The sequence below is a fragment of the Aquarana catesbeiana genome, linkage group LG06, assembly GCF_042186555.1.
Source record: "Aquarana catesbeiana isolate 2022-GZ linkage group LG06, ASM4218655v1, whole genome shotgun sequence".
NCBI lineage: Eukaryota > Metazoa > Chordata > Amphibia > Anura > Ranidae > Aquarana > Aquarana catesbeiana.
The window spans coordinates 14166090-14238178 of NC_133329.1; the positions used below are offsets into that span (position 1 = coordinate 14166090).

The 72089-nt window shown below is 42.2% G+C and overlaps 1 protein-coding gene across 2 annotated transcripts; it reads left to right on the plus strand.

Annotated features, from left to right (window-relative positions):
- Positions 1-4805: 4805 nt before the first annotated feature.
- Positions 4806-38202, plus strand: LOC141148164 (interferon-induced very large GTPase 1-like). Of its 2 annotated transcripts, none has more exons than XM_073635349.1 (4): positions 4806-5038; positions 15756-16147; positions 19732-19790; positions 31934-38202. In XM_073635349.1, exons 2-4 carry the CDS (start codon positions 15786-15788, stop codon positions 36592-36594), a joined length of 5082 nt encoding a protein of 1693 aa, XP_073491450.1. In that variant the 5' UTR covers positions 4806-5038; positions 15756-15785; the 3' UTR covers positions 36595-38202. The 2 variants fall into 2 exon arrangements, with proteins under 2 accessions (XP_073491450.1, XP_073491451.1); XM_073635350.1 differs by having other exon boundaries at positions 4806-5033.
- The last annotated feature ends 33887 nt before the right edge of the window (positions 38203-72089 follow it).

The following is a 72089-nucleotide window of genomic DNA, read 5'->3' on the forward strand; positions in this document are numbered from 1 at the left end:
ATACTTCTGGGTTTTTTTCTTTCCTTTTCATTTATGTTTGTTTCTAGTATGTGTGATAGTTTTTATTGGCAATGTCAGGTGCACACTTCTATTGAGTGTTTTAGGGTTAATGTTGTTCAAGGGGGCAGTCCGTGTGGATCACATGATAGCCAATTAGATATAATGCTTCACTATTTAGCTTCATGTCCTTCATTATGTCTCTAGCTCTGAAGAAAATCGGTCAGCCGATTGAAATGCGTCAGCTAGACGCCCCCATTCTTTGACAGCCACCACCTGGATTGTACTAACCACCCCCTACTTTATTCATGGTGCATTTTTTTTCTCCCCTCAGCACATGCTGTTTGAAGAACTTTTTTCAGGATGTATGCTTACACTGAGTAACACAAGACTTCCTGTTTCTCCACGCCCTTCCCAGCTGTGATCCTGTCTGAGATTTTACAACCTCACTACCTACACATCTAGCCGAGCCGGCTTGCGGGGTGTCTTGGTTTAGCTGCATGCAGCTAGTGTTGTCTACTGTGTAACGCCGTACGGCTGTGGTGACTGGCGATATTGACACAACACTAGGAGATCAGCTACCAGGACCCCACAACTTCAGTCCTCTCCAAGTGCAGCTCACCACGGATCTTGGGATCAGACTGGAACGGCCCCCAAACTGAAGGAAACTATGTGCACGCTATAGCCGGCTATTGCTACCTCTCAGATCAGCTGTTCTTCCTCCCCCCTCCTCCACACTGCTCTTGCAGAGAAGGCAGAAGACGGAAGGTACATGACAGTCTATACTGCATCTGCTCTATACAAGCTGCTCTCCCCACTTTGATTTTGACTTTTACATTACACGGATAGCACGGCAGCTGACAGTACTGCTATCATTGTATCCTTCACAGAAACTATCTTATGAACTTTATTGCCTTGGTTCCCAGGGAACTTTCATTCCAGTCTTTAGGAACAGCAGGCTTAACACAGGTTTACTGTATCAGTGGTTTCAATTCTGTCATCCAATATTGCATATATTTTTCGTTTTATTACTTCATTGTTGTCCTTCATTGGTTTCCATACTGTTCCCTGGAGCAGGTATAGCAGGAAACAGTGTATTCATTTATTATATGGGGATATATACATGTACGTAGGGGGTACCAGGTGGTGTATCTGTCCTTTTGCACTTTTTTCAGTGGTGGAGGTTGGTTCTACTTTTTACTATGTGGGTGGAAACATTTTTATGCTAATATGACAATAAATTGTTTCTATTTGAATGAATCTATGGCCAGTGTGTTCCTCATTGGTTGACCCTGTCCTCTGACCCCTTTGGTCTCTCCCCCTTTTTTTCAATAATAGGTGTGAACTTGCATCTAAGTAACCCAACGCATTTCATGACATGGCGTCACTTCCTCGGGGGGTTGATTCACACACATTTGTCTAAAAAGTAGAAATAGTTTAGGAATATATGACACACATTATTAAATATATTCTGTTGATGTAAACATTGAATATCAACCCATACTTACAAATCTGCAAGACATCACATGCTCATGACCTCATGGTGGTCTCCTGGAAATGTCTGACCTGGGAACTGTGGGTGTGGGCCCACCAGTGCAAACAGGCCAAGATTAGGGATGAGCTTCGAGTTCGAGTCGAACTCATGTTCGACTCGAACATCGGCTGTTTGCAAGTTTGCTGGACAGCGAACAATTTGGGGTGTTCGTGGCAAATTCGAATTCCGCGGAACACCCTTTAAAAGTCTATGGGAGAAAGTGTTTGGGGACCTGGGTCCTGTCCCAGGGGACATGGAGAAGATGAAGAAGAGAAGAAGATGAAGAAGAGAAGATGAAGACAAGAGTGGGAGCCTCCCTTCATGCCATAGATTCGGAGCGGCCCGAGGAGAAGAAGGTAAGAAGATGCCGCGGAGGAGATGCTGGACGAGAACACCGGAGGAAGAACCAGAAGAGCCAGAAGAACCAGAAGAAGAAGAAGAAGATGAAGGAAGATAGAAGAAAGAAGAAGCATTTAAATAAAGGAATTGTCAAAAACTGTCTCTTGTCATTTTTAACATTTTTGACACTTTTTTAGTGAAATGGTAGGGGTACTTTTGTACCACCTTACCATTTCACACAGGGGGGAGGGCCGGGATCTGGGGGTCCCCTTGTTAAAGGGAGCTTCCAGATTCCGATAAGCCCCCCGCCCGCAGACCCCCACAACCACCGGCCAGGGTTGTGGGAAAGAGGCCCTTGTCCTCATCAACATGGGGACAAGGTGTTTTGGGGGGCTACCCCAAAGCACCCTCCCAATGTTGAGGGCATGTGGCCTGGTACGGTTCAGGAGGGGGGGGCGCTCTCTCATCCCCCCTCTTTTCCTGCGGCCTGCCAGGTTGCGTGCTCGGATAAGGGTCTGGTATGGAATTAAGGGGGACCCCACGTCATTTTTAAAAAAAAAAATTTGCCCAGGGTTCCCCTTAATATCCATACCAGACCTGAAGGGCCTGGTATGGAATTTAGGGGGACCCCCATGTCATTTATTTTTAAAATTTTGGCCGGGGTTCCCCTTAATATCCATACCAGACCTGAAGGGTCTGGTATGGAATTTAGGGGGACCCCCATGTCATTTTTTTTTATTTTGGCCGGGGTTCCCCTTAATATCCATACCAGACCTGAAGGGCCTGGTATGGAATTTAGGGGGACCCCCACGTCTTTTTTTTTTTTTAATTTTGGTTCGGGGTTCCCCTATGGGGAATTCCCATGCCGTTTTTATCAATGAACTTTTATGTGTATTGTCGGACCGACAATTCATTAATAGCTGCGAGTAGTTTTAAATGACTTTTTTTCCTTTGAAATGTCATTTTGCTGTCAAACTGTTCTAAACACGGGAAACATGCGCCCCTTTACAGGCATACTATAGACACCCCCCAGGTACAAAATTTAAAGGGATATTACACTTTTATTATTTCACTTTAAGCATTATTAAAATCACTGCTCCCGAAAAAATGTCCGTTTTTAAAACTTTTTTTTGCATTGATCCATGTCCCCTGGGGCAGGACCCGGGTCCCCAAACACTTTTTATGAGAATAACTTGCATATAAGCCTTTAAAATTAGCACTTTTGATTATTCATGTTCGTGTCCCATAGACTTCAACGGTGTTCGCGTGTTCGAACAAACTTTTTTCCCGTTCGCATGTTCTGGTGCGAACCGAACAGGGGGGTGTTCGGCTCATCCCTAGCCAAGATAGAAAGGCGGGCATGGAGAGCAATCCAACCAGTCCTCCACCGTGATGACTGTGAAAGATGTTTTTATGTGTTAGTATGCATAACATCAAAACTAACACACTGAAGTGTTGGCAATAAAAAAAAAAAATGATATCTGTGGAGTATGTGAGATGTATGTATACATGCATAAAAATGTGTGCAAAAAATGATGAATACCAAAAAAGGGAAAACAATGAAGCTCCACGGGAAGTGGAGAGTGTGAATGACCTGCTGAATTGGATGCAAAACCGCGTGAAGTATGTTGGCAAGTAAATTCCAAGTAAAAAAATGTATATTTGTACACATCAGTTGGACTATGCCTAGATATACATGGTCTATCTCAGTGGTGCAGGATCGCTGCCAAAGGAAAATTGAATAGTGACATGTAAAATGGGTGAAAAGGAAAGATATTGAATGGAAGTAAGCTACCATAATTAGACATGCTGATAAGGAGTGAGGAGTAATTTAGCCAACCAAAGAGGAGAGCATGCAGGACTAATGCTTCCCCACCCATCCTATTTGTATCCCTGCAGAGCTCCAGATGAGTCCCTCCCAACGTCACCTCTCAGAAAAGGGGGGGGGAGGAAGACATCTCCGCCATTCCCGACCATCTTGCAGAAAAAGCACAAACACATACTGGAGCGTTTAAAGCGGAGTTCCACCCAAAAATGGAACTTCCGCTTTAAGGGAAGGTGACCCCCCGACATGCCACATTCGGCATGTCATTTTTTTTGGGGGGGACCCTCTTTTCAGAGGGTTCCAGCTCCCACTTCCTCCCGGGGCGCCGGTGTCTTGTCGAATACAGTCCCCTATCATATAGTGTCCGCCCTGTACTGCGCAGGCGCAGTACGGAGGACAAATGAGACGCCGAAAGTCTCCGAAGTTTAACAGCTGATCATCAGCTGTACACGGCGCCTACGCTTTTATTCTCACCCTATGTCCAGGTTCATTCTCCACTATCCAAGTGGACATAGAGTTAGAATAAATAATTGCCGAGCGCAGCGAGGCCGTGCCCGAAGCGTGGCGAGCGAAGCGTCGTGTACAGCTGCTGGTCAGCTGATCAACTTCGGACACTTTCGGCATCTCCTTCTGCTCCGTACTGCGCAAGTGCTGCGCCTGCGCAGTACGGGGCGGACACTATGCGATAGGAGGACAGTTCTAGTCAGAACACCGGAAGCCAGTTCACCTCCCCCCCTCCCTCTCAGCAATCATCTGGAGGAAATTAGAGAAAATTGTTTCTGTATTTGTCACAATTAGGGAAGTGGGCAGCAACTCCTACTCTACAGACCTTTGGCATAACTTTGAAGTCTATCCCAATAAAATAGATTTACGTTTTTTGGTTGTAACATGACAAAATGTGGAAAATTTCACAACCCCCCAAATTTTTTATTTTTATTTTTTTCAAATCTTTCTAACTTTTTTGGGGGGCCTTGATAGGTTATTTGATTTAAAAAATGGTGATCCGCACCCCCTGGTGATCTTTGATCTATTCTATCTATTCTATCCACATTAGGAGGTTAGGTTTACTGTGATGTATTGGGAAATTTTCATTTAGTTTCGTTTCTACAGAACAGAGAGTATCAGATTTCTCCTGCAATAGAGGAGCAGCTCCAGAGGACTGGCAGACAGGCGAGGTTTATGTTTGCAGAGGGAGCTGGAAGGAATATTCTCCATGAAGACAGATTTGGGGATTTGACTGTTGCACTAATCAAGAGATCTTTACCCTCCTCATCTAAACTCTTTGACCATTTAGAACGACATGACAGAGTCTCCTGAAAGCTGCTAAGGGCTGTAAAGGTGAGGTGAGTATAATTGGGTGACAGGCTGGAAAATAAATGTTTTAGAGACTTTATAAATTCTTTTTTAGATTTACTAAAGCTATTTATTAGGATGACATGCCTAAACCACAAACAAAATCAAGCAGGCTCTTGCATTATATATTGTAGTTAATGGTATATCTAAAGTCAATTGTACAACTCAGTTATATATATAGGGGTGATTTAAACTTAAAATTTAAATTTCGATTTAAAACAGTTATGGCCATATGTTAGGCTAATAAGCTAGGGATTATCAAACTAACGGCATGTGGGGCTGGGCACAGCTCTGGGGAACATGTAACTAATTGAATAACATTTTTAAAAAGAAAAATCCCTTTGGTGAGGAGCAGCTTTTTTAACCACCTCAATTCCGGACACTTTCATCCCCTTTCCTGCCCCGGCCAATTTTCAGCGCTCTCACACTTTAAATGACAATTACTCATACAACACTGTAATCATATGTAATTGTTTTCATTTTTTTTCATACAAATAGAGCTTTCTTTTGGTGGTATTTCATAACCACTGTATTTTTTTTTTTGCTCACTATAAACAAAAAATGACTGAAGATTTAAAAATAGTTTTTCTGAGTTTCTGTTTTAAAATTTTATTCAATCACCACTGAGTTTTTTTATTTCTTTTGCGGTACAAATGATAAAAAAAAGACCATTTTTCTTAGATTCTGTTCTAAAATTTAGCAAATAAGCAATTTGTCTTAATAAATTGCGACCAAAATTGATGCTGCTACATTTCTTTGGTAAAAATAAACCAAATCAGTGTATATTATAGATAGTACTGATCATTGAAAATTGAGAAATTCTGATGTACTGACGGCCTTCTCCATTCTTGAAAAAAAAAAATATAATCTAAATATATATCATAAAAAGGGAAAGAGAAGGGGGGGGAAAGATAGGGACCCCCCCTCCTCAAATAAATGGGACTTTGGAGGAAAATGTTGAGTCTAGTAGGTGAAAATCAAACACGTTTGATAAAAAGTTAACAATATTTATTGAAATATGATTAAAAATAGCATTGTCAAAAACATGTACAGACATATGACCATCCAGTAGTAAATTTCAAAATTCATACGTGACTAAAGCCAACATGTTTCGTAAAAGGATTTTCGCTTCATCAGGGCTAGACACAATGTCATTGATTCATTTAAACTGTGTAAACAATGAACAGTCTCGAATTACATAATGGTCATACATGAAATCGAATCATAACAATAGAAAAACAATAGAAAAACATCAGTTACATAGAATTATTGCTCACCTACTATTAAAATTTTTTCTTCAAAAGAATAAGGCTATTGCCACCATTCACCGGACATCAACCGCCGAAAGGGGGAGAGAGAGAAGGGGGGGGGAAGGGGGGAAAGAAAAGGGGGAAGGAGGAGAGGAGAGAAAGAAAGAGATTGCTTGGGGTACAGGACACAGTCTGCCAGTTAATTGCTTAGGATGCCTTCATCTTTATTGCAGGGAGGGAGAGAAAACAGTCTACCCCAGTTTATGGTGGATGGCCATTAAATATACCATGCCTGTGTCCATAGTATCCCAGTGTAGTAATTTAAATAGGACAATTAATCCTAATGAGGCAACAGGTTTAAGGTAATTCAAAAGAGGCACCAAACCTATAAATGATAGTGGTGCAAGGGCCCTGTTATTTATTTGTCCCTAAAGTTATAACAATAGTCCCCCATTAAAGGATACATCCATACAAATAAAGCAAAGCAAGTCCGTCCAAACGAATCTCAACTTACCCCTAAGTGTAGAGATAGAGGGAGAGGAGCTATGATGGCTCCTAGTCAAATGGTTGTGCGTCTGCCCATCGCAATGGATGGTCGCAGGATGCGTCTACCAGACAACACCGGAGCCTCCATCTTTAAAATGGTGTGGTCCCACCGGAAGCAATCAGGTCAAAACTGACCTCCGGCATTGCTTCCGGTCCGGACGTCCCTGCAAGGATGCGCGCGCATCGAGGGGGGCGGACGCATGCGCATTCCACCTCCCAGGACGCGCGCGCATTGCCCATACTTCGCCGTCGGCGTGAAGGGCACATAGGGGCGGAAGAGACAGCTCCGCCCCCTACGCAGGGACGTCCGAGTCCTCCCACCTAAGGCATCCGTTGCCAGCAGGCAGTGGGAGCGATCCAGGAACATGGGGGAAAGCATATATAGTGGTCCAACATGGACCAAATACCTTGAGTTTGATAAATGAAAATTTATAAACAGCAGCAAAAATACAAAACAGAAACAATTTATGCATGGTTCTTATGAATAATATTCCAATCTAGTCAATCATAATTTAGGTGAAGCAAAAGAAGACAAGGGGGGGTGTGGGGCTAGTCATCCTGTATTTCCATCATCACATATGGAAAGTAGCACCATCTAGTGGATATGGATATATCGTTTGTGGAGCTGTATAACTGAAGATGAGTGAGGGCCTGCCAACGGTATCCCATATGTATCCTGGGTGACACATATATGGATATAAAGACTCGTAGCAGATTGTATATGTGATTTCAGTTATTTGTTTGTGACTTGGTAATTTACTCCAGGAAAAATCATCATAGAAAGGGCTTGAAGGAGAGTGCAGTGTTGAGGCCAGCGGATAAGTCGCACGTTGGTTAAATATCCATCTGGCCTCACGCTGCAATATTATTATAATCTGAATATATAAACTCGCGCTGTTGGTGTAGAAAATAGGGTAATAAAAAATGATTGAAGCTGCTAGACACAAAGTGCTAAACACTGGATTATTGTGTATTCTCCATTCTTGAGGCTCTAACAAGCCAGGACAGTACAAATATCCCTTGTAATAGCAACAAAGTTAAATAAAAAAATAAAAAAATTAATAAAAATAATTTTAGTCCCAAAGGTTACATAAAACCCCCAAACGTTATATATATATATTTATATTTTTGATATTTTTTTTAAAAACAATCGCCTTAGAGAATAAAATATTTGTATTTTCAATTTTTTAAGTCACCCAGTATTAGCATAACATTTTAAGGAACACAAAAGTTCAGTTAAAAAATATACAATAAAGTTGATTTTAGGGCACGTAAATGCAATAACTTGCAAACCCAATTATTGGTCAAATATAAAAGATAAGGTCGTGCTTAGATAAACAACATCCCAAACATGCCAAAAAGGCGCCAAACTTCAGTACCCTAGATTTTTTTATAGGCAATGCCATCTTTTGGCTATAGCGTGGTTGGCAAGTTGTTAAGGTGGCCATACACCGTACAATCCAAGTCTACAATCTATTTTTAAAAAAAGGTGAAAAATAACTGGGCATCAAAAATAAATAATATTAACCATCTATGCTGCAGAGTCCTATATGTGACACAAACACACAGAAATCAAGTGAAAAAAATATTGACTCTCGCTTAAAACAAAAAACTAACATGTGTATGACTGAAAAAAGTTCCCAGCCTACTTGTGAACAAATATTGTATAAACATATGATAAGATGTGGCAAAACTAAATACCAGGTTGGGAGATTAGTCCCACTTCCCCTTAAAGGAAATATATCCAAAAGCAAATCAAATTAGTACATAAAACGTGAAGGATTGCAATATATAAGGAGAGCAAAATAACTTAATTTAGAAAAAGTGTAAAAAAAGGAAGTCCGTGTACAAAAACACCCCAAAAGTGCTGTAATTATGCCAAAAAGTGTCCAATTGTATGAAATCCCAGATGTGTGGGTCCACCACCATAAGTGAAGTGCCTGGCCGCTTACCGGAACCCCATGACCCCCCGTTACAAAGGGTCTAAATGGGCATTGTAGTCCTGTTGCTTCGGACAGCCCAGGAACCAGAATGGAGACCGGATTGGAACCTCTGAAGCTGTAGTGCTGTAAAAGCTGTATTGCGGATGGATCCACAGAGAAAGGCAAAGCTCAGCCCTCAATGGAGTATGGACATCATATGGGGGAAACAGAAGAAGGCTCCCATAGTGTAAAATCAATTGGTATTTATTAAAAAAATATAGTAAACACTCACATGTAAAAAAGCAATTGTCCTCTGATGAGAGGCAGTCTGTGACACCGGCCGGATGTTCACAGGCCACCCGTCCTGCTGGAGTAACAACGACAGAGGGAGGTGACGCGATGGCACCGCTGAGCGTCACCTCACTCTGTCGTTGTTACTCCAGTAGGACGGGCGGCCTGTGAACATCCGGCCGGTGTCACAGACTGCCTCTCATCAGAGGACAATTGCTTTTTTACATGTGAGTGTTTACTATATTTTTTTAATAAATACCAATTGATTTTACACTATGGGAGCCTTCTTCTGTTTCCCCCATATGATGTCCATACTCCATTGAGGGCTGAGCTTTGCCTTTCCCTGTGGATCCATCCGCAATACAGCTTTTACAGCACTACAGCTTCAGAGGTTCCAATCCGGTCTCCATTCTGGTTCCTGGGCTGTCCGAAGCAGCAGGACTACAATGCCCATTTAGACCCTCTGTAACGGGGGGGATCATGGGGTTCCGGTAAGCGGCCAGGCACTTCACTTATGGTGGTGGACCCACACATCTGGGATTTCATACAATTGGACACTTTTTGGCATAATTACAGCACTTTTGGGGTGTTTTTGTACACGGACTTCCTTTTTTTACACTTTTTCTAAATTAAGTTATTTTGCTCTCCCTATATATTGCAATCCCTCACGTTTTATGTACTAATTTGATTTGCTATTGGATATATTTCCTTTAAGGGGAAGTGGGACTAATCTCCCAACCTGGTATTTAGTTTTGCCACATCTTATCATATGTTTATACAATATTTGTTAACAAGTAGGCTGGGAACTTTTTTCAGTCATACACATGTTCGTTTTTTGTTTTAAGCGTGAGTCAATATTTTTCTCACAATCTCTTTTAGGTCTACCATCAGCCATGTAGTTCAAGGTCCTGTCTGACTTGATACTAGATGAATGGATTTTTCAGGTAGGTCCTCCTATTCCATAGTTTTGGCAAAAAAAATTGTACAGAGATTGCATTGTGTATGGCCAGGTTTCTACAAGTACATAGGAGGGAGTGGATGGACCCACTTGGCTGTCAGGCTCCATTTCCAATCCCTGCATTGAGGGAACTCATGTTCCCACACTTGTTTTTTGTGGGCGTTTTAGAGCGTTTTTGCTCGCCAAGCATAGAGCAGCCCATTCACTACACTATGCACGATAAACGCCCCAAAGGTGGTTTTTTAGGATGGAACGTGGTGTATTTTTTTACCGTGCTTTTTGGTGCATTTTCAGCACGTTTGTCACATGGCAGATCATGGCATATATTCATCAGCACGCCAATGGATTATCAAATGTCGTCCAAAGCTTTTATTACAGAAAGACCACATCACAAAGGACCAACTGCAACATTTCGGAGCCGTGCAGGACCCCTTCATCAGGAGTGTGATAAAGTACGCACAGTGGGATGACAATATTTAAAAGTTCTATCCACTATTCGAGCAAAAGGGTGGCAAAATTAGCACATTCCATAACATTTTATATTCAACACTTTAATATTGCGAGTTCTGCTTCCTCATATTGCGAGTTCTGCTTCCTCATCCTCATATTAGTGGAAGGGAGCATTGGGGGGGTGTCGTACCCTAAAGAGTGTATCCCTTTATTCATATTAAAGTGGAGGTAAACCCATCCATTTAACAGTTAAAAAAAAACAGTTACATTTCCGGCACGTGGCGGGAATGTAACTGTCCTATTGGTTGTGCTCTCAGCCAAACTGTCAAACCATCCAATGGCTGGTGTCATAACTGATCACATGTGCAGCACCATGGCAGTTGAAGATTAAAATGAGGCCAAGATGGCAGCTTCCTTGGCTAAAGATGATAGGAGGGTTCACTTCCACTTTAAAGTTGTCACAACTGGTGGAGCCTGGTGTTGCCATTCCCAGGGAAGCCCACTCCCATCCAATCAGAGTGAACCACATTGACCACTCTACTTAAAACCATTTTTCTTTACTTAAAGTGATTGTAAACAATCACCTTGTAAAACAAACCATTCTGCTTAAAATAGAAAATAAAGGCAAAACATTTTTTGTATAGATATAAAAAACATCATAAATACCGTATTTATCGGCGTATAACACACACTTTTCCCCCCTGAAAATAGGGGTCAAATTACGGGTAAGTGTTATATGCTGACAGCGTACCTCGGAGGGCAAGGAGGGGGACGAGCGCCGCCGGAATTCACCGAGCCGTCATCTCCTTCCCACTCGGCTCTCATTTCACACACACAGTCCTGCTTCCGCCACCTGAATTGGACCAGTGTTCTGTCTATCACAGGAGCTGGTCCAATGCCGATGGCCAAGGCAGGACTGTGTTTATGACTGCCGACTGAGAGCCGAGTAAACAGAAGATGGCGGCTCGTGATTTCCTGCACTATTCAGGCTGCATTGATGGGAGAGGGTGAGGCTGCAGATGGGCATTGATCAGGCTGCATTGGTGGGGGATGGGCTGTAGATGGGCATTGATCAGGCTGCATTGATGGGAGAGGGTGAGGCTGCAGATGGGCATTGATCAGGCTGCATTGATGGGAGATGATGAGGCTGCAGATGAGCATTGAGGCTAAAAATTTGCATTAATTAGGCTGCATTGATGGGAGATGGGCTGCAGATGGGCATTGATCAGGCTGCATTGATGGGAGATGTGCTGCCGATGGGCATTGATCAGGCTACATTGATGGGAGATGGGCTGCCGATGGGCATTGATCAGGCTACATTGATGGGAGATGGGCTGCAGATGGGCATTGATCAGGCTGCATTGATGGGAGATGGGCTGCAGATGGGCATTGATCAGGCTGCATTGATGGGAGATGGGCTGCAGATGGGCATTGAAGCTAAAAATGGGCATTAATCAGGCTGCATTGATGGGGGATGGGCTGTAGCTGGGCATTGATCAGGCTGCATTGATAAGAGATGGTGAGGCTGCAGATGAGCATTGAGGCTAAAAATGGGCATTAATCGGGCTGCATTGATGGGAGGGGGGCTGTAGATGGGCATTGATCAGGCTGCAATGATGGGCACTGATCCTTATTTTACTTCAAAGTTGTTAATTTAAAAAATATTTTTTTCCCTGACACTTTCCTCTTAAAATGAAGGTGCGTGTTATACACCGATAAATATGGTAAATTTTTTCCCTCTTTTATAAGTGATCGCATTCCCTCTGTTCTCAGCTGCATAAGAGCTGGGGGGAAGGGAAGCAGCAGCACACTGAGCTTCCCAATGAATGGTTGTGAGGGGGGGGGTGCCAGGACAAGTCTGATCATTGGAGGAGAGCAGGCTGAGTTCCCAGCACAGCTGAAGAACTGGCCATGGTGTGCTTTCCTGCTTACTGTGGTCCGTTTTGAATAGAAAAGCAGAGGGACTGGCAGGTAGACCAAGGATTTTGCATAAAAGAAGAAATACAAAGGGAACAGGAGACTTTCTCGTACATGGTACAGCAGCCACATATTAGGAATATGAAGTGTTGGAGTAACAAACGCTTTACCTTTTATTTCATCACATAGAGGACAAAAAGTGCCCTATGTGATGATTTTTTGATGACAGGTTCTCTTAAATGAGACATCACTTAAAGTGGGGTTCCACCCAGGGGGGCCGTCCAAAAAAAAAAAAATTAAAAGTCAGCAGCTACAAATACTGCAGCTACTGACTTTTAATTGGACACTCACCTGTCCCTGGGTCCAGCGATGCGGGGGATCGAGGCCCCGCTCGTCTCCCCCCTCCGCTCGTCGGCGCCGGCATTTCAACTGTGGGCGCCGGGCTGTGGCTTCACAGCCTGGCACCCACTGCGCATGCGCGAGCGGCGCCGTGCGCCGTGATTGGCCGCTCAATCACCTGGGACCTGAATTGGGTCCCAGATGATTGACAGGAGGGAGGGAGCAGAGCGGAGCCCTTCCTGTGCCGAGGAGGAAGTGATGTCACCAGCCCAGGCTAATGGACAGGCAGACTACGATGGACCACCTAGCAACAGGCATTTAGAGGTAAGTAAAAAAAAAAAAAATATCCAAATGTTTTTTTGTTTTTTTTTTTAGAATTTTTTAGATAGGTTTGTTTTTTTGGGTGGAACCCCACTTTAAGGAGCACATCACATTGCATTAAATTGTTTCCTGGCCGGGAAGACATTGAGTGGCCGGTAGGGATGGGCCATATACCACCCTGTTCAGTTTGCAGCAAAACTCCCAAACAGGGAAAATGTTCTAATCCAAACAGCGAACCCAATTGAAGTCTACTGGTGCCAAACAGGAAAAATAAAAAGGCTTATATACAAGCAATTGGCCATACAAAGGGTATGGGGGTCTGGGTACTGCCCTGGGAAACATGTATCAATAAAAAATAAATAAATAAAAACAAACGTTTTTTCCACAGCAGTGATTTTAATGATGCTTTAAGTGCAACACTATAAATGATAAATTCCTTTAAATATTTAAATATAGTCCCGGGGGGGTCCCCTTAATGTGCCTGTAAACTGGCGCATCTGTAGCATGCAGAAAACATGCTGCAGCAAAATTTTAAATTAAAATTTCTAAAAGATTAAAAAAAGCGAGTCAAATCACATTTAAAATGACTTGCGCTTACAATTGCCAGCACCTGGCTATAGAAAACATAAAGATCAAAATGACGTGGGGTCTCCCCCCAGTCTATACCAGGCCCTTTGGGTCTAGTATGGGTTTTAAAGGGGAACCCCACGCCAAAAAAAAAATGGTGTGGGGTCCCCCCCGCAAAATCCATACCAGACCCTTATCCAAGCATGCAGCCCAGCAGATCAGGAAAGAGGAGAGGATGAGCGAGCGACCCCCCCCCCGAATCATACCAGGCCACATGCCCTCAACATAGGAGGGTGGGTGCTTTGGGGCAGGGGTCTCTGCACCTTTTCCCCATGTTAATGGGAATAAGGGCCTCTTTCCGACAACCCTGGGCTTATCGGAATCTGGAAGCCCCCTCTAACAAGGAGGCCCCTAAATCCCGCCCCCCTTCTGACATCAGTGCATTGCAGGATGTTCGTTGGGGCAAACACCCGCCGAACACCCTGCAAATTCGGGTGTTTGGCGAATGTTCGGCCCAAACTCATGCTCTGGCCGAACTGTTCGACCATCCCCTTTAAAAAACGTTGCTTTCTGGGTCAGCAACAAGGAGGGATGGAGAGTACACATGTGCAATTAGTTTTGGTCTGAATATAAATTTGGATACATTTTTGGTTGTTTGGCGAATGAATGAATGAAATAGTAATGAATTTCATTGAAATTTGTTTTGTTTTGACCCTTATCCGCGTATGCAGCCTGGCATGCCAGGAAGGGGGGGGCGAGCAAGCATCCCCCTCCTGAACCATTTCAGGCCATATGCCCCCCTAAAGCACCTTGTCCCTGTGTTGATGGGGACAAGGGGCTGTTCCCCACAACCCTGGCCCTGTATTTGTGGGGGTGACTTATTGGAATCTGAAAGCCCCCTTTAACAAGAGGGCCCTCAGATCCCCCCTTTTCACAAGAATGAGTATAGCGTTCATAGTGCCCCTACTCATCCACCAAAAAAGTGTAGCGTGAAAAAAAGGCAGTTTTTGACAAGTCCTTTATTAAATTAAAAAAAACAAATAAAAATGTCTCCCAAAATAGATCCAACATCAATCAATGAACGCCAGTGGCCAACCCAAAAAAAGAAAAAAAAGCTCTGCACCCAATGAAGGCTCCCACCTTCTGACACCCCCACTGTCTGACAGTTCTTAAAAAACTAAGGGGCAGGGCAACCTGATGACCTCACCCTGTGACCCCCCCTTCATTGAGCCAGCATGTCCCCTTGTTGATTCATTAACCCCCCATATTGAGGGCATGTAGCCTGGTCCAGGAGAGGGGGGACGCTTGTTCGTCCTCCATCCCCTTTTCTGGCCTGCTGGGCTGCAGAAGGGTTTGGCATTGATTTTTTACCATTTTGGCTTGGGGTTTCCCTTAAAATCCATACCAGGCCGAAGGGCATGGTATGGATTGGAGGCGGAGCACGCTCTTTTTTCTGAATTTTTATTTGCCGGCAATTCTGTTTACATTAAGCTGTCATCGGGCAAGCACGTTGACAGCTGATGAGTCATCGGTTGTTAAGGACTGGACGGGCCAGCTGTTCTTCACACAGAATTCGAATTGGTTGAACATTTTTCACCCGATCCAAATTCAAATACTTCAGAAAATTTGGAATTCATTCAAAAATTATTAAACAAGACTAAACAAATTCCAAAATGAATCAACAAAATGTAATTAATAAGGAATCTATCCAAAACTAAACAAATTTTCCAATTCTGCACATGTGTAGTGGAGAGCGGACGTATGTCTGCTTGGCTCCCTCCCCCCTACCCAACGCCATTCGCTATGTCAATTGCGGGCCTTCAGATGGGCAAGTGGAGCCCAGGATACATGGCGGGAGTTTGCAGTGGGAGGGGGGGCACTTTTATGGGGGATTTGTGGAAGCAATCGAACAGCAGCGCTGCCACCCGAATGCTACCTTCTGACAGGCAGGAATCTTCTTGTAAGATTTACACACAATCCCGGTGGTGGTAGCCACTGGAAATGTGTGTAAACTCCCCCCCCCCACGTCAGGTTTATACGACGTACGGACCTGGCAGCAAAAGGGTTAATGTAGTCATTTTGTGTCAACGGTTTGTATATTTGGCTTTAAACGGTTTCTATCTTAACCAATATCTCAATGTTATAGGGCATATTCCATCAAACTCCATATGGTGAGATGGAAGAATTCAACATCCCACCATGTGACCCAATTCCTGATGAGTCCGGAGTCACATCACAGAATGACATTTATGAAGAAAACCAAAATGAGAAATCTGAAGATGTTCCACGTCAGCAAAGCAACACTGACACGTACAAAGCAAGTCCACAAGAAAGAGTTCTACACCCACAATGTGACTCCTCCTCCGAGGAACCCAAAGCTGAACCTGACCTTAACACATCACCACAGACAGAACCCCTGCAAAATGTCAAGGACCTCGTTGATAGTGACAGTGAAATGGATGTAGAAATGGCATCAGATGTACTCTTTGTAGAATTTTCTGATGAAGAGCATACATCTCCTGAAAACACCGCACACAGGTGAGTGAGTACAAGATTATAACATAGTTATAGTAATTTCCAGGCAAATGGCTAAGCATGAAGATAAATTAAACCTATGAGAGCGGATTTACCTGGTAAAGGTTTTATATCCCGGTCTATACAGGCTTGCTGCTGGCCAATTTTTAATCTTCTTTAAAATTTGTGTTCCATTAAAGTGGATGTAAACCCTCACATATACCCAGTGAAGTGAACAGCCTCAGATGACACACAGAGATGAAACAAATCCTCCTACATAAGTTTTACATGTATATCTGCAGTCTACTCTTGCCTATACCTCTTTAAAAAGGTAGATCGTCCATCAGCAGCACAGACGAGGGGTCGGAAAGAGTGCAGTTACAGAATGTGAGAGCTGAAAGGCACACACCCCCCTCCACACAGCAGAAGATTTGTGTTCCAGTGGCAGAACTATCAGGGTCACAACAGTCGTCCCCGCTGTTGGGCCCTGCTGTTCCGCCACTGTGGGGGGGCCCCAAGACGGCCAAATAGTGCTGGGGTTTGGACAGACTTGGGGGCGGGACGGCTGCGTGAGCGATGGAGGAGGTGAGGTCAGTTTGACAGCTCCAGTCACGTCACACAGAGTCTATGGGGGGTCACTGTGTCACCAGAGTCCCCCCTCCACATCATACTCTTTACATCAAAGTCTGAAGGATTCCTCCCAGTGCAAGGGAGAACTCTGCAGACCCTGATGTAAAGGGGAATGCTGCAGACCATGATGCAAAGGGGAACACTGTAGACTCTGATGTAAAGGGAGGGGCCACCTTACATCAGAGTTTCCCTTTACACTTGAGTTTGCAGCATTCCCCCTTACATCATGATCAGCAGCATTCCCCTTTACATCAGAGTTCCCCTTTACATCAGGGTCTGCAGAGTTCTACCTTACACTGTAAGGGGGAACCCTGCAGACTCTGGTGTAAAGGGGAACTCTGATGTAAAGGGGAATGCTGCGGACCATGATGTAAGGGAGACCATGGTCACCAGAGCCCTGCTTACATCAGAGTCTACAGCCTTCCCCTTTACATCATGGTCTGCCACCTTTCCCTTTACATTAGGGTTCCCCTTTACATCAGGATTCACAGAGCTCTCCACTTCATCAGGGTACACTGTAAGGGGGAACCCTGCGGACTCTCAAGGAAAGGAGAACTTTGTGGACTGTGATGTAAAGGGAAATTATGGAATCTGATGTAAAGGGGAACTCTGCAGACCCTGATCTAAAGGGGAATTCTGACGTAAAGGGGAACTCTGCAGATCCTGATGTAAAGGGGAACTTTGACGTAAAGAGGAATGCTACAGACCCTGATGTAAGGGAGAGCTCTGATGTAAAGGGGAACGCTGCAGACTGCAAAATAAAGGGTAACGCTACAGGCTGTGATGTAAGGGTGGGGGTGTCGGGGGCCCTTCATGGTTTCTTGCACCGGGGCCCTGAAAGTTCTAGTTATGCCTCTGCTGTGTTCTGAATAGGCAAGCTGTTTGCTGAGCTCTCCCTCCAGACATAAATGTATCTCTTCTCAGAAGTGACTCATGCTGATAACAGAGGAATGAAGCACCAGAGAGAAACAACACTTAGAGCTTTGGAGAGAGATAAGTAAACACTACAGATATACAGTATCTCACAAAAGTGAGTACACCCCTCACATTTTTGTAAATATTTTATTATATATTTTTTTGTGACAACACTGAAGAAATGACACTTTGCTACAGGGTAAAGTAGTAAGTGTACTGCTTGTATAACTGTAAATTTGCTATCCCCTCAAAATAACTCAACACACAGCCATTAATGTCTAAACTGCTACAAGGTGAGTACCTCCCTAAGTGAAAATGTCCAAATTGGGCCCAAAGTGTCAATATTTTTTGTCGCCACCATTATCTTCCAGCACTGCCTTAACCCTATTGGGCATGGAGTTCCCCAGAGCTTCACAGGTTGCCACTGGAGTCCTCTTCCACTCCTCCATGATGACATCACATAGCTGGTGGATGTTAGAGACCTTGCGCTCCTCCACCTTCCATTTGAGGATGCCCCACAGATGCTCAATAGGATTTAGGTCTGGAGACATGCTTGGCCAGTCCATCACCTTTACCCTCAGCTTCTTTAGCAAGGCAGTGGTCATCTTGGAGGTGTGTTTGGGGACATTATCATGTTGGAATATTGCCCTACGGCCCAGTCTTCGAAGGGAGGGGGTCATGCTCTGCTTCAGTATGTCACAGTACATGTTGGCATTCATGGTTTCCTCAATGAACTGTAGCTCCCCAGTGCTGGCAGCACTCATGCAGCCCCAGACCATGACACTCCCACCACCATGCTTGACTGTAGGCAAGACACACTTGTCTTTGTACTCCTCACCTGGTTGCCGCCACACATGCTTGACACCATCTGAACCAAGTTTATCTTGGTCTCATCAGACCACAGGACATGGTTCCAGTAATCCATGTCCTTAGTCTGCTTGTCTTCAGAGAACTGTTTGCGGGCTTTCTTGTGCATCATCTTTAGAAGAGGCGTCTTTCTTGGATGACAGCCATGCAGACCAATTTGATGCAGTGTGCAGCGTATGGTCTGAGCACTGACAGGCTGACCCCCCCACCCCTTCAACCTCTGCAGCAATGCTGGCAGCACTCATACGTCTATTTCCCAAAGATAAACTCTGGATATGACGTTGAGCATGTGCACTCAACTTCTTTGGTTGACCATGGCGAGGCCTGTTCTGAATGAAACCTGTCCTGTTAAACCGCTGTATGGTCTTGGCCACTGTGCTGCAGCTCAGTTTCAGGGTCTTGGCAATCTTCTTATAGACTAGAACATCTTTATGTAGAGCAACAGATGTGACACAGGAAGGTCACATCTGGTGTGCAGCAGGAAGGTGAGCAGGCTCCGGACCAGAGAGGAGCAACTAACAGAAGGCACACGTGGTGTGCAACGTTGGAACGATACAGCAGAAGAGAGATTCCAGGACTGCAAGAATGAAGGCCTGAATATTGTGAGGATGGTCTGCTGGAACTCCCAGGAGAACAAGATGAAGTTACTGTAATACAAGAACCCATCAAAGCAAACATTTCTCTTTCCTTTCTGAGCCTATCCCGAGTATATCTCTGTACTCCTACGGATCAAGGAGACGCTTAGGGGGTTGCGAGTACCAGGTCCATTTCCTGTGTGGGTCCAGCAGCCATCCTTGGAAGACAATGGCCGTGGCTGGGTTATAGCTAAATACATTCTTTATTGTTCTTTGTCACATTTTCATAAACAATGGAGAGTATTAATCATTACAACATACTGTATTGTTATTTTACACACTGGTTCATCAAACATTTAATCTTTCAATGCTCCTTATTTTGAATGTTGTACATATTGTTACACTCATCGCTGGGTGCTTGCTTTCAAATGATTGAGAAGATGTGCATGAATTGCAGAGGTATACTGAATGTGTTTTGTTAATGATTTTTTATTTCCCTGATATATATATATACTTTAATGTCATGATTTGCAGTAACTTTACATTTTTTACTTGTATAAATCACCGAATTAATAAATGAGTTTGGGTTCTCGCAGGTAAATATCTTGTCCTTTTTTTTAGTGTTTCTCCAGAAGAATCTCCAGAAGAATCCCAAAAGTCAAGAAAAGAAATCCAAGATGGTGAGTTTTTTTAAAAATAGTATAATTAATCAACACAGAAGTACAACATAAAGAATATATGATGAAAAGTAACATGATATTATTAATGAATCCAATTATTTTAAAAAGACACTTATTTAAGTCCAACAGAGACTATGTAAGAAACACTCCAGCATCACTGATCATAGCAGAATAAACAGTGCCCCTGCATTTATGTCATAGGGAGGAATAATGCCCCTTCATCATTGGGATGAAAAATGACCTGATGCTGGTGCCTGTGTGAGAAAGAATGCATGAATGTGTTGGTAGGAGGAAGAATGCCCTCGCATTGGTATACAGTATATGGTGGGAAGAATGTTCTGTCATCAGTGGTCAGTGTAGGAAGAATGACCCTATGATTACAGTGAATTATGCTAGAGACAAGAGCCAGAAATACTACACAGATACACTGCACGTAATGTAAGCTTTTTTAGTAGGCCACATTTGAATAGAGAGAGACAAGGCACTTATTATCCAGAAAGAAAATAGACAGTGGATTATGTCAGAAGCAAAAATATTACACAGGCATACCACACATCATTTAAGCCTTGTAAGTTGGCTGTATTTAAGGAAGGTAAGACAAGAAAGATTCTTATGTGAAATACAATTCACAGTGGATTATATCAGAGACAAGAGTCAGAATTATTGCACAGTCATTCCGCTCAACATTTAAGTTTTTTTCAGTAGCCCACATTTGATTATAGAGAGATGAGGGACTTTTTAACCTTATATAAAGATTACGGTGTTAGAGACAAATTCCACAAATCCACTGCATTAAAGCATATATATGACATAGAAAAAAGGAAGAAACCTTGTCCAATCTACATAGAAAGCATTTTGGCTTTTGGGGCAGCTACATTTTAAGCTTGCATTCAGCTGTCCAGGCTAAATATACGCAATAAGGAGTATTTTACCATTAAATAAAATAATACATTTTGTGCAAACTGCTAAGACATTACTTCTACCCCATTGGTTAAACCACATCCCTATTCATCTTTAGAGCAATTTGTATTTTCTTTAGATTCCACTAGAAAGAATATGCCGCATACAGCAAAAGGGATAATTCTACAATTTCTCTTAGATCTCTTTGGCCTAACCACATCCCCATTTAGCTTTAGAATTTATATTTTTACCATTAAAATGGAAGGAATATGGTACACACTGCATGAACATAATTTTATTACATTTCTGGAAAGCCTCAATTGATAAAACACTTATCTCATGCATCTTTTAAGTACAAAGAACATGATAAAGTGTTTATCTTTCACTGTTAAAAATAAGGAACATTTTTTATACTGAATAGACTTGCATAAATTTATTTTTGCAAATGTTTTTCAAAATTGTTTTATTTCTACTTTTATTCATTTTTTTTTATTTATTTAAATCAATATCATGATTTAAAAATATTCTTTGCGTTATGTATAAGAAAAGATTGCACTACGCTAGTGTATAAATATAAATCCCTCCACGTTGGTTAAAAATTGCTAGTTGTTGTTGTCCACAGTTTGAAGAGTAGGGAAACCAGACAGCTTGTAATCAAAACATTACCATTAGGGTGAATGATCTCACCAAAAGCAAACCATAAAATTATTTTACAGACTTACCTGGACAATGTGTAAGCCCACAGTTTATTGAGGAGAGACCAGGCAATTATTAATAAAAAAATTAGAAACATAGAAACAGTATCGACAGAAAAAAAGGCAGAGTAGTCCATCAAGTCTGCCGTTTTTTTTTTTTTAAACATGTTGTGTTCTTTTTTTGAACTTCGAACTTTTTGTCGGAGTAATCACTGTCAGATTACACTATTTCATAGAGACAATAGCCATATTCTTGATTGACAGGGCACTGGAACAGGCTGAAAAATAGAAGACAAAGAGCATTATTTAGCCTGCAGAAAACACTATAAACTTTGCAACTGAAGAACAGCCGCATAAAAATTAGGTGTGGCTAGAGATGCACACAACATACACATTTGTTTTGCTTCATTTCGGATTCATTCATTAAGTAAATATTTTCCTTTCTTCACATTCATTATATTAGAATGATTCATTTTTAGAAGTTTTGTATATTCAAATTTGTTTTCGTATTCGTATTTGTATTTGATTAGTATATTTCAGAAGATGGCTATATTCATTCATTCTACTCATCCATTCTATTCTTTTCTATTGTTTTCTGTTCTATTCTTTTATTTTATATATTCTATTTGTATTATTCCATTATAATCTTTTTTTTTTATACAGTATATTCTATTCATTTTTTTCTATTGTATCCTATTATATTCTTTTCTGTTCTATTTATTTTTTCTTTTTTTTCTTTTCTTTTCTATAAAAGCAGCAGGGTTTATTATCTTATTTCACTTTTATACCTTTACTGTATTTTTTGCAACATGCTTCCATTTCTAATTCAAATTAATTTTCAAATTCAAATTCAAAATCATTTTTGTTTATTTTGTTTCATTATAATTTATTTCGGACTGAGGATGAGGTGACACTCATGGCTTTGCAGCAAACCAGCAGCAAGAAATACTATACAAGGAGGTAACAGTACACAGTATTACCACTGTGGAATGACCCTGCAGAAAATATTTTGCAAACCTTGGTAGCCGGGGAGCAATTTCAAAATGTATTTTTGTTAAATGTGGCACCCTAATAGTGCCAAACAACTGGAGCTATAGAAGGAGAATGAAATGTAGTACTGAAAGGTTTGTAACAATTTCTGGAGATGGACAGCAAGCCAGCAGTGGTAGTATCAGATGGCAATGGTGATAAAGCTGCAGCAGGAGATGGTAACGGAGGCAGAAGAGGGTAATGGTGGCAGGCCAACAGCAGTGGTATTAGATTTTTTAGTGGTATTAGGGTTTTGGTATGCATTGTTGATAATTTTTATATAGGTGAATCTGTCAACTGTGTCTCAGAATACAGGTGGATTCTGTTTTCAGTCACAAACCACCTGTGACAGACCTAGCCGGGAGAGAGACTTTTGGAGGGGACTGAATGCTAGCCTCTTGCCGATCGATCATGGGCCCTGGCATTTGGGGGAATGGTGCTCTTTGTGAGCTGTATGCCTGGGGACCCTTGAGGTGGTATTACTGTGGATTTGGGTCCTGGTCCCCCAGGACACACAGACTCTGGGGACTAGGGATGAGCCGAACACCCCCCTGTTCGGTTCGCACCAGAACATGCGAACAGGAAAAAAGTTTGTTCGAACACGTGAACACCGTTAAAGTCTAAGGGACACGAACATGAATAATCAAAAGTGCTTATTTTAAAGGCTTATATGCAAGGTATTGTCATAAAAAATGTTTTTGGGGACCTGGGTCCTGCTCCAGGGGACATGGATCAATGCAAAAAAAAGTTTTAAAAACGGCCGTTTTTTCAGGAGCAGTGATTTTAATAATGCTTAAAGTCAAACAATAAAAGTGTAATATCCCTTTAAATTTCGTAGCTGGGGGGTGTCTATAGTATGCCTGTAAAGGGGCGCATGTTTCCTGTGTTTAGAACAGTCTGACAGCAAAATGACATTTCGAGGCAAAAAACCCATTTAAAACTACTCGCGGCTATTGCATTGCCGACAATACACATAGAAGTTCATTGATAAAAACGGCATGGGAATTCCCCAAAGGGGAACCCCGAACCAAAATTAAAAAAAAAAAAAATGACGTGGGAGTCCCCCTAAATTCCATACCAGGCCCTTCAGGTCTGGTATGGATATTAAGGGGAACCCCGGCCAAAATTTTTTAAAAAATGACGTGGGGTTCCCCCTAAATTCCATACCAGACCTGAAGGGTCTGGTATAGAATTTAGGGGGAACCCCACGTCATTTTTTAAAAAATTTTGGCCGATTTTAAGGGGAACCCCGCGCCAAAAAAAAAAAAAACGGCGTGGGGTCCCCCCAAAAATCCATACCAGACCCTTATCCGAGCATGCAACCTGGCAGGCCACAGGAAAAGAGGGGGGGACGAGAGTGCGCCCCCCTCCTGAACCATACCAGGCCACATGCCCTCAACATTGGGAGGGTGCTTTGGGGTAGCCCCCCAAAACACCTTGTCCCCATGGTTGTGGGGGTCTGCGGGTGGGGGGCTTATCGGAATCTGGAAGCCCCCTTTAACAAGGTGACCCCCAGATCCCGGCCCCCCCCTGTGTGAAATGGTAAGGGGGTACTTACCCCTACCATTTCACTAAAAAACTGTCAAAAATGTAAAAATGACAAGAGACAGTTTTTGACAATTCCTTTATTTAAATGCTTCTTCTTTCTTTTATCTTCCTTCATCTTCTTCTTCTGGTTCTTCTGGCTCTTCTGGTTCTTCCTCCGGCATTCTCTTCCAGCATCTCCTCCGCGGCGTCTCTGGTCATTTTTAACATTGTTGACAGTTTTTTACTGAAATGGTAGGGGTAATTACCCCCTTACCATTTCACACAGGGGGGGGCCGGGATCTGGGGGCCCCCTTGTTAAAGGGGGCTTCCAGATTCCGATAAGCCCCCCACCCGCAGACCCCCACAACCACCGGCCAGGGTTGTGGGGATGAGGCCCTTGTCCTCATCAACATGGGGACAAGGTGTTTTGGGGGGCTACCCCAAAGCACCCTCCCAATGTTGAGGGCATGTGGCCTGGTATGGTTCAGGAGGGGGGGGGCGCACTCTCATCCCCCCCTCTTTTCTTGCGGCCTGCCAGGTTGCGTGCTCGGATAAGGGTCTGGTATGGATTTTTTGGGGGGCCCCACGCCGTTTTTTTTTTTTTGCGCGGGGTTCCCCTTAAAATTCATACCAGACCTGTAGGGTCTGGTATGGAATTTAGGGGGAACCCCACGTCATTTTTTTTTTTAATTTTGGCCGGGGTTCCCCTTAATATCCATACCAGATATGAAGGGCCTGGTATGGAATTTAGGGGGACTCCCACGTCATTTTTTTTTTTTAAATTTTGGTTCGGGGTTTCCCTGTGGGGAATTCCCATGCCGTTTTTATCAATGAACTTCTATGTGTATTGTCGGCAATGCAATAGCCGCGGGTAGTTTTAAATGGGTTTTTTCCTTCAAAATGTCATTTTGCTGTCAGACTGTTCTAAACACGGGAAACATGCGCCCCTTTACAGGCATACTATAGACACCCCCCAGGTACGAAATTTAAAGGGATATTACACTTTTATTGTTTGACTTTAAGCATTATTAAAATCACTGCTCCTGAAAAAACGGCCGTTTTTAAAACTTTTTTTTGCATTGATCCATGTCCCCTTGGGCAGGACCCAGGTCCCCAAACACTTTTTATGACAATAACTTGCATATAAGCCTTTAAAATTAGCACTTTTGATTTCTCTCATAGACTTTTAAAGGGTGTTCCGCGGCATTCGAATTTGCCGCGAACACCCCAAATTGTTCGCTGTTCGGCGAACTTGCGAACAGCCAATGTTCGAGTCGAACATGAGTTTGACTCGAACTCGAAGCTCATCCCTACTGGGGACCCTGGATTTGCCATATTAGAAATAGTGGCTGATTCATAATGCAGGGACAAATACTGTTAGGAGATGCTGATGTCAATTCCAGCCACCTGTCTGTCTGTTGCCTGCTAGAATGTGTATTGTAAGTCTAGTATGGGATCTAAGAGTCATTAGATCCCCATTGTTGTTTGTGTTAATTACCTCCGCTATTGTGATAATGTTGATTGGGTTTTCTGAGCTACAAGACGGCCAGTCTGGCCTAAAGGTCATGTCTGAGTCATCTAGGCTGTCTAAAGGGATTAGTTAATTAGCCCATGTTAATTAGGTCTCTTGTCTCAGGTGTACGTTCAGAGTAATATGAGCAGGAGGTATACACCTCCTCTTTTACTGTATAAAAGAGCCTGTATTTTTCAATAAAAGAGATTCCTGGTTGAACTTACATACAGCCTGCCTGGTGTTTGTTCTGAGCTACACAACTGGATTAGAACGGCACAAAGCTGTAGTTCTAGTCCCAGGGCATCGGATGACCGAACCATCAGTAGTTGCGATCTGCAGTCTGATTCTATAGCAGTAGAGGAGTGTCGGGAGAGTGGAACCGAGCGAACAGGGGCTCGTTACACCAGCCATTGCACTAAAAGCACAAACTAAAAGAACACTGGTGGCAGGACAACCCAGCAGCTCAATTGCATACTGGGCAAGCTTGGGACACTGGCCCATCCTCAATACCCAGTATTGAAGAAGGGTGGCCATTTTAAGGGTGTCCAGATCCACCCTTAACCCTGGATAAACATTGATCATATGAGTTAGGTGCTGCCCCTGACTACTGCCAGTAACCAGCCCTAAAATGCATTGTGAAGGATTTAAACACCTTGCATAGGCAGCACCCAACACAGCTGCTCCTCATTTCACCAACCCAAGTATCCAAGGCAGGTTCAGCCACTCTCTAAGAAAGCTGTTAAAGCAGAGTTCCACCCAAAAATGGAACTTCTGCTTTAAGTACTCCTCATCCTGATATGCCACAATTGGCATGTAATTTTTTTGGGGGCAGGGCTGCGTACCTGGTTTGGAGTGAGACTTCCTGTCCCACTTCTGACTTCTGGCCACCTAGGCGACTCCTAGGTGGCCCCTCCCTCTCGGCAATGTTCTGGGACACATCACAGGTTCCAGAACATTGCCTGGCCATTGGCGGAGTGCACCGCGGCTCGCGGATGCTCAGTGCGCGCCCGGCTGTGAAGCCGCAAATTGTCACAGCCGGGTGCCCACACTCACAATATCGGCACCGCGAAGAGGAGGGGGAGAGAACGGAGACTTCAGGTGGCCACATCGCTGGATCGTGGGACAGGTGAGTGTCTGTTTATTAAAAGTCAGCAGCTATACTTTTTGTAGCTGCTGACTTTTAATAAACTCAAAAACCAGTGGAACTCCGCTTTAAGAAGTTACTCTTGCAGATGGTGAAATTTTGCTCTGTGATGGCAGGATGACTGCAGGAATTTTCCCCCTTTAACATTGATTCAAAAGGGTGTCAAACTAGCGATGGTCCCTGTTCTTGATGGCCTGAATCCCAGGGTAAAAGCACTACAATATGAATGAGCCCAACTGAAGGCAATGGAATTCTCAACCGCCTCACCCCAACCAAGTACAGCTCCCAATGTTTTGGAGGGGTGAAACATACCCCTGGGGGCCTGCCTAATATCTTCCTCCTCCTCACCACTGGATCCCAAACCTTCCTCCCCCTAATGCTTCTCTGGTGACTGGCGGTGCCTTACAGGCAGAGAGCCAGGATAAAGCAGGCCCGAAGAGAGCAGGAAGCCCTTCTCTTCCCCCTGCTGCCAGTTTAGTACACCATGTAGTGTATAATCCAGTGGAAACATGAAAAGAATCATGTCACTAATCCTGCCTTGTCACAGTTCACCATTCTGGTCATCTCTTTGAACAGTGGCAACACCATACATGTAACCTGAATGAGGAGTAATGATGAGCTGGATGTCCCTGGGTTTGGCTTGTTCTTTAAACTTGACTTAAGTTTGGATGCCAAATACAAAGTCAAATCAATGGTAGACTAATCTAAGAAATCATCAATGGACATTTTCTAGGCTGATGGGAAATAAAATCTCCACTAAAGGGCATGGGGAGCTGGGCAGTGTCCTGAAAGACATCAAATCAAAAAAGAAGTTTAAAAAAATTCCTTGTCAGAGAGCAGCAATTTTAAACACTTGTCATCCATAAAATGTATAGAAATGTAATTGGACTGCAAGTGACTGGCTGCAGTTGTGCTGTGGTTCTCGGCCAACTCTTTTCAGTAAAAATGATCTGGGTGGATTTAGAGCAAACCAATCATGTTTACTGCAGTGTAAACGTGCCATCCCCTCTCTTCATCTTGCTGCCACCCACCCACCATGGTTCTCATTCCTCCAGGGAGCCTGGGACAGCAGTAAACTGCTTCAGGATAGAGAACAGGAGTAACTCTGGGAACATCCAGAAGGTACAAGCATTTATTTACCTCTTTGGTTCAAAGTTGTCATCATCTTGCTACTGTGGCAGGAGAAGCAACAGATCATAAACAATCTGTACGTGATCAGCTGCAGTGGAGGACAGAGGTGAAACTAGGGGTCTGATAAACCACCAATTTATCCTCAAAGAGAACCTGTTCAATGTACATTCTATCATACAGCAGTTTGTTTCCGACCTTGTGATAGCAATGAAGTAAAAAAAATATGGTTCAAAAATAAATTACAAGAAAATAAAAAAATGTAAACGCAACCCCATCACCTTGTTCACACACATAAATGCAAATGTGATCATAGACCGTGCATGTGCATGTAAACAGTGATTATGTGAGGCATCATTGTGAACATTGTAGGGAGAGCAATATTTCTAGGGCCATAATTCACAATTAACTCTAAACTGATGACCTAAATGATTTCACAGGCATGCAGATTTAAGGCTTGACTCATTTGGTACCTATTTACTGAGCCCAACCTCATCTTCTATATATATATAAAAAAGTGGGAATTTTATTGTGTTTGTGTGCGCTAAACTATATTTTAAAGTATTGTTTACTGAAAATAGGCATTTGCACTGATATCATGCAACATAAAAAAATTGAAACTACCACCATTTATTCTCCACTTTAAAAAAATACATAATTATTTAGGGGGTTTAAGTAATTTTCTAACAAACAATGCCAGTTTTAACATGGAGTGTGTGTGTGTGTGTGTGTGTGTGTGTGTGTGTAAAGCTAACAAATTGCCCCAAATGCGTAGTAATTAATAATGCTCAGAGCAGTCTTCTGATCTTGACAAAGTATATCCCGATCTTCCCGATCTTTGGTATGCAGAGAATTTTCTCTCTGCTCTCAGCCATCAAAAGTCAAAGTCTGAGCAGTTTGCCAAGATTTAAAACGTTCTATCAGTGGAATGTTAAGTCTAAACATTGTATCAATTTGTCTTTTACATCAAAGGAATAGACTTCTGTATGTAAATTAGGAACGTTTAACCACTTAAACACTAAACCTTTTTCTGACAGTTGTTGTTTTCAAGTTAAAATCATTTTTTTTTCCTAGAAATTTCTAGACATTACTTAGAACCCCCAAACATTATATATACATACATATATATATATATATATATACATATATATATATATATATATATATATATATATATATATATATATATACTTTATTTAGTAGACCTTAGAGAATAAAATTGTGGTTGTTGCAATATTTTATGTCACACTGTATTTGTGCAGCGGTCTTTCAAATGCAATTTTTTTGAAAAAAAAAAAATACTTTAATGAATTAAAAAAAAAACAAAAAAAAAAAAACAGTAAAGTTAGCCCAAATTTTTTTGTATAATGTGAAAGATTTGAAAGATTTTACGCCGCAAGAATCGTGATCTTTATTCTAAGCAAAAAAATTGTGATTCTCATTTTGGCCAGAATCGTGCAGCAGATAATCACATGATCCAGTAATGTAGAATCAATTATAATGAATGGTGTCCACTGACATGATTCACATTTGATGACTACTTGCCATGAATGGCAGCTCCCTAGCTGACGGCTGAATGTAAACAAAGGGTCAGGTAGGTATACCCAGTGACGCCATTGACTAAATGTAGACATGACTGTATTTGGTTGATGAGAGCACCTGGGGTCCTCAGTGTCATCACTGACCAGGTAAAGCCAGTGGCGTCTCCAGCTTTCAAATTTAGGGGGGGCACATGGGGGGCAGGGACAAAAGTAGGGGTGCAACTATAGAATACATATATATATATATATATATATATATATATATATATATATATATATATATATATATATATCCTGGAGCCCTTTACTACGACCCCACAACGGGCCCTTTTACATGTTCTGCAGTGAGCTCCCTTCCTACTGTATTGGGCCCCCCCCCAGGGTGGCAGAAAACAAGAGATATATGTCAGCAGCATACCAAGAAAATATAAGGGTCCAAAGCAGTGGGAGAACTATCAGGGTTGCAAAGGTTGTCTTGCCACCGGGGCCCTGGTGTTCTGCCACTGTGGGGTTCCCCAGCCTCCTCTTGCTGTCCTGCCCCTGCTATTGACAGCGCTGGTCTGGCATCTCTTGGAATTTACAGGCTGGTTCTCCTGTCCTAAGGATGGGAGAAATTCAGTCTGTTTTTTCAGTAACTGAGAGTCCTGCCAATGAGGATGCAGGTGAAGGAGCAGATCGGGCGGCCGTGGTTGTGTGAGCGTTCGCATTATGCAGTGTCAGCGAGCAGAGGAGGGGGGAGGAATCACCCGCAGGAGCTGACTGGGGACTCTCTCCCTCTTAGACATTGATTATTTGTAAAAAAAATAATAATTTTTTTTTGGGGGGGCACATGGTGGGGCACAGCATAATGTTGGGGGGTCAGGGCCCCCTCTGCCCCCCCCCAGGGACGCCATTGGGTAAAGCGTAAATCTAACCTATGGCTTGTCCCAAAAATGGCACTTGGTTCACAGCACTACACTCCCCCTAGGATGAGCCATAGTGCCCATGAAACACTATTTAAATCATGTAAATAGGTAAAATGTATAAAACAAGACACGGTATAAATCAATATAAAATGGAATAAAACAGCATGAGTGGGTAGCCTAATACAATAGACAAAGAGCAACTAGACACTAAGAGGAATGCCGCTGACCTCAGGAACAGGGAAATCCACCTGTAAAACACAAACCAGGGAAGACAGTGCAGGCCTCTAGTGTAGTATTTATTGAAACAATGAAATAGTATATATTTACAAAGGTGATATAAAAAGCATATATAGTCCAAAGCAAGCAAGCCCACTTCATCACACAACAATCCCAGGAAGGGAGAGTGGATGAGCAGCCACAGAGATCCAGACCGCTGTGGAGCCAACTAACAGGTGAACAGCTACACAGGATGACTGTTCATTGTGATTGATGGGGGTCTGCATTTCTGGATGACATAATTGACTATGGACTTTTTTGTATAAAGGACTTGTCAAAGTGTGCCTGTGTGTCCATTTACTTTTCTTTTCTTTTTTTTTCCGAATATGTGGAGGTACCCTTTACCTTTTCCTGTGGAGGGGGGGAGTGGTATCTGGGAGCTCCCCTGTTTTTTTAGGGAGGCTTCCAAATTTCGATAAACCCCCTACAAGCAGACTTTCACAACAGCTGGGCAAGGGTTGCAGGGCAAGAGGCTCTTTTCCTCATCAACATCGGGGGGTCCCCCCCAGGCAGACCATCCCCATGTCGAGTGCATGTGGCCTTATATATTTGCCTGAGTGTTGTTGGTTGGTGTGATGAAGAATGGCCTAGCAATTATTGTGTCTGATGAAGAAAAAAATCCCTGTTGTGGTGGGGGAAGGAATCTGTGGAGGGAAGAATGCCCATGGGAGAAATAATGCTCTGAGGTCTGAGTCTGTGGAAGTAGGTATTCTCTTTTGTCAGTGGTCAGTGTATCAAGAAGGCCCTACCATCAGTATTAGTGTGAGGAAAATTGTCCCATTATTGCTGCTTTTGGGAGATGGTCAGTGGGATGATAAATGCCGCTGAATTTATGTTCGAGAATGGAAGAAAGTCCTATCATTTGTGATCAGTAGGCTGCAGAATGCCCTGGCATAGGTGTGTGGGGAAGTAAAAATGCAATGGTGATTGTGTTCAAGTGAAAAAGACCTCTCCCGTGTCCATGGAAGGAGTCTTCATCGGATGAAAAAAGCCCAGAGTCAGTGTCTGTGGGAGAAAGAATGCTCTGGTGTTGGTATCCATGAGAGAAAGATTGCCATGACATTGGTGTCACTATGAGGAAGAATGGCCCATCATCTTCAGTCTGCTCCAATGTTAGTTTAAATAAAAGTAAATATGACCATGCATTGGCATTTTTATGGGAGGGGGTAAAATGATCCATGGTTGATGGTCAATGAGTTGAAGAATAGCCCTGCATTTGTATCTGAGGAACGGTAATGCCCCATCATTTGTAATCAGTGGGATGAAGAATTCCTTGCTGTTTCTTTCCATGGTAGGAAGACCTCGCTAGTGACCTCACTAGGAAATGGGGTTTTGGGGATCTCTATAATACTATATGGAACACACAGTTTAAGATTTAGTGTTTCTATTAGCAAATGGTTCAATCTGCAACTCATAATATCGTGTGTAAATGTTCTTGTAATTTTATTATTGAGGATAATCACATCTGTTTATAATTATTTCTAGAGAAAGAAATTATCTTCAAGGAGCTGCTGGAAATGATGAAGATTGACACTAAGCAAACCTTAAAACTGACCCTACAGAAAGTTCTTGAAATTAGTCCAGAAAGTTTGATGACAGATGAGCCTTGTGATGAAAACGCATTATGGTATTTTGTAAGAAGGTTGATGTCACTTAATGGGGAAGCCAGAAACATAAACAGTCTTTTTATGAAACCAGCGGAGAGTGAGAATAATCGGGATGGCAGTTTAATGTGTCTTATTCAAAGTGACTTATTCAGTTACATCCACCCTCTTGATGTGGTTTCTGCTGCCTTTCATTGCTCAGACCATTTCCTGCAACAAGAAATGATGTCTAAAATGTCAATGTGTCAGTTTGCTGTCCCTCTGCTGCTGCCTGATGTTGATGGCCCAGAATGCACTTTCATGCTGTGGGCGATGAGGGGCATAGTAAAGAAATGGAGACCTCAGTCATTAAAAGATAACAAGGGAGTTATAGAGAACAGCTTGGTTAATGTTCCAACGCCAACTATCTCACTTGTAAGACTGGGGAATTGTAGGCTATCCAAGTCAAAAGTTTTAAATCAGCTTCTGGGCACATCACAACACCAACATGAACATTTTATCCACAGGGATATGGAAGGTGGAAATGCTGCAAGGAAAATATCAGATGGGTTGGTGGAAATTTCCTGGTATTTTCCTGGTGGTAAAGGTAAATTTCCAGAGCCTGTGGCTTTTACAAATCTTCGAGGAAATCTTGAGTCTAATGTGAAGCAGTTCAACTTTCTGACAGAAATCTCATCAGTCGTTGTGATTCTTACAGAAGGTATCAGTAAGGACCAGTGTGAGCTGTTAACGAAGTATAACAGCCATGATACAAAATATCTCTTGATTATTATCCCAGAGGACAACAGAATGATGGAGGACACAGAAGAAAGACTAAAGCTCTTGGCACCTGTGCTAAGTTTAACCCAAGACAATATTTTATTGATTCCAAGAAGTACAAATGAGACAACAGCTGGTTTGAAGCTTTATTCATCACTTCTGTCAATAGTTCAAAATAACATCAAAACTCTCAGTCTAGAAAATATGGCCAATCAAGCCTCCAGACATGGGATCCGGATAGATGAGGACTTTGAAGAATGTCAGAAAGCAAAACTGAAAGCAACAGAGATAACAGATGAGATAAAAGATGTTGTGCAATATAAAAAATATACAATGAAACTACAAGCAAAGCCACTGAAAGAAATGGCCAAATTAGAAAAGGAGATGTGCCAAATGAAGGGACAAGGGAATTGTAATGGGGAGAAATACAAATCTAATCTCAGAAAACAGTGTAACTTAATAAGACAAGAACAATGGAATTGTGACATTCCAAGTGGAATATCCAAATTTGTAAATGCAATTACATCAACAAATAGATCGGAAAAGTTCTATTTTTTACAGTGGTTAAAATTTCATCTTGATGTTGAGGCACGAGAATGCCTTTACCCTTTACAAGCTCGGTATAAAGAAATATGTAATTTAGCTGGCAAGCAGAAAGAGCTGACCGAGTTAGATCAGAGGATATCTGACAGTTCTCTGGGTATTGAGCACTTTCTGAGAGAAGTGGGTCAGTTCTATGAAGCCTGGCATTCCATGGGAAAAAAGGGCAAATCAACAGACATAAACTTTGAATATCTTCCTGAAATAGCTGCAGATCTTCTGTTGGATGGATTTCCTCTGGAGCTTATAGATGGAGAAGCCTCTAGAATTCCCTTACAATGGATAAAAGATGTACTGAGAGAATTAGACAGGAAAGTCAAAGGAAAAAGCAGACTGAGAGTAATAACAGTTCTTGGGGTGCAGAGTACAGGGAAATCCACCCTTCTGAACACCATGTTTGGATTGCAGTTCCCGGTGGCCAGCGGACGATGTACACGAGGAGCCTTCATGACTCTTCTGAGAGTGAAGGAAAATTTCCAGGACTATTTAAGCTGTGAGTTCATTTTGGTGATTGACACTGAAGGACTGAAAGCTCCAGAGTTGGATTCCCTTGATGGCAGCTATGAACATGATAATGAATTGGCGACACTAGTGATTGGATTGAGTGACATCACCTTAATTAACATGTCCATGGAAAATACAACAGAAATGAAAGATATTTTACAAATTGTCATCCATGCTTTTCTTAGGATGAAAGAAATTGGCAAAAAACCCAACTGCCAATTTGTACATCAGAATGTGAGTGACGTATCAGCTCCACTAATGAACATGAGGGGTAGGAAGAAGCTGATGGACCAGTTAGATGAAATGACCAGAACTGTGGCAGCTATGGAGAACAAGACTCAGTTTAACTATTTTTCTGATATCATGCAGTATGACCTAGATCATGACAACTGTTACATTGCTGGTCTGTGGCATGGAGTCCCACCAATGGCTTCAGTCAACAGTGCATACAGTGAAAATGTCAATGAACTCAAACAAAAACTACTAAAGTTCATGAAAGACAGACATAATAAAACACAACACATTAATGAATTCATTTCATGGGTATCTGACTTGTGGAGTGCAGTAAAACATGAAAACTTCATATTTAGTTTCAGAAACAGCGTGATAGCAAAAGCCTACAACCAGTTATCTAAAAGATATTCTGAACGTGAGTGGAAATTCAATAAAGTGATGCATGAATGGTTCACTAAATCTGAGACACTGCTCAAGAATCAGTCTGATGAAACACTGGAAGCTAAAGCCAATGAATGTAATAAAGAAGCAGAAATTCTTCTCACAAGAGAGGAGAAAAAGATTTTAGCTTGGTTGGAAGAGTATTTTAGTAAAGAAACAGATGGTGCCCAATTAATAAAATACAAAACAGACTTCGAGATCAGTGCTCAGAACCTGAGAAAAAGTCTTGAAAACTCTTCAATCAACAAACTTAACAAAACTATTCAGATCCAAAAAGAACAAATCAGGATAGACCTTCTATATAGTCAGCACATCGAAAGAATTGAACAGAAGGTCTACAACCTTATAGAAGATTGTAGAAAGAAAAAACATGAGCCAAACGATGCTGAATTGGAAGAGGAACTTGAAACAATCTGGAAAAATGCAGCCAAAGATCTAGAGGTAAATCATCGACCAGAGCGTGACATTGAGGGAGAGATGTTACTAGTGCTCACCAAGGACATGAAAGAAAGAGGTTCTGGTGCTAATGAAAAATTACAGAACATAAAACATTTTCCCAAACCCAAGGAGCGGCAGAATCCATCATTATATCATCATGCATACTCAATTTTTAATCAATTTAACCAAGCATATAGGAGATGGAAAGGGAAATTTCGATATGAAGATTTTTTCCAGAGTGTGTTGCGTAAATGTATTAAGTATTCAAAAAAACAAACACAAAAAGATGCAGACTATGATGACACATACTGTAGAGAAATATTGAAGATCATTGATGAAAATTGTAAAAATGATGATGCAAAGAATTATTTTTCAGCTGTTGATGAATTAGACTTGAAGTTGAACGTTTTGGGACACGTTCTTGCTGATTTTCAGACGATGCATTTGAATTTTTTACAAAAGAATGACCCCCATGCTAGGCTCAATTCACTGAAGCCACTATACTTTGATACATTCAAAAATGTTTTTCAGAAGAAAAATGAAAGCAAGAGCCTCGCTGATCGGATCTGCAAGAATTGTTTTAAACCATCGCTAACTGATCATATTTACAGAAAACTGGGAATAGAAGTGGTAGATGACATCACAAATAGCAAAGGTTCTGAAAAATATACCTCTAGAATGTTTTTCCAGTTCACAGTTCTAGAGAGTCTCCTGGAGGAAAACAATTTCAAAAATTATGTGGAATACTCAAGTGACTATAAAAACTTTGTAAAATCCTGGATAACTAACTATATTGTACAGGAATATAAAAATATCAGTACTTTACAAGACAGAATTCTGTCTGATATCATGGAACGAGTCAGATCCAGTCTCAAAAATCCCCCAACTTTAAACCTTCGAGATGTTTCAGATTTTTTGTCCCATCTGTGTGAGAAATTGAACAGTGATCTGGTATTGTCACACCAGACAATGAAGGCAATCATTTTTGAAAATTCAGCAACTATTGAAGACTTTATTGAATACATGAGGATCAGTCTAAATGATACAGAAGACGAGATCCGAGCAGAACTGAAATCTCTGAGTACAGAAAATGTTCTTTCCAAACTTAAAGTGAAGCCTCAGGATGAACTGTTCAAGAAGGTGTTTGGGTGCGGGAAGCAATGTCCTTTCTGCAAAGTCCCCTGTGAGGCTGGAGGGACGGACCATAAGGAGCACGTTGCATCCGTACATCGCCCACAAGGACTAGGACGTTACAGATGGAGCGCAACAGAAGTTCTCTGTCATGATATTTGTTCTACCCTAGTGGTTGGCAATGCAGCATTTAAGAATGAGCTTACAGGTGAGAAATATCATCCCTACAAGGATTATAGAGATTTCTACCCAGACTGGAAAATTCAACCTGATGAGAGTATAGAAGCTTCTGACTACTGGAAGTTCATTCTCAAAGAGTACAATAGGCAGTTTGCAGCAGAGTATAATGCTAAACCAGCTGACTATCCTGAAGAATGGAACAGTCTGACCAGGGAGATTGCAAAGAAAAGTCTCCAGAAAACCTTCAATATGTGACAAGACACAATTAAAATGTATATCAATCATCTAATGGTTATACCAGTGTTTCTCAACTCCAGTCCTCAAGGCGCCCCTACAAAAATAAAAACTGCAGAGGTGATCGAATAATACCAAAAGTAAGCTCTATTTGTGGGAAAAAAAAGGACGTCAATTTTGTTTTGGTGCAACGTCACACGACCGCTCAATTGTCAGTTAAAGCGACGCAATGCCATATCGTAAAAAATTCTCTGGCCATTAAGGGGGTAAATTCTTCCAGGGCTGAAGTGGTTGAGAATGTGAAATTCATTATACATTATATGGACAAAAAGTTTGTGGAATACTGATAACAACACCTATATCAGTTTGTTGGATATTCTAGTACAACACCATGAGAAGAAGTTTTCCCCTTTCCCCTCTTCTGGGAAAACTTTCCACAAGATTTTAGAGGGTATCGGTGGGAATTTGTGCCCTTTTGTAAGGTCCTGATGTTGGATGAGAAGACTTGGCTCACCATCGTTGTTCCAATTCATCCCAAAGGTGTTCAGTAGGGTTGAGGTCAGGGCTCTCTGCAGGACATTCATGTTTCTTCACACCAAACTGGTCAAAATATGTCTTTTTGTTGCTGGAATTGTGCAGTCATTCTGGAACTTAAAAGGACATTTACAAGGCTGTTGCCACAAGTTTGGAAGTACGGGGGAAGGCTAGAACCCCCGTCATCAAAAAGAACATCTGTGAGGTCAGGTACTGATGTTGTATGAAAAGACCTGTCTCACCACCAGCGTTCCAATTTATCCCAAAAGTGTTCAGTAGGGTTGAGGTCAGGGCTCTGTGAAGGACACTCGAGTTCCTCCACACCAAACTGGTCACACCATGTCTTTATGGATCTGGCTTTGTACACAGGGGCACAGTCATGCTGGAATAGAAAAAAGTCTTCTCCAAACTGTTACCACAAGGGTTGGAAGAGCACGATTGTCTACAATGTCTTTGTATGATTTATTATTAATAACAGATACCTTCATTGGAAAAACCTGAACCATTTTGTTATTTTTTTGGGGAGGAGGCACATACCTTTGGCTGTATAATGTGGCTTCTAACAGAAGACTTCCTTTCATGATTTTGCAATAGTTCAATTGAAAAATCGAATGAAAAGTTGAATTTCCTAGAATATATTTTATGATTTGTATGATATTCTTTAAAGTACTGTACTATGTTGCTCAGCTTATGTGGCACTACCAAAAAACCTAAAGCAGCTTTTACATGACTACTATATATGAAGACTTTGATCCTGATTTTAACATGAAATGTCTATGTATTTGCTAATATTACAAATCAAATGATCACACCTATGCAAATGCTGACAATTATTTTTGTGCATGTCTTAATAATTAAATCAACACATAATATGAGATTACAATTGGATATGTGTGTATTAGCAGATCATTAACGCACATGGCTGTTCTTGTTTATATGCTTAGAGTTTATATAGTATGTTTTATATAAGCATTTTCCTATTACAATACATTTTAACTGAATAATTACAGTGCGTTAGAATAAACTGATCTAATCATACCAATGTATCTATCCACTGTGAAATATGAGATATGAAAAATAAAACGCTTGCCAATACATGTGTGTATGCCTTTTTTTTTTCTCAACACCTTCATAACCTGGTAAAGTGAACCTTCACTCACCTTTTAGTGGTTGTATAATCTTGGCCCTCCTTTTTACACATTTGAAAACTTTTTTTTGGGGGGTAGCATGTACTTATTTTTCCAGCAGGTACTTGTTCCCACTTCCTCACCTAGGCTAGGATGGTAATCTGTAGGGTACACCCCCCCTTCCCACCAGCAGCCTCTGGAATCACATCACACTTCCAAGGAGGCTTCGGGAGAGTCTTATCCAGTTGGTGCATCCCATGCATAACCAGTTGGAGGTTGGCAGAGATTGATCATGGCACTACAGCCAGCTCCTGAACCCAGAATGGTGGCTTTAAAAATAATGACAACGGGGAAGACTTTGAAGGGACACTAAAGGTTCATGTTTTTTTCACCTTAATGTATCCTATGCATTAAGGTGAAAAAACACTTGTCCATTTCCCCTGTCTTACTTACCTGAACACTCTAACTTGTCCCACAGGGACGCACTCTCTCTCTGCAGGGGGTTCTCGGCTCTTGATTGGATAGATTGATAGTAGCGCAGCCATTGGATCCTGCTGCTGTCAATAAAATCCAATGATGCGTCCACCGGGGGGTGGGGCCGAGTCCTGCATTTGGCGTCTATGGAGAGCGCTTCTCCCAGGGGGTTATCTGATGCGGGGAGGAGCCGAGAGAGCCGCCGAGGGACCCCAGAAGAGGAGGTTCGGGGCCACTCTGTGCAAAACGAGCTGCACAGTGGAGGTAAGTATGACATGTTTGTTATTTAAAAACCCGAACCTTTAGTGTTCCTTTGATTTGAAAGAAAACAATCCTTGACTTATTGGTAGATACCGTATTTATCGGCGTATAACACGCACCGGCGTATAACACGCACCCCAAGTTTAGGAGGGAATTTTAAGGAAAAAAACTTTTAGGAGGGAAGTTTAAGGAAAAAACTTACATTTAAATGCCCATCAATGCAGCCTCATCAGTGTCCATCTGCTGCCTTGTCAGTGTCCATCTGTAGCCTTGTCCCTTATTGCAGCCTTGTCCCCCATTGCAGCATTGTCCCCCATTGCAGCCTTGTCTCCCATTACAGCCTTGTCTCCCATTGCAGCCTTGTCAGTGTCCATCTGTAATCTTGTCCCCCATTGCAGCCTTGTCAGTGTCCATCTGTAGCCTTGCCCTTCGTTTGCAGAAATTCATTTGAAAATGGCGCCGGCGTTCTCGGTGGCTCTCGGGCCATTCTCAGCAGCTCTCGGCCACTCTCGGTGGCTTTCGGCCGTTCTCGGTGGCTTTCGGATGCACTTAGCTTTCGGCGGCTCACACGGGACTGTGAGAGCCGCCGAGAATGGCCGAAAGCCGCCGAGAATGGCTGAAAGCAGCCGAGAGTGGCCGAGAGCCTCCGAGAATGGCCGAAAGCCGCTGAGAGCAGCCGAAAGCCGTCGAGAATGGCCAAAAGCCGGCGAGAGTGGCCGAGAGCTGCCGAGAATGGGCAAAAGCCGGCGAGAGCGGCCGAAAGCCAGCGAGAATGGCCGAAAGCCGCCGAGAGTGGCCGAGAGCCGCCGAGAGCCACCAAGAATGGGCAAAAGCCGACGAGAGCGGCCGAAAGCTGCCGAGAATGGGCGATAGCTGCTGAGAGAAGCCGAAAGCCAGCGAGAGCCTCCAAAAGGCTCACAATCGGCGGGGGATCGGCATATAACACGCACACACGATTTTTCCCTGTTTTTAAGGGGAAAAAAGTGCGTGTTATACGTCAATAAATGCGGTATATGTTTTTTTTATTACTATTTATTTACATTTTTATTACAGTCGTACACAAAATCTGACACGTATGTATGTAAATAAGAAATTATAAACATCAAGACAATAAAAAAACGGTCTCAGTGTCGAGGCATGACCATATCATAGATGAAGCAACAGTAGGACCTAAACTAGCTATTCTCGCAGAGTGATGTACCACAAAATATATTGATTTTTATTCAGCAGTGAAGCTCATCGTTAAAGTGGACCTAGCATTAGAATAATATTCACGCTCATTGTAGCATGCTAACATGTCAGTGTAACCCTTCCAGGTATTTATTACCTCTCACAGAGATCCCAGTAACACATCCCCCCCTTTAATTTGCTTTTCTCTCCAGAAGAAGAAGAAGAGCACCAGCATTCCCCAGACATCTTCTAGGGTCACTATCTGGATTTGACTGTGTAAATTCTGGTGCCTGTGCAGTTTTTGGTTTCCCATCATATAACCTATTAAAGTGAACCTAGAATTAGAACAATTTTCTAGCTATGTGCAGCATGCCAAGTCTGTGTCAGTGTAACACTTCCAGCAGTTTTAGGTGAGAACACATCTGTGTTATTTTGTGCTAATTCTTAGGGTTATAACAGACCTGCAGCATCACGGATGGGGGACTCCTTCTAAGGTGCTGCATATATGTGCACTGGCATTTTTTGCTGGGAGCCTGACCCCAGCACAGAGGCTAAGCCATTACCAACAGCTCCTGATCTTGTATAAATAATTGGGAGCCAGGAGACCCAACTCCCAATCACATGATCACTTTGATAGCCTATGATTGGCTGTCACAGTGATCAGTCAGTAAAACCCACCCTTGTTCATTTTTTCTCCTTCTGAATAGAGGAAAAAATACATTGTAGGCAGAAGTAAAGCGTCTGACAGATATTGCTACATTCCCCATGTCGGCGACCTGGATTAAACAGCAATTGGTGCCATGCTGTCATAGGTCCCGTCCCGCTACTTCTTGGATGGAGACCCCACCTATCTTTTGGAATTTTGATTTCACCATCTTGAACACAATTCCCCCATCCATAGGCCCACTCATGACATCTCTGACCAAAGGCCCATTGTTAAAATAAAGGAATGTTCATTCTTAAATGCATTTCATCACTTTACTGCAACTCTTCTCATATACCGTATTTACCGGCGCATAAGACGACCTTTTACAGTAAAAAAAAAAACAAGCAAAAAGCGGGGGTCGTCTTATACACCGGGTATAAAGCTGAGGTTGTCATATGCCAGCCGCTCGCTGGATGTTAAGCCCTCCAGATGCTCGCTGAGTGTGTGGTAATACTGTATACATACAGTATACACCACTGAGCCAATCCTGGCGAGCGATGTATTCTATTAATGAATACAGAGCCTGCTCGGATTGGGGTAACAACCTCTGCCAATCTAAGCAGGCTACATACAGTAGCCTGCTCGGTTTGGCTGTGAGAGTCAGAGGCACGGGCTGATGATGTTACAGCCTCCGCCAATCCGTGCAGGCATTGTATTCAATAATAGAATGCATAGCTCACCGTGATTGGCTCAGGGCGGTATACTGTATGTATACTGTGAGACAGGATGTTACCCTGTACCAACGTAGTTTCTGAACATACGGTATTACCGCACAAGGGGGTCGTCTTATATAGTGAGTATAGCACAAAACCAACGTTTTCAATCGAAAATTAGGCCGTCGTCTTATATGCCCAGCCACCTTATACGCCGGCAAATACGGTACTGTTTGTCTCCGACACAGCATTACATATTCATCTAATCACTGACAGAGTCGGTGAAGAACACCAGCAATATACTAATGACATCTTGACCGCACAGAACATTTTTCATAAGGTTACTCATCTTTCCAAGCTTCCATAACAGCTCCCCCCAAAGCTCCTCAGTTCTGGGCCGCAAGGCCTCTATGCACCAAGCCACAAACCCAGATCTGAGAGTCAGGAGTGTCAAAGTGACTCCACTTGCTTCTGAAAAAAAGTCCTTCTGTTCCACTTGTTGATGCTGCCCAGCTGGGCACCTCGACCCTCTCCTTCTAAGCTGAATTTAATGCTGCTGCTTAGGGGTGAACTGCTCCCATACCCCACTCTGACCTGGGCCCCACCCACAGATACTTTTATATGAGCACTAGCTCTACCCATGGCATCACTACAGGAGGGGGTTCTCTAAAAGGGCTGCTAGCAGCTGCTTACAATCTTCCCCTTTCCGTGCCAAAATGGCAATAGAGCTACTTACAAGCAAGCTAACTGCACCTGTTCCATCCAAAGCTAGAAGAAAAAAAATGGTTAGCGGTTAGAAAGGGGAGACCCCCCCACTATGCCACCATTCAATAATTATAGGAAAAGGGTTAGATGAGTTGGGGCAACTCTATAAAAAAAAGGCGGATTCTGTGGGCACAATATGAGGCAGTAATTTATAAAAGTATACATCTTTATTAAGTGTCATTTTAAACTATTTTGTAATAAACAGGAACATCCTACTGAACTGAGAGGGTCAACAGACATCTAATAGGATAGACATTGTAGTATGGATCTCAATATTAATAATAGCCATGTAGACACAAGATGCTGTACAGAATATGTCAATAGGTAGAGTCCATATGCTTCTCAATGCCTTCTTGTCAACGCGTTTCACATATTTTTTTGCTTCCTCAGGACATTACTAATGTATCCATGCCTTCTTGTCAACGTGTTTCACTATTTTTTTTTGCTTCCTCGGGATATTACTGGGTAGGGCCGATGAGCCTCAGAACCAGGTATAGGGGAACACCACACAAAGACAAATTCAGGACCAGGATCATTCCTTCCCACCAAATGAATTAGCAACAGTACCAGCAGGGACACCCCCGTGGTATTAACCTTCTTTGGAAAATATTCTCATATCCCACTTGTGACTTTATGGGTGTGGTTGTACAATTCTAAACCCCCCTGTATACCGGATATACAGACTCTTTTTTTACTTTGATAAATAGATAGATTCAATCAAAATAGGTTATACTGTATAAGTAAAAAAAAGAGTCTGTATATCCGGCATACCCATCAATATCAAGAGGGATTAATATAATTGCCCCCAAAGGAGGGAGGGAAGGCCCAAATGTATCCACCCGAATACAATCCCAATCCTTAGCTTAATATATGAATGGGGCCTTATTTATATGTATCCAGGACTTCCTCCTATTCAGGGGGGTTCAAAATTGTACAACCACGCCCATAAAGTCCCAAGTGGGATATGAGAATCTTTTCCAAAGAAGGTTAATACCACGGGTGTCCCCGCTGGTTCTATTGCTAATTCGTTTGGCGGGAAGGAATGATCCTGGTCTCCCGAATCTGTGTGTGGTGTTCCCCTGTACCTTATTCTGAGGCTCATCAGCACCTACCCAGTAATGTCCCGAGGAAGCAAAAAAAAATAGTGAAACACGTTGACAAGAAGGCATGGAGAAGTTTATGGACTCTACCTATTGACATATACTGTACAGTATCGTGTGTCCACATGGATATTACTAATATTGGGATCCATACTCCCATGTCTATCCTATCCTGTATCTGTTGACCCTGTCGGTTCAGTAGGGTGTTCCTGTTTGTTAAATGTCATTTTAATTTATTTAATAATAAATGTTTATATTTTTATAAATTACTGCCTCGTGTTGTGCCCACAAAATCTGCCTTGTTTTAATAGAGTTGCCCCAACTCATTCAATCCTTTTTCTCTCTGGTTAGTGGTAAAATTGAACTATAGGCCAAATAAAAAAATGACATATATGATACAGTCTGCAGCATTTTGTTTTTCTGAGTTCCCTCTGTAACTTTGCTTCATTTATTTTTAACAGTTCAAGCTGTCCAGCAAAAGTGGCAGTCAGAGGGTTAGAACAAACCATTTACTACTGATAGGGGTGCTTACAATGATCAGCTTGTATTTATTCATGTAAAACCTTTATCCCAAGCTTAATCTGTGCCTGATTAGGTATGTTTAGGCAGGGGAGACATTGGGGATCTAATAGACCTTTGATGTCACTATAAAGAGTACCTATCACGTGCCCAAAGATTGTTAGCCCCTTGTGATAGCAATAAATGAAAAAAATAAATAAAAATACATGCAAATGCAAATGTGCAGATAGGTCGTGTGTGTGCATGTAAACAGTAATGAACTAGAAAGGGCAGAGATAGTCACCAGAAAGCACCACATCCCATAATTAAATGTAAATAGCAGTAAAGGCTAATTTTCCAAAAAAGGGGGAGGGGGGGTTTCCCCAGGGACTTTTAAGGTGCTATTTAAATAAACAGTATGATCAAAAATCAATAAGTCTATACAATCATAATATATAAAATCTATATTTTTATTAAATCATAAATTAAAATATCTGTGCCCCAAAGAGATGAGACAACATCATAAAAAAGCTTGAACATAAGTATAAATCCACCAAAACAGTCACATTGAAAGGTGTAACAGGATGAAACTACTTAAATGATTCCATGACAATCTGCCGCTCGACATGTTTCGCTCTAATACGAGCTTCTTCAGGAGTTTAAAGGCAATGATTGTAGTGGACTCTAAACAATAGGAAAATAGCAACGATCAATACATATATCATCATAAAGAGTTTTTTATCATGCTGATTAGCAAAGCACAATATGCATCTAATGATGTTTGATTCAAATAACGAAATAAAGATTGTACAGAAAAATAATAACATAGAGATAAATATATACCGAAAAACATATAAAAAGATTTTTTGCTTTACAAATCTTACCAGGCTGTAATACATCAATCCTGCATAAGTGATTGAATTAGCTGATAACCTGCTACCAATTTTCAACTGGGGGGCTCTCATACGTAAAGGGTTTCCTTGTCTTGATGTGACCACAGGGGAATATAAAGTCTTAAAATAGTCCTTCAAATAATACAAAATAAATTCAAAATTAGCCACAAAAAGAAAGCAAAGTACATCCAGCTTTGTTCCCAAATTTATGTGAAAAATCATTACCTTAGATAGAACCAATTTGATAATGGCTTGAAACACAAAAGTCTCACAGCACATGCAGACCATAAGGATCAGAATATATGGATAATATAGTGAGCTGGTCACTGGTAAGAACTGTGGTTGATTGTGCAGAGGGAGCAATCCCTTTTCAGCAATACTATCTAGATAAAAATACAATAAAAAAAACATTAGAGCTTTGTAAATGCAGCTGACCGTCAAGGGTGACAATTTTGAGGATTTCACTCCTCACTACCTATCACAGTTTTGAAGGCCATAAAATGCCAAGATGGCACAAAACCCCCCCCAAATGACCCCATTTTGGAAAGTAGACACCCCAAGCTATTTGCTGAGAGGCATGGTGAGTACTTTGCAGCTCTCATTTGTTTTTGAAAATGAAGAAAGACAAGAAAAAACATTTTTTTTTTCTTTTTTCAATTTTCAAAACTTTGTGACAAAAAGTGAGGTCTGCAAAATACTCACTATACCTCTCAGCAAATAGCTTGGGGTGTCTATTTTCCAAAATGGGGTCATTTGGGGGGGGGTTTGTGCGACCTGGGCATTCCATGGCCTCCGAAACTGTGATAGGCAGTGAAGAGTGAAATCAAAAATTTACGCCCTTAGAAAGCCTGAAGGCGGTGCTTGGTTTTCGGGGTCCCGTACGCGGCTAGGCTCCCAAAAAGTCTCACACATGTGGTATCCCCATACTCAGGAGAAGCAACAGAATGTATTTTGGGGTGTAATTTCACATATTTCCATGGCATGTTTGAGCAATATATCATTTAGTGACAACTTTGTGCAAAAAAAAAAAAAATTGTCTCTTTCCCGCAACTTGTGTCACAATATAAAATATTCCATGGACTCGACATGCCTCTCAGCAAATAGCTTGGGGTGTCTACTTTCCAAAATGGGGTCATTTGGGGGGATTTTGAACTGTCCTGGCATTTTATGCACAACATTTAGAAGCTTATGTCACACGTCACCCACTCTTCTAACCACTTGAAGACAAAGCCCTTTCTGACACTTTTTGTTTACATGAAAAGATTTTTTTTTTTTGCAAGAAAATTACTTTGAACCCCCAAACATTATATATTTTTTTAAAGCAAATGCCATACATATTAAAATGGTGGGTGTTTCATTTTTTTTTTTCACACAGTATTTGCGCAGCGATTTTTCAAACGCATTTTTTGGGGAAAAAACACACTTTTTTAAATTTTAATGCACTAAAACACACTATATTGCCCAAATGTTTGATGAAATAAAAAAGATGATCTTAGGCATCTCTGACATTCGTGGTGACACCTCACATGCATGGTGCAATTGCTGTTTACATTTGACGCCAGACGCCAGACCGGCGCTTGCGTTCGCCTTTGCGCGAGAACAGGGGGGGACAGGGGTGCTTTTTTTTTTTCTTTTTTTTTTTTTTTGCTTTTTTATCTTATTTTTAAACTGTTCCTTTCATTTTTTTTTTTTTAAATCATTTTTATTGTTATCTCAGGGAATGTAAATATCCCCTATGAAAGCAATCATAGGGGATAGCAACAGGTACTCTTTTTTGAAAAAATTGGGGTCTATTAGACCCTAGATCTCTCCTCTGCCCTCAAAGCACCTGACCACACCAAGATCGGTGTGATAAAATGCTTTCCCAATTTCCCAATGGCGCTGTTTACATCCGGCGAAATCTAAGTCCTAAAATGCTCGTAGCTTCCGGTTTCTTAGGCCATAGAGATGTTTGGAGCCACTCTGGTCTCTGATCAGCTCTATGGTCAGCTGGCTGAATCACCGGCTGCATTCTCAGGTTCCCTGTTGAGACAGGAGAGCCAGAGAAAAACACGGAAGAGGGTGGGGGGGCATTCCATCCCACTGCTTGTAAAAGCAGTCTAGAGGCTAATTAGCTGCTAGGATTGCTTTTACATGAAAGCTGACCGCTGGCTGAAAAGAATGATACCAAGATGATACCTAAAACTGCAGGCATCATTCTGGTATAACCACTCAAAGTCGTGAATGGTGTACCTGAAGACAAAAAAAGTATAAAGTAAAGATAAAGTATAAAAAATTGCATACCTGAAAAGCAAACATGATAAAACATAATAACAATAAAACATTGCAGAATAGAATACAGTAAAAAAGAGCAGAACAATAGAGAGAGAATAGAGAGAGAGAGAACAATATTTTTTTTTTACACTTTTTTTTGTAACTAACTTTTATAACTGTAACCGGTTCCAGGTTCGGGTCTTTCAAAATGCGATGGCATCTTGGGAGACCCTGTGAAAGTGTGCCTAGTCTGTGCAATGCTGTACCCTACGCTAATACTCAACTAGTGCATGGTAGCGTTCAAAACATTCACCAATGCAAAGACCAGGATTGTCAGGACAGGAGGGACAATAATAGCGGGTGTCAAGCCTATATCCGCGCTTGCTGCAGACACGACATCTTTTTTGGGGGGGTTCGTTGGATAGGGGTACTCGGGAGGACATAAAGAAAATGCCTCTCATGCAGCCAACTGCATTTGGTTGGGGATGTGAATGGGGGAAGTACGGGCGCTGCAGAAGCGGTGGATTCCCAATTAGGATTGGCAAATGCAGCAGGAAGGGCACTATGGGCACGACGGGCCTGTGTTTGTCTTCTTCTTGCTGGCAGCGGGACACTACTTGTGCTTGCCACCTCACCAGCTTGAACTGCACTTATGGGACTCGCCACGTCACCAAATGTTACTGCAGTGCTGGTTTGACTACGACCGGGGTGTACTAGGCCACTGGTGCTTGCCAGTTCACCAAAACGCTACCAAAAAAACTGTTAGCGATCGCAGGGATCAGGCCTGACTCTGCGAACGCTGCAGTTATGCATTTAGTGTTTTGTAAGTGACAGTGATCGATCGATACTGCACTTGGGTGGGCTGAGCCGGGCGGAGGGGCAAAACGCAGGTGCTAGCAGGTATCTGGGCTGATCCCGCTAACACTGCGTTTTTGGGAACCCTAAACTGCTGGGGACGCTAGTAGATCTGATCGGATCAGATATTGATGCGTTCAGATACTCTACCACTAAGGGAGGCTTATGCTGCGTGCGTGGGTGTTAGTGGTACTGGCGCTAATCTGACGCTGCCTGGGGCGACGCATATCACCGCCGGGCGATCAGGGGGCTAAACTTTTATTCGGTAATAAATGACGGGTGCCCTGACATTATAAAAAATAAACGAACTAACCAGTGTCACCCGTAACAGTTATACTGTGATCAGTGTTGAAAGGGGGCAATCAAGGTGTTAAAACATTTATAAGATAGTATATGGGGGTCCCTGTCGCTATAAAACGCTTACGGCGAACCTAAATATTTACGTCCCTAACTAGCGTCACCAGTGACACTAATACAGCGATCAGAAAAATGATCGCTTAGTGACACTGGCGACAGGGGGTGATCAAGGGGTTAAAACTTTATTAGGGGGGTTAGGGGGGTACCCTAGACCTACAGGGGGCTAATACTAACTGCCCTAACACAGTAACTGTCACAAACTGACACCATGCAGTAATCAGAAGAAAAAAAACTGCTTGGTGTCAGTGTGACGGGGGGGGGTGATTAGGGGGTGATCGGGGGGGATCGGGGGGTAAAGGGGGGTGTTTTGTGTGCCTGGCATGTTCTACTGTAAGTGTATGTGTTGTGCACTCACATTTCAGTCTTCTCTCCTCGGCGCCGGAACGGAAACTGCCGAGCCGAGGAGAGATGACATCACATCCTCTACCTCTGTGTTCTACACAGAGGCAGGGGAAGCATCTCATTGGCTGGGAGCGATCGCGAGGGGGGCCATGATCGGATGGCCTCCCCCTTATCTCTGATCGCTGCCAGACCAAAGGCGACCGCCTCAGGCACCGGGGGGGGTCCGATCGGACCCCCCGCCCGCGGGAAGGCAATCACGTACCAGGTACGTGATTTTGCCTGCCCGTGCCATTCTGCTGATGTATATCAGCGTGAGGCGGTCATCAAGTGGTTAAAGCAATAATGCTGACTTTAATATTTGTGTGAAAAATAAAAAACTGCCTTGAACACCAAGTGGTTAAAAAATAAAAAAAATCCTCAAAAAAGCCCCTCATTGTAAATCTATCATCAATCATCTTGCCTGCCACCCGCCAACTTGCCGAAATTAAAAACCCGACAGACCTGGTGCATAGGATTGATCCCAATAGTACTGCTTGCTGAGTGACAGCTGGGAGAGTGATGACATCATTGACCAATAATGGCCATGGCCTTATTTGGGCAGTGGTGTCGCTGCCAACCCCGCCCCTTTGCTTACATTGGTAGGAATAAAGGCTTGGAGCATTGGGTGGCTGACATCAGAATTTCTACCTCGGCCAATCAGTGGAAGCCTTGTATGCATTCCTAAAAAGGTCCCCCTGATGCCACCTCTACATGCTGCTTGTGAAGGTTGGGGACAAACAGTCCCTTGCCTCCACTCACCTGAAGTTGGTACACTAAATACTGTGCATGGACTCAGACATGCTCAGAAGTGAGCACTCTCGGTTACAATCTCCACATAGAAGACTGGTGAATGGGAAGCCACTGATCTCCTCCACTCAGTCATCTGACTCTGCTCTCCATCCTAGTCAGGGCTTGTGACGGTAGTAGTGGGGTTGCCAGCAGGGACACTGACAGTGGGATCGCAGTGAGAGGCATGGCTGCCAAACTCAAATAACCTGAGGGCCACATGACAAATTTTCATATCCTATGGGGGCCGCATGCAAACTTTTATACTTCAAAAACAACAGCAATGGTGTCAGCGGGCACACTATTCAACCCCAGCACTACCCCCTACATGCCACAAACACCACCTCAACACTTCACAAATACTCCCCCCAACTTGTCACAAATATCCCCCCAACACGTCACAAATACTCCCCCAACATGTCACAAATACCCACCCCAACATGTCACAAATACCCCCCCAACACATCGCAAATACCCCCCAACACGTCACACATACCCACCCCAACACGTCACAAATACCCCCCCAACATGTCACAAATACCCCCCACCACGTCACAAATACCCACCCCAACATGTCACAAATACTACCCCAACATGTCACAAATACCCCCCCAACACTTCACAAAAAACCCCCAACACTTCACAAATACCCCCCACACTTCACAAATACCCCCCCAATACTTCATAAATACCCCCCGCACTTCACAAATACCCCCCCAACACTTCACAAAAAAACCCCAACACTTCACAAAAAACCCCCAACACTTCACAAATACCCCCAACAAGTCACAAATACCCACCCCAACACGTCACAAAACCCCCAACACGTCACAAATACCCACCCCAACATGTCACAAATACCCCCCCAACACATCACAAATACCCCCCAACACTTCATAAATACCCCCCAAAACTTCACAAAAAACCCCCAACACTTCACAAATACCCCCCAACACTTCACGAATACCCCCCCCACACTTCACAAATGCCCCCCCAACACTTCACAAATACCTCCTCTTCACAGATTTTAACACCAGTCATCCCACTAAGGACTTTGCTCAGCCTCTGTGTGAAGGCTCACTTACCTCTCCACCTGGCAGTCATCTGGTGGCCTGATCTTATGCCTCCCGAGTCCTCTCCTCCTGTCAGATCCTCGCTCAACACAGGCCTAGTGGCAGGGCATACAGAGAACCCAACAATCTCCCGCCCTGAGGTGGCAGCAGAACCCTGGATCCAGGGCCGGGCACAGCCTCTGAGGGAGCACAGCTCTGAACGATCATCAGAGCCTAGATAGGCGGGGCGATCGGCGGATCCTCCTTCTGCTCTGTTCTCTCTCTGCTCTCCTGTACTGTGTCTGTTTCGTTTTGCTGCACAGGCAGTGCTGCAACAGCATGCAGGGGAGAGGACACAGGAGATGGAGAGAGAAAGCAAATATACCCCCTCACCCTCCCCCAATGTTTAACATGTGCCCATCTAGACTATTTGTTTGGCTACCTATATTAAGCCCATCACTTGGTCTGCTCCGCGCCGTGCCCACTATTAGGGGCGCCCCACCTTCTCTGTCCACAGCTTCCACATACTTTAGAATTCCTGAAGGTGCCCCTCTTTATGTACTCCAATCTTTCCCTACCCAGGGTTTCGTTAACTGTAGAGATCCAGTCTTTCACAGTGGGGGGATCCTTTGATTGCCATCTTAGTGTTATCATCTTCCTGGCTTGAAACAGGGCCCGCGTAATGGCTAGTGTAGTACTCAGCCTCTCTCCCATCACTCTTCTATGCCCCAGGATACAAACTATGGCCTCCTTTGCCACTGTAGTGCCAAAAATATTTCCCAAACTCCCAGTCACCTCCTCCCAGTATCTGAACAACTTGGGGCACCTCCACAACATGTGGATGAGATCTCCCGTCCCCCAACATCTGGGGCAATTGTCATTGGGCCTTCTCCCAAACTTAAAAAGTCTTTTAGGTGTATAATAGGCTCTATTTAACAACAACAAATGTGAGAGCCTCTGTGAAGGGGACACAGAGACCTGAACTCCCAGCTCCGAGGTCCTCACCCATTGTTCCTGGGTCATTCCTCCTATATCCTCTTCCCATTTAGCCTTTACACCATGGAGTATCCCCCCGCTGTTATCTGATTTACTTAATTGATCATAAATTCTTGATATTACCCCTCTAGTGGTGGTTACCTGAATTATACTCTGAAATAGAGGCATCTCTTCCCAACTCGGAGTCTGGGCTTTAAATTGAGCTTTAAGGGCATGTGCTAGCTGGAAGTACAGAAAGAGAGAACTCTGTGGCAACTTAAATTCCCTGGCTAATTCCGGAAATTTCTTTAACTTGGCGCCATTATAAAGTTGACTTAGCCTTCTGATGCCAAGATTCTCCCACTCCCTGAATGTGCCTATTTTAAGGACTTCCTGCAAGTTGCGATTGTTCCAAATAGGAGAGTAGACTGTTGGATCTTCATACCTCATCATTTTCTTGACTGTTTTCCAGAGTTTAATTATCAGTTTAATTGTTGGGAATTCGTCATGGAACATGTCCGCCTCTAGGGCTTCAATTATTGTGTTATGTGGGGCACTTAACAATAGCAACTTGCCATTGGGGGTGCCTCCTTTCGGTATCCCACATCCCAACAACTGCTGCAACTGAGTTGAAAGAAAATAGCGCTCAGGATGTGGGAGGGCAAATTGCATTTTTTAATTTACCTGTTCTTGCGCTGCACCTTACCTCATGCTATCAACAAGGATGAATCTATTCATCGATCTTTAAGTGCTAGCTGAAGATTCACTGGATTCTTCACTGAACTCAAAGGGTCAGCTCTCAGTCCTCTGGAACTCTGCTTAAAGTCAGACAATTTAAATACAACAGTTCAACTGTTTGTCAGTTGTTTGACGTTAAGTTCCTGTGGGCTGAGTAAATAGATGGGAGTGGCCTGACATACTTCTATTAAGTGTCTGTCCTCGGCCTCTCTGCGGCCTGTTCACATAGGCCTTAGTTACCTAAAGGGGTTGCATTACACTGTGTGTCTTTGCCTTTTGTCTTGACAGATAGAAAGCTCTAAATTGCATAATAACATTTTATACTGTGCTATATTATTTGCAGGCAGGTTGTTCTCAGGACGTACAGTCTTATGTATGCATTTCTATGTGTCACTTTTTTGTCTCAGTAAATAAATTTAAACGGCTTCACCTGCATTGTGTGAGTTTGTTGTTCTTGGTGATAACTGGTAATAATGACTGAACCCAGGGTGTCAGAGGTGTCGGAGGACTTGCAGAGTCGGAGTCAGGACAACCAGTGGGGTGCAGATTCTATCAGCGGCCCTCACGAGGGTAGCACTACTCCGGCATACAGGCAATCTTGCTCTGACAGCTGTCAGATAAGCACCAGTTTACAGCATCCTGGTGCCCTCTGCCTCCCACACTGATCTACCAGATTTTAACTATAAGTGTGCTTTACATTTTTGTTAATAAATCAGTTGATTTTATCCTAATTTGGATCCCACGCTCCTGTCCTTCTGTTGCTTGTTCCTATAAAAATAGGGGCTGTCCAAATAAATATGATGATAACATCTAGTCCCCTTGGCTATCCGTCTCAGGTCTAGCCTCCTCTACTGACGGTCCTTCACCTAACTCAATTAAGGGTGCTGCTGCTCTATGATGGGCCTACTGCTATTTACTCTCTAGTTTGGCTCAGACAGTATGTTGTTATTCTTGTATCATTACTTAACCTGAACATACTGAATAATTAAGGGGAATTTGCTTGCACTACTGATCCGATGTAAAAGTTGTGACTTGGACACTGTAACTTTGTATCGGTTCTTTTTCTTCAATGATGAATGATGCACTCCGGAACGAGTTGTATTTCTGATCTTGTGTTAAATATTTGGTTCTTAGTTTGTACACTCTATTTGTATGGACAACAAATACAAAACTCAATAAAAATGATTTAAAACGTAACTCCACTTTTGTTGAGAAAAAAACATTGCCCTCTGGGTGATCTGTGCACATTGCAAGGATTATAGCAACCTTTGTTGCAGATTCTTATCTTTTGTTATTCTGAAGAAATCCCTGTATGTTTGTCTGTGCCTCTGTACTTAGTGGGTCTAATGGGAGTGGTTTTATAATTAACGGTCAGCTGTGGCAGCTGCAGAGCACTAATGAGGAAATCTGCTGGGCCTGCATCCCTTTAGACGTGTTCCTATTGAAAGTATCTCTCCAAAAATGACATTTTTGTTGCATTGGATGCCTGAAATCTGACTTGTAGCTTAGTGCAGACTTCTGGGAAAATTGGTGAGCCAATCACACAAGCAGGAAATGATGTTTCTGGGAAGTGGTTAGTACACATTCTGTGTACAAAACAACTCCATGTAGCCATATTGCAATGCATTCTCAAAAAATTACATTGCAGATTGAAAAGGAAAGATCATGTTTAATAACATTCAATTACAATATGATTAGTGTCACAATTATATGTGCTATATTATTTTTCTTTATTTGCTATTTTTTCCCCACAAAAGCCGAGTTACCCTATAATTAAAAAAAAATAAAAATAATAATGGATACTTACATTTTAGGGCAACTGAAATATTGATAGCCAAATCTTGTAATGGGTATTGATAATTTCTGATTGGGGTTTGTTTCTAATGCCGCGTACACACGAGCGGACTTTTCGACCGGACTGGTCTGATGGACTTTTTGACGGACTTTCGACGGACTTCCGACGGACTTTCCCAATGAACGGACTTGCCTACACACGATCACACCAAAGTCTGATGGATTCGTACGTGATGACGTACGACCGGACTAAAATAAGGAAGTTGATAGCCAGTAGCCAATAGTTGCCCTAGCGTTGGTTTTCGTCCGTCGGACTAGCATACAGACGAGCTGATTTTTCGATAGGAACTGAATTCGGCGGAGTTCCGACGTAAAGATTTGAAACATGTTCCAAATCTAAAGTCCGTCAGATTTTCGCCCGAAAAAGTCCGCTATAGGTCCGATGAAGCCCACACATGGTCGAATTGTCCGCCAGACTCGGTCCGTCAGACCATGTCCGGTCGAAAAGTCCGCTCGTGTGTACGTGGCATAGGACAAGATATGCACAAAGGAAAATTATTAATTTCATGACTTGCAAATTATTATAACAGGATGGCGTTAACAGCAATACATCTGATTTGAAATATATCCATAACATTTTTTTTAAATATTGGATGCAAATACCGTAAATTTTTTCACGCTGAATACATTTTTATTAACCTCTTGACGCCGGCCGCACACATACAGTATATTCAGCCTCTCGGCGGGTGGGCCTTAAAGTGGTTGTAAAGGCAAAAGGTGCATTCTATGCATTAAGATAAAAAGCCTTCTGTGTGTAGCAGCCCCCCTAATACTTACCTGAGCCCCTTCTCTGTCCTGCGATGTCCACGAGTCCCTCGGCTGTCTGGGACTCTCCCTCCTGCTTGGCTGAGACACAGCAGCGGTGCCATTGGCTCCCACTGCTGTCAATCAAAGTCAGTTAGCCAATCATGAGAGAGAGGGGAGGGGCTAAACCACAGTCTGTGTCGGAATGGACACCCGGGACAACAGGAGGGAGGGGCCAGAAGCATCGAAGAGGGACTCGAGAAGAGGAGGATCTGGGCTGCTCTGCGCAAGTCCACTGCACAGAGGAGGTAAGTATAACATGTTTGTTAATTATAAAGAAAAAAAAAAAACAAGACTTTACAATCACTTTAATGCCAAGCAGCCTCATATATGTTGCCCTGTTAAAACAACTTACCATGCTGAGAGCGTGATCCTTGCATGCCCCCAGCACAGTCGCTAGAAGGTACTGTAAAGCAAACTAGCTATTGGGAGTTTTCCGATCATGTGACCGCTCGAGATTCTGTTGGCAGAAAGGGGATAAAGAATAACAAGATACAGGCAATTGTTTAAAAGAACATGCAGATATTAGCAATGTACAATTGATTGCTCAGGTTGTAATGGCCAGTAGCATAAGTTTGAATTAAAACACAACAGACTTATGCCCCGTACACATGATAGGATTTTCCGATGGAAAATGTTTGATAGGAGCTTGTTGTCGGAAATTCCGACTGTGTGTGGGCTCCATCAGACATTTTCCATCGGAATTTCCGTCACACAAAATTTGAGAGCTGGTTCTCAAATTTTCCGACAACAAGATCCGCTGTCGGAAATTCCGATCGTGTGTACGCAATTCCGATGCACAAAGTTCCACGCATGCTCGGAATCAAGCAGAAGAGCAGCACTGGCTATTGAACTTCATTTTTCTCGGCTCGTTGTACGTGTTGTACGTCACCTTGTTCTTGATGTTCGGAATTTCCGACCAACTTTGTGTGACCGTGTGTATGCAAGACAAGTTTAAGCCAACATCCGTCGGAAAAAAACATGGATTTTGTTGTCGGAAAATCCTATCATGTGTACAGGGCATTAGTGATTCAATGGTTGATGAGACAATGGTACAGACATGGCCTATAGGTATTAGGTACTGAGTCAGAGAACTGGTACGGAACTGGCAAGTGTATGCTAGATCTGGTTAGGGGACAAAGTCTATCTCAAAAAGTAGGAGAGGATATAAAGTTTGTGGAAGGGTCCCCTATGTAGAAGACTGAGATGAGTATGAGAGAAAGATGTTATAGGAATAAGTGGTTAGAGAAAAATAAGCACTACTGGGTTTCTAATGCTCTAGAATAACATACTCAAAGAGGCGCTGGGAACTTTTAGACTTGAATGTGTAGTAAAATGAAGAAAAACTTCAAACTAGCTCAATAGCTCTGGCCAAGAAGCTCCAACAATGGGCACTCAACATTAGAACCATAGAAATACGGAAAAGAGCACCATACCAAAACTGGATCAACTTGTCCAAGAAGATTTAAATTATTGGTAAAAAAGTCATATGAAAACTGTAACAGACCTAGCCGGGACAGAGGCTTTTGGAGGGGACTGAATGCCAGCCTCTTGCCTACCGATTATGGGCCCTGGCATTTGGGGGAACGGTGCTCTTTTTGAGCTGTATGCCTGGGGACCCTGGAGGTGGTGTTAGTTTAGATTCAGGTCCATGTCCCCCAAGACACACAGACTCTGGGGACCCTGGATATGCCATTGTGACGGGACTCACTAATAGGGGAATAAGGTGAATGAGAACCCCACTATGATCTGTGCTAGTCAGACTCAATGCTGTATATATGTATATATATAATGTGTGCTGTCTCATTATGTTGTGTACTATTTGTTGTGATGGTTGGGGTGTGACTCTATTCTATTGTCTATTGTGGCTGTCTGCCTCAACTATTATGGGATGTCTAAGTGTCTTGCTTTGAGGAAAGAGGGAGGGGGATTCCTCCAGCAACCCCCCTGTTGAGACTGTTTACTGATGAGATGTTAAACACACCAGACCTGTGTGTCCATTGTCATTGGACAGTTTAACCCGTCCTGTTTTCCAAGGGTGGGGGGAAGTGTTTTGAAGTGGGATCTGTAAAACATGTTTTTGAATAAAGATTCATTCCTGCTTGAACCTCAAGACAGAGCCTTGTCTCGTACTTGGGGGAGAATTATTTGTATGGGTCCTTGTTCGGCTGATTGAAATGTTTGGTAGCTGCCTTTGTGTTTGGGTATGGAATGTCCTAAACGACTTTAATCCCTTTCATACTCGGGGTGTCGTTACAAAAACTGCCAAAGTGTTTTGGATGATTGAAGTGTTTGGTAGCTGCCTTTGTGTTTGGGTATGGAATGTCCTAAACGACTTTAATCCCTTTCATACTCGGGGTGTCGTTACAAAAACATCCAAAGTGTTTTGGGGGCAACATCACTTTATCAGGGCCCAACATAGGAAAAAAACTTGGATGGAGAAAACAATGACTTCACAGCACTTTATTAGAACCAGTATGAGCAAGAAGCATCATGGCTGCTTGAGGGCGGGGCGGTTGGAGGTTGCTCAATTGCACATTTTCACCTCCCCCTAACCACACGTCTAAATAAAGTCTAAATGAATGGACCCGGTGTTAAAAAAACAGTTTAGGGTAATACCAAATACTAGTCAAAACCCTTCTTTTTATTCAAAGAATATTAAGCAATTACAGTTATTTTGAACAAGACACACGCCAATAAAAATAAATAAATAAATAAATAAATACATTTTAAAAAAAGGGAAATGCTAAAGACTAAGGAGCATGTTTATAACAGCCAGTTGGACTTGAACACATTTTTGTATCTAGGTCAACTCACAGGAGGAAAATGTCAAAATATGGAATTTAGGTGAAATTTACATTTTCAATGCGCTAATGATGATGCAATATGAAACACAGTGGGGCGCCATCAGAAATGACTGATCTGATTAATGATAATCATTTGTGATTTTAAAAACAATGAGAAGTTTTATGGTGACAAATGATTAATTGGAATAATGGGTTTTAATCTCTGTTCTTTATTTTACTACACAGTTCTAATTATTCCTAATAAATGCTAAATAAATCTAAATAATTCAGGTATGGTAAAAGACCCTTTCCCTTTCTTTCTTTCTTTCTTTCTTTCTTTCTTTCTTTCTTTCTTTCTTTCTTTCTTTCTTTCTTTCTTTCTTTCTTTCTTTCTTTCTTTCTTTCTTTTTTTAAACTCATGTACTGGCTAATCCTACCTGCTGCCCCCTTTTCCTCCAATCCCCAGACTAGTACACCGGTGTACTAGTCTGTTTTCGATTATGATGCATTTTATATGTGTAGATTCCCTTTTCGCAGGTGTCACCAGTGTAGTTGGGGGTGCGGGATATTTTATATATGTTTTATTTTTCTTTTTATATTTGTTCTTTTTGTATATTTTTTTTCTTTGGGCATACCCAGAAGATAATTTTTGTGCTCACTAGTTGTTACTATTGAGTTAGTAGTTTTGGAATATTCATATGCTCTCCATTCACCACTTGATGGCGCTTGGGATTGATTCCCCTCATATGTTCTATTGGATATAGTCTCTTCCTGCAGTTACATCTATTTACCACCAGATGGCGTATTTGTATTAGGCTTATTTCAATATATATATTCTTTGGTAATATTGTTCCTTGTTAGAAAAGTGCACCAATCTATCTAAGTCTCTACTTATATATGGTTTTTAATTTGTTTTTTAACATGTATGGTACTTATTGAATGATATCTATTGAAAATGTCCATGATTACCTATTATGCACCAAGATTTTAGCTGATTCAGTGATTTGCTGCCGTTATAACAACGGCCGCCACTTATACTGGCTGTCTGGCACCCGGCTCCTTATCCCTTTGATAAAGTCACGTGTGGTATGACGCAACGCGTCAGGGAGGGAGGAGCCAGGTGCCATCGCTTCCAGGGTACGGCCGAACCCGGAAGCTTGTACTTCTGTTGCTGATTGCTATTTATTTTTTGTAAGTGATTACATCGTTTTATTAAAATTTATTTTAAACTTACTACACTATGGAGCCCATTTTTTTCCTCTCCCTTTCTACCTGAGAACACCGACTGAGTGAGGGCGAGCATCATCCCATCTTGTATCAATCCCACCCCCCGGGGAGCTGGGACCACTATTGGAAGCCCATCTTGGTAGCCGTTCCAGTGTTCACATCCCCACCCACCTGTGGGTTTAAGCTTGATTCGGCCCACTGGGGGCCGCCACTACAGGTGAGAGGCTGGGGGAAATAGTCACCGCATATCGCACATCGGAACAGGATTGGATGAACTGTTTATAGACATTTTTGCTGCCACTGCACCAGCACCTTTTTCACTCTTAGAAGATTTCCTATTGTTCACATTGGGAGCTGCATTAGAAGTCGCATTTGCATGCTTTTGGACTGCACTCTATATTTTCACTTTTATTTCGTTTGATGTTTATTTTTTATCAATAGTTCACAGTTGATTGGACACTTATTTTATTATAAGGCATTACTGACATTATTTATTTATTTGCTTGCATAATATTTTCTGATTATATGCACACTGCACTTTTCAAGAATCTTTTTTGAAGTCGCATTGAAAAATTGCATTTGTGAATCGCATGTTTGTGAATTGCATTTCTTTCTTAATTAGCCAATTTTTTTTTGATGGCTTTTTTATGTTAGATGTTCACAATTGTTTGATTGGACATTCATATTATCATGTGACATTGTTCACATTCGATTTTTTCCACCTACTTGTTACGTGTGATTGGATTATTTTCATTGTGTGCACTTTGTACTTTATACTTACACATAATTGTTGCACTTTGGTTTGCTGTTCGTATTTTAGATTATATTTGGGCATTCTATCTAGGTTTTGAACCATCTTTTGTATTGCACCTATTTTATTTTTTCACGTTGAGACTGAGGTAGCGCTACATATTTCATTACATTGATCACCTAAAGATTATATCCGGGAACGTTAAGGAACTTTGTTCCCCCCAATACGAGTATGCAAATTCTTAGACATCTAAAGTGTCTCCAGACTGATGTGGTGCTCCTCCAAGAGACCCATCTATCCGCTGATGATCTACCACGTCTTTCGTAAATTATGGGTTGGGGATGTCTACGGCTCTCCGGCGGTGGCCGCAAAGCTGGGGTGTCTATCTTGCTACATAAAAATCTGAGACACACTATTATTATTATTATTATTAGCTTCTAGGAACATTGCTATCACCAACATATATGCTCCCAGCTCCCCTGATAATCTCTTCTCTACATGGTGTCTTGGGTCTTGAACGCTCCTGAGGCTCTCCACCTGGTTGGAGGAGACTTTAACTCTGTCATGCGTCCATCAGAGGACCGTGATGGTGTTCAAACCCAGACGTCACGGAATCCTGACTCTCCAACTACAGACCTTTCCCTGTTAGCCCAGGCCATCTCATCAATACATTTTGTAGACTTGTGGTGCCTAACCCACCCAACTGACTGAGATTTTACTTTTTCTTCACCCCCCCCCACAATACTTTTTTGCGAATAGATTATTTTTTTGCTTCCCAAGCTTTACTGTCAACGCTCCATGATGCAGATGTAGCACTAACTCACAGTGGGGCTGCTGATTTAAAGCAGGCTGTTACCGTCACCTTTTTTACCTGTAATTTCACCAGTACCGGGTCTAGGGTCCCGTTGAGCTCACTACCAGACAGTGTAGGCACCAGTCACTTGAGTATTTTTTCAATGCTTTAATGGGAAATAACTGGAAGAAGTAGCAGGAAAGAGGTAGAAGAAGCGTTGCAGGGAAGTTCAAATACCTTTTCTTGGTGTAGCACTAAGGAATTGAAATCTTAAGGATGAATATACTTTCCTCTCAGTGTTAAATCTTTGCCCGTCCGGATAGGTCTCTCTCACCAACCTAGCAGCCGGTACGCAGCACGAACAAAACGTCTCTGCCACAGACTTGAGTGAAATAAAACTGTACGATCCTCTGCCACAGGATGTAGTGGTTTTCGATGAACAGCAAACACAGTACCAGAACCTTTAAGTACTTGTGCGGTAGGGTAGTTTAGGATACGTCCTCCAATCGAGTCACCAGGCCCTTCTTAAAACCAGCCTTGCATGGTCCCTTCCAAGATGGGTCCTCCCCTAGATCTTCCCGATTGTCCGGCTTCTTCCCGCAGGACAGACAGCACAGGACCATCCCAGTGATAGCAGACCCCAGACAGTCTTCTGGGTATACCCGCCCGGCTGTAGCAATGCAACCCTCCAGGCCGGAGGGCTATGAAGTAGAACTCACTGACACATACCTTTAGGCCAGGAGAGACAAGAGGCGGAACGCCTCCCTGAAATATGGCGTCTGTCCCATAAATACCCTCTCCCAGAATGCAACTCGGAGGACCACCTCCACCGAGTTATCTTCGGGACAGAAGAGCACTCACACACTTCAGCATGTTGCCTTTCCAACACCGACCCATGGTGACAACACCCACAGGCACAGTGTGAAAGTACACACAACACAGCCAAACTGGAACAGAGGCTAAATCTGACAATAAACGAAATCTGAACTATGTACAGAACAGATGACCCACTAAATTTACCTATAAGCGGTAGATTGAAAAATCTACCAGTGCTACACGGAGATTGGCGATACAGTGATTTCAGATCACAATCCAATTATTGTACACTTGACCAGTGTCGAACCATCATCGCTTTCACCCACTTGTCGTTTCCCCTCATATTTAGCAGAGAATTAGGATTTTCGTCACATGCTTTCTGGTGCCTGGGCGGATTACGCCTCCACTAGCAGAGCACATCTTACTGATCCAAACCTCTTTTGGGAGGCGGGTAAGGCCTTCCTTAGAGGAAAGATTATTTCATATACTGCCCAATTCAAAAGACACTCCCGACAGTAATATATGCACGCTAGTGAAACGTTACAATCAGCACATGCAACTTTAACGCATACTCACACCTTGGATAACATTAAAGCCTGGCAGCTCGCTAAACTGATCTTTGATCTGTGGGCAAAGCAACAGGAAGCAGCTAAGACATCATACTCTACACTCCATTTCTACAGATTCTGTAACAAGGCGGGCAAACTTTTATCCGGGCTGTATACAGGTCCTAAACGACATACCTATATTTCTGCTCTTAACCACTTTAAGACCAAACCTCTTTTTTAGATGTGGTGTTTACAGGTTAAAAAAAGTTTTTTTTGCTAGAAAATTACTTATAACCCCCAAACATTATACAATTTTTTTCTAACATCCTAGAGAATAAAATGGTGGTTGTTGCAATACTTTCTGCATCACCGTATTTGCGCAGTGGTCCTACATGCGCACTTTTTTTAAAAAAAATACACTTTTTGAATTAAAAAATAGGACAACAGTAAAGTTAGCCCAATTTTTTTTATATTGTGAAAGATAATGTTACGACGAGTAAATTGATACCCAACATGTCACACTTCAAAATTGCGCCCGCTCGTGGAGTGGCGGCAAACTTTTACCCTTAAAAATCTCAATAGGGGACATTTAAAAAATTCTACAGGTTGCATGTTTTGCGTTACAGAGGAGGTCTAGAGCTAGAATTATTGCTCTCGCTCTACCGACCGCGGCGATAACTCACATGTGTGGTTTGAACAGCGTTCTCATATGCGGGAGCTACTAGCATATGCGTTCGCTTCTGCACACAAGCTCGGCGGGACGGGCGCGTTTTAAATTTTTTTTTTTATTTATTTTACCTTTTATTTTTTATTTTTACACTGTTTTTTTTTAAAAAAAGTGTCATTTTTATTCCTATTATAAGGAAGGTAAACATCCCTTGTAATGGAAAAAAAGCATGACAGGACCTCTTAAATATGAGATCTGGGGTCAAAAAGACCTCACATCTCATATTTACGCTAAAATGCAATAAAAAAAAAATGTCATTTAAAAAAAAATAAACAAATTAAATTGGCCCTTTAAGAGCTATTGGCGGAAGTGACGTTTTGAAGTCGCTTCCGCCCTGCAATGTCATGGAGACGGGTGGGAGCCATCTTCCCCTCACTCGTGTCCATGTCAGCCCAGGGGACAGACACGATCGCCTCTGCCTATGTCGATTGCTCCGGTAAGCGGCAGAGGGCACCGGATCGCGGCGGCAGGGTGCCCCTCTACCACCTCCGATAAAAGTGATCTTGTGGCAAATCCGCCGCAGAGACCAATTTTATCTTGTACCGGACCGTTGGCCTAACACGGGGATAGCTGCTAGCTGCTGCCATAACAACGATATTCGTCCCCAAAGTAGGGGCGTACATCGGCGTTCGGCGGTCCGGAAGTGGTTAAGAATACTGCTGGCTCCCTCGTTACCTCCCCTGCAGAAAGGTGTAAACTGCTTACTGGTTATTATACATCCCTCTACTCTGAGGATCCAACCGATTAGATACTGACAGAGAATTTGTTATCCAATGTGCGACTGCCCCAGCTCACCTCCGCTCACTTAGAGGCCCTGAATGCTCCCATCTCAGTGGAAGACATTCAAACAACGGTTAAATCCTTAGCCTCATCCAAGGCCCCAGGCCCTGATGGACACACTGCGGAGTTTTACAAATTGACCAGTGATTTCATTCCGACACTTTAAAACATGTGTTTACCACCATGTGGGAAGGGGGCTCATACCTCCCCACAGGAACTCAGACACACATTAAACTAATATCCAAAAAAGGGAAAGACCCGTTGTACCCAGGTTAGTATAGGCCAATCCCGTTGATCAACGTAGACGTAAAGATTCTTTATAAAATAGTTACCTCACGCCTAGCTATCTTACTCCCTTCCTTGCTTCACCCAGCTCAATCGGGCTTTGTTACAGGGCATTCGGCGACTTTGAACATTCGTAAAGTCTTGCTTTGTGCCAAAATCACATCCGGATCAAGATACTGCTTTCATCTCTCTAGACGCCAAAAAGGCTTTCAATAATATTAGTTTTTCGTGGTTGATTAAAGTAATGACGGCATTCCGTTTTTCGGGTTCGATTATCCGTTTTTTGCACCAAATGAATGCATCCCCAATGACTCACCTTGTTACTCCAGATTTTATATCAGACACTATACCTCTGACTAAGGGAACAAGACAGGGCTGTCCCCTCTGTCCCCTCTCCCCTCTGTCCCCTCTCCCCTCTGTCCCCTCTCCCCTCTGTCCCCTCTCCCCTCTGTCCCCTCTCCCCTCTGCTCTTTAATATAGCGATTGAACCTCTATCTAGAATGCTTAACTCACCCGCTGGTGTTAGTGGTGTCACTATTGGCGACCAAACTTTCTGATCCGCTTTATTTGCGGATGGTATTCTACTCTTCTACTCCAATCCTCTCTCAGATTTTGATACACTACTTGATCTATTTGTGGCCTTTCGACTTAGCTCTGGCTTCAGAATAAATTTTGACAAAAGTGAGGTTCTTGCATTAAACCCCCGGTTATCCGCTAAATGGCGGTTGTTTTACTGTAGCCACTCATTATATCACATATAAATTGTGACGCAATCAGTGCAAACAATACACAAACTGAATGAAATGCAAGCTGGACACTTTAGGTAATCACATATGCCTAAAAACAATATAAAAAAGATGGGGTAAGTGCAGCGCAAATGATGATAAAACTAAAGCAGATGAACCAATGAAAAAAGTCCCATGCTCATCTAGGATATATTCCTGTCAGATATCCTTAGGGCAGAGTGGCGATATATTAGCTCCAATGGTGTAATCTGTCATAATAAACTTCACCCAAATAAATGAGAGTGCGCTCACCAGATAATGTGGACCTCTGTAAACAGAAGGTCAAACTCACGTGTGTCCCCACAGGGATAATGGCAATTCCTGGTGGTATCTGAAGGGTCCTCAGTGGAGCCAGATGACGTAGTCCCACAAAAAGAAATCACAGATACGAACATCCAGGGCAACAGTGATAGATGTAAGCGGGGTGAGGATCGTTCCCATATCTGTATAAAAAATGAAGGTACAATCCAAGTGCACTCCATAAATAACTCCATAAGTTTATTGATAAAACGTTGTAGACATAAAAAGTGCTCATAAGCACATAGCGTGTAGATGCACAACACCGCGATCGCAGATCGGGTGTGCTCCGTGCAGAGGATGGCATCGGGTGACGTCCGTGTGTAAGCTCCTCCCCCCGTACGCAGTGTTACGTCTTGATTGGACTTCTTCAGCGAGGGGTGGAGCCTGACAGTCACCCAGCGGCTTTTAAGCTAACGGAGAGTGTCAGCAAAGGTTACAAGCAGCAGGAAGTCAGAGGAACTTCCATGGTAACCAAGCACTGCTGAACTTACTCCTATCTACACCTGAATGTGGGAAATATCTCTACAAACGGAAAAACGGACCAGAAGTCCAATGTATCTCTATGTCTCACCGAATAAATAGGGACACCTCCCAGTACTATCTACCTGCCGGCTATTGTGGTAAAAAAACATAATACACTTCAATGTGAATAAGTGCATAAATCTAAAACCTCTTATATATAAAATAATCAAATCAAGAACGGAAGTCTGATCCCGCTGCCATCTCTGCAATAAACAAATGACATACATATCAAATACACTTATATTCATAAAAAAAATCTCTATTAAGAAATATATAATATGAACTACCTGTTAAACAGTTGAGGTCGAATTCCACATTTAACCCCTCAGGAATTCCGACCTGAGTCTCATGAATCCACATGGATTCACGCTGACTAAGCTTCCTAATAAAATTCCCTCCTCTCCAGTGTGGGTTTACTCGCTCTATAATCCAAAACTGTAAACATTTGGGGTTCCTGCCGTGAAAAATTCTAAAATGTTCAGAAACATTATGTGTAATTAATCCTCTTTTGGTATTGTTTACATGTTCAGATATGCGGACTCCCGTAGGTCTCCAGGTTCTACCTATACATTGGAGTCCACAATCACATTGCAACATGTAAACCACACCAGCTGTATTGCACGTAATGACGTTTTTAATCTGATAACTCTTATTCATAACAGATACTGTGAAATCCTTTCGTCTTTTAAGATTATGTCTGCATTTTTTACATGCTGTACATTTCCCGTAGGCATAAAAGCCTGACAGGCAATTGAAAATCCTATTTTCTTGTTTTAACTGAGGGGGATCCACTACACTAGGAGGAGATAAAATGTCCCTTAACGTTGGAGGTCTTCTATAAACAAATCTCGGACGTGAGGGCAATACTGTGCCCAAAACACTGTCCTTTTTAAGAGTATCCCAGTGCCTCATCACAATCCTCTCAAACTTTTTATGTTGGATGTTGCCATTAAGGATAATTTTATATTCAAAGTCGCCCTTGGGTTTCTCATTTTTGTCTGAATTGGCAACTAAAGAAGCACAATCTAAATTACCCACCTTGTCCAAATTGCTTGTTATCTGCTCCTTGGGGTAACCCTTTTGCAAAAAGCGGTCAGCCAATACATTAGCCTGTGAAGAGTAGTCCGAATCCAGGGTACAGTTTCTTTGCAACCGAATGAACTGCCCTCTGGGGACATTAGATAGCCAAGCCTGGTGGTGACAGCTGTCTAACGGTATAAAACCATTCCTGTCGGTGGGTTTAAAATAATTTTTAGTTTTAAAACTGTCTCCCTGTTTAAATATTTCCAGATCTCGGAAGGCTATGTTCCCAGCATCAGCATTTCAAGATAAATGGATCCCCTTATTGTTACCATTGAGCCTGGACATGAATAACTGAAGGCTAGTCATGTCCCCCTCCCATATCATGATGAGGTCATCAATGTATCTTTGGTAGCAGACCAGCTGAGCCAGTCTGCCACCAAAGACCAAATCCTCCTCCCACAGTGCCATGAAAATATTGGCAACACTGGGCGCAAAACAAGCGCCCATGGCAACTCCAAGTATTTGCAGGAAGAATTTCCCGTCATACCAGAAAAAAATTCTGGCCAGACAGAAATCCAAAGCCTGCAAGATAAAATCTTGAAGTGGGGGAGGGAGGGAGGATCTGTTGAGGGCCCAGCGACCTCAGAGCATCTTGATGGCCAATAATAGTGTATAACAAATTTCCATCGGCCGCTACAAGAAGACTGTTGTCTTTACAGGGGATATGTTCCAAAATCTGAATAATATGTTTTGTATCCTTAGGATACACTGTGGTAGTGGATACTAGCAGCTTCAAGAAATGGTCTATATACTGGCCCAAACGGGCTGTCACTGAGTCTATACTATTTATAATGGGCCGGCCTGGAGGAGACCGTGCATCCTTGTGCATTTTAGGTAAAAAATACACTATTGGTCTCCTGCAGGCACTAGGGTCCAAATATAATGCCTCTTTTTTATTTAATACTCCCTGTGTTCTATCCAATGAAATGAGTGTTTGTAGCTCCTGTTTGTATTTAAAAACCGGATCCTTGCTTAACAATTGATAGGTATTTCTATCAGATTCTACCCTGGATTCGGACTACTCTTCACAGGCTAATGTATTGGCTGACCGCTTTTTGCAAAAGGGTTACCCCAAGGAGCAGATAACAAGTGATATGGACAAGGTGGGTAATTTAGATTGTGCTTCTTTAGTTGCCAATTCAGATACAAATGAGAAACCCAAGGGCGACTTCGAATATAAAATTATCCTTGATTGCAACATCCAACATAAAAAGTTTGAGAAGATTGTGATGAGGCACTGGGATACTCTTAAAAAGGACAGTGTTTTGGGCACAGTATTGCCCTCACGTCCGAGATTTGTTTATAGAAGACCTCCAAAGTTTAGGGACATTTTATCTCCTCCTAGTGTAGTGGATCCCCCTCAGGTAAAACAAGAAAATAGGATTTTCAATTTCCTGTCAGGCTTTTATGCCTGCGGGAAATGTACAGCATGTAAAAAATGCAGACATAATCTTAAAAGACGAAAGGATTTCACAGCATCTGTTACGAATAAGAGTTATCAGATTAAAAACTTCATTACGTGCAATACAGCTGGTGTGGTTTACATGTTGCAATGTGATTGTGGACTCCAATGTATAGGAGACCAATGGGAGTCCGCATATCCGAACATGTAAACAATACCAAAAGAGGATTAATTACACATAATGTTTCCAAACATTTTAGAATTTTTCACGGCAGGAACCCCAAATAATAATTATCAAAGGATCCGCGCTTCAGGATGTTGAAAACTGCTGCCCCCCCTATAAACAGGAAACACCTAAGTGAAGCCCAAACGCCAATGAAAAGCTGAAAAATAGGGAGTGACGCTGTTATAAAAAAAGTGTATCAATACAATAATTTTTCTTATTATAGATATAAAGTGGCAGGTGCTAAATTTGTGCAAGGAGAAACTGTAAACAATATGCATATGATGAGAACTCAGTCACTATACCATGTGAGTGAAAAAAAAACACAGAAAACACACAAAAAACTAAAGTGACATGTACTTATAAATCTCATATAGATTAATCCTTTGGAGTAAGGATCTAAAGTGACAAATGCAAAGATATGATAAATATGTGTAAAAATCAATGGAAATTAATATGCAATAAAAATCAATGTGCAATTGGAAAAACAGAAATAGCACACTTCATTAGCCCACTGTGTATTATGTGAAAACGTATATAATGCGTAAAAACAGAATCAGAATGTCCATAAAGGTGACGTAGCGTTCCTTCCAATATGTGTGAAATTCTCTTTTCCAATGGGATATAGGTGAAAAAGTGCAGTGATTGATGGCAATATTCCCCTTATGTAATTGCACTCACCGGAGCGCCCTACCCCTGCAGGGGTGCGAGCGTAAAGTATTGATCCCAAGGTGCCGATATCCTTCCAGCTCCCAGCAGCACGGTTCAGGGTCGTCCACCCGCAGAGAAGGAGGGAGGGGGGAAAAAACTCCACTGGCTCCTGTTTCAAAGAAGATCCCGGCCAGGCATCCACATGATGTATTTCATAAAACTAAAATAAAGGTAGTCCACATAGCGTAACTCCATTTCATTCATTTATTGTAAAAATATCCAAGGAATAGACTTCATGAAGTTTGAAAGTTTAAAAATAGGAGAGGGAGCTCGCAGGCTCTCGTATTCTCCAAACGACACGGGGAAGCAATGCTACCTACAATCGCCACTTGCGTTCCACCGGTCGAATATCCAGAACCACAGTACCCGGATATGACGTTGTGCGTGTCAAGATAGTCCCGCCTTACGCGTTTCGTCACACGGACGTCATCTGAGGCGCTGCCATCTTGACACACCCCACGCCTTATATCTTGGGTGTAGTCATCGCTGCAACCAATCCCTCGCTAAATGCTGTAAACGAGCAGTAAGTGGGTCCAATTAGAATGTGCCAAACAGATCACCAGGGAGATATATACATAGGTATCACTATTCCCCTAGCGCCATTTAAAGTACGGAGGGGTATCTCCATATAAGGGTCTAATACCAACTCTCCTTAGGCGCCATCTAGTGGTGTAGTACGAAAATGATGTTTATGTGAAATGGCAGCGATGAGAAAACCTTGTGCAATCCAGATATTATCTGGTAAAATTATATAATATGTTAAAAAAATAAATACAAATTGGATATCTATCAATATTATTAAGTATAGACATATTATGAGGAAATATATTCTAGTATTCCCAAAAATTCCAAGAGAATATATCAAAATTAAATAGAATAAAATAAAATAAAAATAAAAACTATAAAATATATAAAAATAAAAAAAATAAAAATAAAAATAATAATAGAATCAAAAATAAAAATAAAAATGGAAATAAAAAAGAAGAAAAACATCGGAAAGAAGCAAATTCCTATCCCTATTATAATAGATCTATATAGGAATATAATGGCTCATACTATATATAAAAAGTGAGTGAGGAATTGGAAACCAGTATGAGGAAACAGTACTTAATTTATGTGTGCTGTATTGGGGTATATCCAGAGTCGTGTGAAAAGTGTAAAAATTGAGGGCATAAACTCTTATATCCAACTACAACTAAAACCCATTATTAAAAATTAGATAGAAAACAATTAAGATCAATGTTCACATTCAACCCTCTAGGTACCAGACTCCCTAGGTGGTAATTCCACTTAGTTTCATTCTGGGACACTTTTATTCTTTTATTTCCGCCCCTCCAGTAATCATTAATCAAATCTATGCCATAAAAAATTAATCTTGTGGGGTCTCTGTTGTGGAACTCATCAAAATGGCTAGAAAGGTTATGTTTTGGAAAACCTTTTTTAATGTTATTTATATGTTCTCTGAATCTGACGAAAAGAGACCTAGTGGTTCTTCCCACATACTGTAATCGGCAGGGACATTCGATCACATATGTGACGTGGGTACTGTCACAAGTGATCAATTCCCTAATTTGGTACTCTTTCCCAGACCTAGATTTGAAAGATATCTCTTTCCTCGGCTGTTTTTTACTCACACGGCAGGGCAGGCATTTTTGGCATCTATAAAAACCTTTCATCTCAGGGAACAGTCTTATAGTCTTGGGTGGGTCGATCACATTATGTACCAGCTGGTTTCTCAAGTTAGGGGCCTTTTTGTAGATAAATCTTGGCTTCTTTGAGAGTATCTTTGCTAGGACTCTATCTGATTTCAGAATCAGCCAATATTTCCTGATGATGTGTTCAACCGAACGATATTAGTTGTTGAATCCAGTGATGAAGGCCATTTCAATTTGGGAGGGGTTATTGTCTTTCTCCTTATTTTTCAATAAGGAATTTCGATCTAGACCTCCTACTTCCATCTTCTGTTTAATAAGGGACTCTTTTTGATACCCTTTATCAACAAATTTTTTTAATCAAAGTATCTGCCTGCGCCTGAGTCGTCTACATTATGACAATTTTTCCGTAGCCTCATCAGTTGGCCTTTCGGTATATTCTCCTTCCACTTAGGGTGGTGACAGCTGGATACTGGGATGTAGCCGTTGCGATCCGTTGTTTTGAAGAAAGTTCTTGTGTGCAATTCATTATTTTCCTTAAAAAACTGCACATCCAGGTAGTCTATTTCTTGGGAATCACATTTCCCACTAAAGGAGATGCCATACTGATTCTGATTCATCACTCCCAAGAATTCCTGGAAGGAATCTGCCGTGCCTTTCCATACGATGATCACATCATCTAAAGATCTGTGGTAGAATTTAATTTCTGGGCGTAATCTTTTATATATATGTACTCTTCTTCCCACATGTCCATAAATAAATTTGCCACGCTTGAGGCATATCTTGCCCCCATGGCAACGCCCTTGGTTTGAACATAATATTCTTTCTGGTACCAAAAATAGTTGCTCTCCATCGCTAGTTTCAAGGCCTCCAGGATAAAACTGATCTGTTCTTGTTTGAGGTTGGCATCCTCGTAAAGTGCTTTCTCTACCCCATGGATTCCATCTTTTTGTATGATGCTGGTATATAGGGAAGTTACGTCTATTGCTGCAAGAAGACAATCATTAACCTCAGTCACATGTGTCCGTTCGTTAATTAGTTGTGTACTGTCCCGTAGGTATGATCTCCCTTTCATTATTAGTGGTTTCAGAAAACAATCAATATATTCCCCCAATCTTGAAAATAAAGAATTGATTCCACTTATAATCTGTCTTCCTGGGGGCTTGTCCAATCGTTTGTGTACTTTCGGTAGATAGTATATTACTGGTGTCTTAGTGGACTCAGAGATTAAATATTTTGCTTCATTTTATTTAAAACTCCTCTATCTTTTCCTTTCTTCACGAGAGTTTTCAGTTTCTTTCCATAAAGTTGTTTTGGATTCCCTTTGAGTTTCTTATAGGTATTTTGTACCCTGAGAAGGTTCTTCATTTCTCCCTCATAATCTTCATTCCTCAATATAACCAGTCCCCCCCTTTGTCAGCGGGGCGTATAATTACTTCTTTTCTTTTTCCAATCTCTTTGATTGCTTTCCAGACACTCCCATCTCTGGAGTTCTTCCTTTCAAGTTTTGCGAGATCACTTTCCACCATTTTCTTGAAGGCACTCATGCATTGGTCACCAGGGACCTTTGGATTGAAAATGGAATGGTTTCTGAGGTTGGTATGTATAAATCTTGATGGTTCCTCTACTGGTTTCTCCTCTTTATTTAAGGCGTAATGTTTCTTTATTCTTAGTTTGCGCATAAATTTTTGTAAATCAATAAAAACCTCGAATTTATTGATATTTCTATCAGGTGCAAATTTCAATCCTAAATCTAAAATCCTTAATTCCTCATCCAAAAAAATAACATCACTCAGGTTAAAGATCCCTTCTCCTAATACTCTCTTCTT

Excerpts from the sequence above, each read along its gene's own strand:
- LOC141148164 (XM_073635349.1), top strand. The coding sequence starts at position 15,786 with ATGGAAGAATTCAACATCCCACCATGTGACCCAATTCCTGATGAGTCC. Across the intron at positions 16,148-19,731 it reads CCTGAAAACACCGCACACAG|TGTTTCTCCAGAAGAATCTC; the intron begins GTGAGTGAGTAC and ends CCTTTTTTTTAG. Across the intron at positions 19,791-31,933 it reads AAGAAAAGAAATCCAAGATG|AGAAAGAAATTATCTTCAAG; the intron begins GTGAGTTTTTTT and ends AATTATTTCTAG.